Raw genomic sequence first — 72089 nt, forward strand, 5'->3', positions numbered from 1 at the left:
TGGCAGTCTGTATGGGGAGAGAAGAAAGGAAGGGGTCAGGGATATACAATTGTACACCCCACACACGTGACTGCCTGGGATTACTGTGTAGAACGCACCGCCACAAGCTCCTGTCACAACAAGCTATACAAGGGTCTCACAAACGTCAACACAGTCAGACAAATCTCGCGACATTTTAGAGTCTCCAAGCCATTTGCGAAGCGCCAAATTACGCGAGAGTAGTGCGCCGTGTGGGGCTGCAGCGGCGGTTCTCGCGAGAGTTCGAGGATACTCGGAACAGGGGAGGAGGCCCGTGTTTCGGGAGCTGGTGGTCCCATGGTGGTGTGAGGCCCAGTGGAGGTGAGGAGGGTTGGGGTCCACAGATTGGAGTGTGACGGGAAATGGGTTAAGAAGTGTCGGAATGTTTGAGTGGGTGACATGACAGCTCAGGGTTGTGTTAGTGAGGGGGAGTCGAGAGAGAGAGGGAAGGGTTGGGTTGGGGCAGCAGAACTGTGCGATGATGTCGTGTTTGTGGGACGGGGTTTGTTTGGGTAGTTGCTGGGTTGGGCCTGTGTATGAGGGGCACACTGGTGTTGGGGAGCTGACTGTGACGAGAACCGGGCACGGTTTGAGGAGGTAGGGAGTCTTTCTGGTTGTGGGGATCAGTGTCTCAGGCCTTGAGCTCTTGTGTGAGGGGACAGTACTGGGGGGAATGGTTGTGTGAGGAGACAGTACTGGGGGGAATGGTTGTGTGAGGGGACAGTACTGGGGGAATGGTTGTGTGAGGAGACAGTACTGGGGGAATGGTTGTGTGAGGAGACAGTACTGGGGGGAATGGTTGTGTGAGGAGACAGTACTGGGGGGAATGGTTGTGTGAGGAGACAGTACTGGGGGAATGGTTGTATGAGGGGACAGTACTGGGGGAATGGTTGTGTGAGGGGACAGTACTGGGGGGAATGGTTGTGTGAGGAGACAGTACTGGGGGGAATGGTTGTGTGAGGAGACAGTACTGGGGGAATGGTTGTATGAGGGGACAGTACTGGGGGAATGGTTGTGTGAGGGGACAGTACTGGGGGGAATGGTTGTGTGAGGGGACAGTACTGGGGGAATGGTTGTATGAGGGGACAGTACTGGGGGAATGGTTGTGTGAGGGGACAGTACTGGGGAATGGTTGTGTGAGGGGACAGTACTGGGGGGAATGGTTGTGTGAGGGGACAGTACTGGGGGGAATGGTTGTGTGAGGGGACAGTACTGGGGGGAATGGTTGTGTGAGGGGACAGTACTGGGGGAATGGTTGTGTGAGGAGACAGTACTGGGGGGAATGGTTGTGTGAGGAGACAGTACTGGGGGAATGGTTGTGTGAGGGGACAGTACTGGGGGAATGGTTGTGTGAGGGACAGTACTGGGGGAATGGTTGTGTGAGGAGACAGTACTGGGGGGAATGGTTGTGTGAGGAGACAGTACTGGGGGGAATGGTTGTGTGAGGAGACAGTACTGGGGGGAATGGTTGTGTGAGGAGACAGTACTGGGGGGAATGGTTGTGTGAGGGGACAGTACTGGGGGGAATGGTTGTGTGAGGGGACAGTACTGCAGTATCTCGGAAAGCTCTGGGTGGAAATGTTCTGCTGAGGGCCAGACGTGTGTGTGTGTTTGGCAGGACTAGGGGACTGGGAGGGGAACCGTATTACTGGGGGCAGAAATTGGGGACTGCGACTGGAACAGTACTACTTAGGGGGGCAGGACTAGGCAACTGAGAGGGGGACAGTACTATTGGGGGTGCAGGACTAATGACTGTGAGTAGAACAGTACTACTTGTTGAAGGGGACAACGAACCGACTGCTACTGGAACCTTTGGATTTCGTCTGACCAACAATGCCTAGCATTCCGGATCCGGGGAACTTGCACAAAGAAACACCAACGAGTGGATCAGAATAACAAGTTCCGTTTATTGAAGGTCAAACATAGGCTTATATAGGTTATAAGTAAAGACGTCCCAATATAGTGACGTATCAGCATAGTTATTAGCATAGTATATGTCTGTAATAGGTATATCCTTCAGGATGGACAAGATAGAAAAGAGACAAATATGTGCATGCGCGTTAGCTAAGATATTTTGTCTGAGGCAAGCTGATAATATTGTTTATAGTACATGATGATACTTATGCAAGGTTGTCTAAGAAGAGACAGTACAGGGTCGTACAGAAAAACAAGTACAGAGGCCTACAAGGGTCGGCACGTAGGCATGTTAACCCTTCACTTGTGAGCAGGACTAGGGGACTGAGAGGGGGATGGTACTATTGGGGATGCAGGACTAAGGACTGTGAGCAGGACTAGGGGACTGAGAGGGGGACGGTACTATTGGGGATGCAGGACTAAGGACTGTGAGTAGAACAGTACTACTTGTGAGCAGGACTAGGGGACTGAGAGGAGGACGGTACTACTGGGGGGGAGGACTAGGGGACTGTGAGGGGTACAGTTTTACTGGGGGCAGAACTTGGGGACTGCGACTGGAACAGTACTACTTGGGGGGGCAGGACTAGGGGACTGAGAGGGGGACAGTACTATTGGGGGTACAGGACTAAGGACTGTGAGTAGAACAGTACTACTTGTGAGCAGGACTAGGGGACTGAGAGGGGGACGGTACTATTGGGGGTGCAGGACTAAGGACTGTGAGTAGAACAGTACTACTTGTGAGCAGGACTAGGGGACTGAGAGGGGGACGGTACTACAGTTGAGAAACAGGATCAGATGGTTGTGAGGGGAAATCTTTTATCAGGGAGCAGAACTTAAGTGCCCAGGACATGACTGGGAGTTAGTGAAAGGGGTGTAGTAGTACTAGCAGAGTGGATGACTTATAGGAGGCTGTGCAAAGTCATGGAACTGAAAAAGCAAGTTTTGCCTTTGTATTTTTATTATTCTGTCTGATATGAAATAATCATAATATTTCTTTTTGTGAATTATGTCTGGTTCCAGAGGTACCCAATCGATTTCTGGCTATTCATTTCACTTCATTTTACTCTGTTAATATTTTAGTCTGGTTGGTGCTTATGGGAATAAATATTTCACGTGTAACATTATTATATATATTATTTTTGGAAACATTCTTTTGTACTAAGAATTCATCCAAAACAAGTTCCTGCGAGTCATGGCTGACAAAAGTTCTCTAGCTGTATAATGTGATGTTTGTTGATAATGATGGAGGAAGTAGGTGGATCCCACTTGGTTTCATTTAATGGAAGTAGTCTCAGAATCAAGCCTTTTATTTTAAAGGGGAAAGTTAACCTCTGCATAAATCTTTCATATTTTATGGATGTGCCTAGTCTAAGCATTATTTCAGTTGCTTCCTGTTCTTCTCTCCTTTCAGAGACAGTTTGGTTGTTGGGGTCACTTATCCCTGATATGTAAAAGCAGATTGACCGTGTGGTTTTCAGTTTTATTTCTATATTGTTTGTATTCCACTACTATTTATGTAACACTCTAATGTCCCAACTGCTGCCTGGCTGCTGTAGTAGTTAAAGGAGTTGTTCACCTGTTCAACACTTCTTTCAGTTCAGTTGTTTTCAGATTGTTCTCCATAAACAAAGACTTTTTTTCCAATTGCTTTCCATCTTTTATTTTTTAAAATTTTTCCAGAATTATTGTTTAATATTCCTGTCTCTGGTGTTTGTCTGGCAGCACAATAATCCAGGAGCATAGTGTACTGTTAGAATTTGCTACATTTAGTTGATACAATTAGTTGATACATTTCTCAGCAGTATCTGTGGAATATTAGCAACTATAGTATCGATTCTAACAGCTGCCTTTAATGAAACTCGAGTATTCTACTCAGCAGAAGATAACAAATGTATCATTTTAAGACAGTTTAAGCGTTGGCAACCCCCTTTTAGAAGGTGAAAAATTAAGCTTTAAACGTCAATATTACAAAAACTGTTACAAATAGAATAAAGAAAGTAATTGGAAAAAAAATCTTTTTCTGGTGAACAATCTAAAAACCAACTGAACTGAAAAATGTGTCTGAAAGTGAACAGCCCCTTTACAGGAGAAGTAAAAATTAAAATGATGCAGATGCCTGCGCTAGTTCCTGGAAGAGTGTCATGCTGCTGTGTAGGATCTAATAACCCAAGTATTCTCTATGTCCAGCTGGCCAGGCACATGGACTACGAAATGTTCAGAATTGGACCCAATATGGCAGCACTATTCCAGAAAGTATTCTGGACTGATGTGGGTTTTTATGAAAGCCCAAGTGTTTATAAGGTTACTTCTCCTTTGGGTCAAGACTGGCCAAATATACCCACAGCTCTACGTCCATTAGAATCACTGCATGTCGAACACTTTACCTGGACCTGGGTAATTGTACAAAAAATGCAGTCTTGAAAAAGACCCATGGGGCTTCGTGGTTACTACTTTTACGGCTTGATGTTTTCTGATATTCACCGGCAAACAGTGACCCAAAAGAATTTCATGGATGTCATCTCACTGATAAATTGCTCCTCATTCTTCTCTGTTCATGATAAGCTAGTAAGGTATTTAGAGCGGTTTGACAGGAGAGTCATGTGGATGGGGAGATGAACCAGATTATTAAGTAGTGTTTACATTGCCTTCAATTTGCTTTAAACAGATTGTATGAGTGTGTAGCTAATGCATTTGTTGTTTCTCTGCACATTTGTATGTATGATGCTGGAGCTCCCATGGTGTTTGCCATTATTATTAAGTATTTTTAGAGCGCCAACTTATTGCCCAGCGCTGTCTTAGATATAGGGTATTAAAATCTAAGGAAACCTGTTCATCAGAAAAGGGCATGCCTCTATCACACTACACCATTAAAGGGTTTGTCCATTTTTGAGTTAACTGTTAGTATGCTGTAGAGAGAGATGTTCTGAGACTATTTGCAAGTGGTTTTCATTTTTTTATTATTTGTGATTTTTGACTTATTTATCCTTTCATTCAGCAGCTCTCCAGTTTGCAGTGTTAGCAATTGGGTTGCCAGGGTCCAAATTACCTTAGCAACCATGCATTGATTTGAATAAGTGGCTGGAATATGAATAGGAGAGGGCCTAAATAGGAGAGGAGTAATAAACTAGCAATAACTATAAATATATAGCCTTACAGTGCATTTGTTTCTTAGATGGGGTCAGTGACCCCCATTTGAAAACTGAAAAGAGTGAGAAGAAAAAGGCAAACAATTCAAAAACTAAAAAAAAAAATAAAAATAATGAAGGCCAATTGAAAAGTTGTTTAGAATTAGCCATACTATAACATACTAAAAGTTACCCTGAAGGTGAACCACCCGTTAAATAACATTCTGGGAACACAATAGGTTCCACCTTCTTACTGTACTATCTGAGGGAAAATGTCAGATCCCACCCCCATATTTACTGCAACTATACAGTGAGCTGATGTAATCAATATACGTTCTTAGGAAAATTTTGTTGAACAGTTCTTATAAGTTCTTATTTTCCCTTTCATATTATCTGGCTTCTGGGCTTAGTATGGATTGGAAAATACTTATTTAGATGCTTCTATTTTAAACAAGGGTGTCCCTGAAGAATACAACTTCAGTCGATCTGTCTTTCTTTATTGGGCGGCCAATCACAGTTTTTTTTTGTCAAGATGAAACTGCAATTTATATTTAAATGGAACCATAAAATATCTTGAACTGATCAGTATATACATACAGTCACTACAGTCAGTTTGACATCGTTGTAGGAAATCCAACAGTGGCATCAGGAAGAGGGAAATATGGGCTCCTATTGTTTAGCTTGGGCGGCTCTTTCTGAAAGAGGCGTTTTCATTGTTATGTTTTGTTGTAAAGGTCAGCACTTTATGCCACCCACTGGAAAAACAGGAATTTATGCCTTGTGCTAGTCCAGTTCCATAACAATGCATGTTTGTTTTTTAAGGAAAGGTCTTCATTAAAGGGTTTCTCTGATACAGATATTCTCATTTAAATCAGTTCGCACATTGCAATATACCAAGCTTTGAGCTAATCATCCTGTGGAAAACTTAGTTAGTTGGCTATTAATGGCCTGGCAAAGTTGTATTTACCTTGTCAATAGTGGGAACTCTACATTAGCGTCTGAGGTGACCTATTCTGAGCAATCATGGCTGCTTCTGCAACCCTATGCACAGAATAACCCTTGCCTATTTGTTTTACTGCACATCTACCCTACTAATAAATATGGTAAATATGGTATACTATATTAACTGCGCACCACTATAATTATTGTAGCTATTATATACACACATATATATATATATCTCCATTATAGTGGCTTTGTATTGGCCAAACCTCTTGCTCTTGTTATAAATACACAGATGAGTAGTAGACATTAGAGGCATCTAATTAAATTTGTGTTACAGAAATATCTCCGCATTGTATTAAGCTATATAAGAAGAAAAATATTGATTTTTGATTGTGTTCCAAAAGGCTATTATTGCTTTAATTCATATCTATTACCCTAGAGAGCTATTAGCACATCCAGAGCAGGTAAGGTCAGGAGCAGATTATGGAGACATGCTGTGTTGTTTCTAATTCTCTAAAGGATCCATCTCAGCCAGGTTCAGATTGGTGTCTGTGCCATAAAGTAAGCTGCATAATGTTGTGACCTACATGTGGTGCTGCCAAGTCAGAGATATGTTGCTGTTGGCTTTATTTGTTTAAAAAATAAAGATTGGGTCATATAAACTGCAATTCAGAATACAGATGTGCACAGCATTTTTGTGAAGAACTCATTTGTTCCTCTGGTACTGTACAATACCAAACTATTTCAGTTGAATATCTGAAATAGACCCAATTTTTATTAGTGAGGAAAATTGACAGTGATAAAAGGTTTGACCAGTGGGAGGCAGCACCCTATTGGTCTTATTTTAGCACGGCTTGGCCACATAGAGCACTTGTATTATAATGGAGGTCAGATGAATCGGTTTTAAACAGATGGCGGTACACTGCCGGGGTTCAGGGTTCAATTGCAAGTACAGCACTACCTCAAAGTAGTTTGTATATTCTCCAAATTCTTGTGTTCCTCCTACATTCCAAAAAGTTAATTGATCATTTAGAAAACTGCATAGATAATAGGGAACTACCTTCCAGGGAATTTAATGTTCATCTTAAAATTAACTCTTAGTTTGATGTAAAGATTTATATTAGTAGATAATGTTTTGCATTAAGCTTGTAGTTTAACTATTGCAAGAAAATATAGTCTCACAGTTGGTTTGTCTTTTGGTTTCCAGGGCTACTGACTTTAGTATCCCTATTGAATATTAATAATTAGTTTGGAGGAAGAATGGGAAATAAATCATAAAGCCATAGATCTCTCCATATGGCAGTGTTGCAAACAATAAAATCCCTATTGTCTGACGAGGCAATAACAGGGCAAGCAGGAGCCAACAGATGCACAATTGCCAGGAAATAAATCTCTATGGGATGAAAATTATATTTTGCCCCCATGTTATGCTTTAGTTTTTTTTCAAATGCACAAATAGTATACCTTGAGCAATGTCAGTACTTAGAAAGCAGCTCTGGGTAATATTGTAGCACTGCAACAGCTGTCATCTATTTGTTATATCAAATCACCTCCTGTTATGTATGGCCAGCAAGATAGATTAGAATAAGTCTTCATGATGCAATAGTTGAAGGGCTTCGTTTGCAGAAATTATCGTTAATACAAAGTGTCCAAATAGAGACATGGACCACATGTGCTCTGCAGTTTCTGGTTGTAGCCCATGACTTTTATGAATAGATATTCGTAAAGACCTTGCGTGTTTGTTTTTTTTATTTGTAAACTTCCTGACTTTGTTTTACTCTTTGTTTATGGTCAACCTCACTTTCCTTCAAAGACTTGAATCTGTCCCGTGAGTACACCCTTGCTAGACAGTTGTTGAATTTATTGCTTTCCTTGACTTGTAATTGCAGTTTCACCACAAGCAGTTCCTAAACAGGATTTTCCATTTACACTATGCATTGTATCTGTGATAAGCAATTTTAATTGAATTGTATAGGGAATCTCAAGCCCTGTAGAACATATCTGCTCATATTAGTAGGCTTCTGTGCATGGAACTGTTTATAATATCGCTCTTAGGACAAGGCATGGTAACTCACTGCTTTGTGCACCGTACAGTGTGGCACAGCACCCATAACATCTAGCATATTACTGTTGATAAATATTCGTGTGACTTTTATAGATAAATTAAACCCAAGACCTGTGCGTTTTAAATGGACACTGTACCTGGGTTTTGTTCCTGCTTAGTACAAGGGAATGACCCTGCTGTGAATAGTGCCATATACAACCCTGAACTGATGGCCATTTCAAATTGTGGTCATGCATTGACTATTGAATGCTATGCCATATCCCTTATTTATTGATTATAACACAATAGAAAGTCCCAGGGGTCTGCCTGAGAGACAGCATCTGCTTAGACAAGCCTGGAGCCACAATGAGGCAGTATCACTTTCACTGAAGCTTTGAAGGGGAGGAAAGAAAACAAATAAATGCACATTTATTTAGACATCCAAATTCCTCTCTTGGGAGCTGGATAGGAACATGCTTGAGGGGATAGAAGGTAAAGTAAAAAGACTCGGGATGTTCTTTTGAAGTGTGCCTGTTAAAATTGTTTTTGGTATTTTGAAGGATATAGAAGAAATATGTCCAGAATTATCATAACATTTTATCCACTTCTATTTCTTACCCACTTAAGTTAATATGGAACATTTTGCATCTGTCCACACACCATACCCTAAATAGTAAACTTAACCAGATATCTGCAATTTGTTCAGAATGAGTGTCTGTGTATCTCGATTTAGTTGCTTACATGTTGGGTGTGTTATATTTTCAAATGCTGATTTATAGAAACCTGTTTAAAAGCATGCAATGCAACAATTGTGTTTGATTTCTCTTTCTAGGCAAATGGTCTACTTATTGCAGTACAATTGACTAATTTCTGCTTCAGTTCAATACTTTTGTTTAAACAATGCTTATGTTTATTTTATAGCTGACTCTTGGACATACTTTTGCTTTAAAATCCTTTATAACACCACTGTAGAAATTAAATCAAAGCTAGGTAACCATTGTTCTATGGCAGAGGAGCAAATCATTCAATGAATATATTTCTGTTTGTTTCAGACAAGTTCATTCACCACTGCGTGAAAGGTCATGTTGTCAAGTCTACATATTTTTATGGCACTGTACTCACACAAGAGGTAAAAATATTCAGTGTCACCTAGAACGCAACACGAATGATCCTGTCTCTTAACGTGTACATTAATTACAATCCACAATGCTCAGCTCATGGGCTTTCTGTAATTTGGATCATCATACCTTAAAGTGATACTGACACTAAAAAACAACGGAATAAATATACTTTAAAAGTTACCTATAGGTCAATTATTTACTGAGAGATTTATTTTTGTAATTAATTGTTAGTTGAAGTTTCTAAACCTGACTGTTTTGCCAGCCTGAATGTCCCATCTAAGCCTGTCAGTTAGAGTGTCTAGTACTAACGAACTCCTTCTGCACAAATATGGCAGCCTCCTCATACAGGAACATGGGGCATCAGACAGGTAATGTAAAAGCATTGTGCAAATACTTTATGGCACAGTTATAAGTATCTTTCAAAGGCATTATTATGACCGATGTAAAAAAAGAGTTTAATGCCTGGTGTCAGTATCTCTTTAAGTATAGGATTCATTATATCTTGGTTTGGGTCAAGTACTAGCTAGTGTTTCCCACCATTATGTAAACTGACAGTTAAACCTTATAGTGTTGACTGATTGTCGTAACAGCCAGAAAGTAATCACTGGTGTAACTGATTCTGCACGGATCTTCCATCTCTTTCAAAACTCAATCGGTAATCCCTGATCTCCTGACCAGTGGTTCTCTAGAACCACATGGACTTCAATTGTGTAGTATCTTCCTAAACACTTATTCCCAAATGGTATCTGACTGTCATTGATCTGGTGGAGTATTCAAATGACTTGGATTCACCATAGAAATTTGGACAATTTAAGTGCTCCAACTTTACAGAAATACTAGGGTCAACTTCCTGTTCAGTAGGGACCAGAGTTATGCACCCTGCCATATAACACTGGGTAACTGTTTATTCACTCTCACAGTACGTTTGCCCTTCATTCTGCATGGCCTTCTATTTTATTTGTTCTGATCAATACTGTTATGTGGGTCATGTGTGCTTTCAGAGCATAGTGTGAGGAATCTGGGAGTGGCATGGCAGGACGGCCCCATCCTTATGACAGTAACTCCAGTGATACAGAGAACTGGGATCGAAAATTGTATAATAGACCCCGTAAGCTCTATAAGCATTCCAGGTAGGTACCGTGCCAGTGTTGCACATCTCTCCTTGTAAACCTCTGCACTTCCATTTCATTTGATATATATATATGTTGAGTGTTTGCCCCCATTAGCATGGGTGATCTGTTGCTTTGGTAAAGTAAAGCTTTTCTTTTGCACTTCTTTATTTTTCTTGTCTGATGTGCATGCGTGGCTTCACTAATGCTCTGCAAGTATGTATGTATATTGTTATTTGTATTGTGCTTGTTGAGGGCAAAGCACTGTACATCAAAACAATACATTAGTAGTAACAAATCGGGTTCACTGCAATAAGTAGCAATAAGTACAAATTCACATAAATATAAAGTATAATTACAATACAGATTAAGTGCTCAGTGACAAGGAGACAAAAGGATGGAGGAGCCTGCCTCATAGGGCTTACAGTCTAAATGGCAGGTAAACGTAATTTCATATAGCTTTGGGAAACATGTTTTCTGTATACATTCACATTAATTTTTCCAAGTGTTATTTTTATGAGCATGTGGCTGTTTTTAGTGCTGGTGGGGCCTTTATTTATAAATAAAAACAGATCTGACTTTTGTCCTTCTGATAGTTACTTAGAACCCCTGAAGGGTAGGTCTAGACATTGAGAATTGCTTCCACCCTCCTAAAGAAATATTTGCCAATAAAAGTGCTACTTGCTTATTCTGGGAGATGTTTTATGTAATATTTGCACAAACTGAATAATAGGCTAAAGTGAATAAATGTGGCCATAGATGGGCTGAGAAAAGCTGCCAGCTTAGTCCCTTTGGATCTAGTTGGCAGTTTATTGGCCTATATTTGGGCCCTCCTAACAGCAGATTTATGGTCTAGTTGAGCGGCCACAATGGCACATTGATGTGATTCCTAGGTCCTTATTATGGTCGGCTGTTTAGTCCAAACTGATGAAAGTGCTGCTCATTTGCTGAAACCGCCAAATGAGGAGACTTAATGTAATGTATATCTAGCAGTGCCTCCTATTCACTAGACCCATCAACAGTTCCTCATAGGGTTAAGACATGAAGATTTAAAACTGGATAACTTTTGTATCAGCCAGGGGTGCCCAAAAAAGTAGATTGAGATCTACCAGTAGACCTTTAACTGGTGATCAGTACATCTGAATACACTGTCTACAAACAGCTTGTCTAAATCACTCTCCTGTTTAATGCTTTTCATTCAGATATTTATTATGTAAAGGTTACATAAGAAATAGTTGTTTGTTAAATATAGCAATATGTATTTTCTCATAAATTAATATTTAAGCAATATTTTCCATGGAACAGAATTATAATATTTTATGGATGTATATCATAATGGGACAACATCACTAAAAGTAGACCTTGTATTAGTAAAGTTTGGGCACTCCTGGTATAAGCCATTGGCAAGTGTATTCAGCTTGAAGAGCTCTGTAGACACTGTATAAATAATTTAAGCACAGACAGGGGCACTTCGCCAATGAGGCGAGTTGTCGCCTCAGGCTGCGGCACCCCACTCGGTACCAGGGGCGGCAAAAATGCCGCGTCTTGTTACTTTAAGAGCCGCGTTTCCAGTTCTGAAATTCTGCTCTTCTGTATTCTGCGCTACTGTACTGGTCCTCTCTGCCGCCCTCGTGGACCCCCTTAGGCGCAAAAAGGTAAGCGCACAGGGGAGTGGGCGGGGGGGGGCAGCAACTGCTGCTGCCTCAGGTGGCGGAGGGGCCAGGATCTCCCCATAGCACAGAAGCAAAGAGATCAATAATAATTCATTACACGCTCTTACACCAAACTGATTTATTATTTACATGTAAAATTAACACACAACCAAATCTTTTCTCGGTGGGCCTTATATACTTCTATTTGTCTCATGTAAAAATGCTAGTAAAAAGTACTTGCTTTATGGCGTCTGTTTATTTAAACTTGGTACAGCCTGTATGGTTCCAGTTTGAATTAAATATTAATTTATGATCTGGTGGTTTTGCCACTGACTTATCTAATGGAGTTTTGCATTATTAATTCAGTGGGTTTTAACATCTATGGTAAAAATTTCACAGAAGGCCAAAGGCACTTTTGCTTTGAGTCTTTACTCTTTATATATAACGCCTGCTCAGCTGTGCTTACATTAAGGCGCATACACACCTTCTGCAAAAAAGCAAGATCTGTATGCTAACTAATGCACAGAAAATATATATTGATTTAATATGCTTTTGCTGCAGTTCAGGCCTGGTGATTTGCCCTGAAGAGCCATAGTGTAGACAGAGAAACTCACTTAAAATGCATTGGACTGCACTGAGTTAATTGCTCATCTGTAGAAAATCATTGCAGAAGATATGTGGCCTTAATAGAAATTTTGCTTGCAGCAACATTAATTCTCGTTCGATTTTTCTTCTTCTATTGTCTAACTCACAGGGAAGGGGACTTGAAGCATCATCCCTGAAGAGATAATCTTAGTTCTAAAGTAGGGATTTCCAGACCTATGGGTTGAGACAAGAGGTTCCCCACCATCCCCTTTATACAATGCAAACCAGATGGCTGCCCTAAAAAACAGGGGCAGATATTGCGGGGTCAGCAACTTCTCTGCCCATGTAGGGGTAGGGTTGTCACCAGGCCGGTAAAACACCTGCCAAGGCCGGGGCTGGTATTATAAATTTACCAGCAATGTAATTTGTAATACCCTTAAGAAAAAGCTCGTGGCCCGCCCCGAATTCGCTCAGTACTTACCTTTTTTTTCTCTTCAGGTTTCTGTCCATTGTGCGTGTTGCTCTGCCCCCTTTTGCGTTGTTGTGCGTGACTTCGCACCCTTTTACGTCACGGCCTGCCCCTTTTTGTTCCTGCCCCCCACCGGCCGGTAATTTTTTTTTTCTTTTTTTTAGAAAAGCTGGCAACCCTATGTAGGGGGCCTTACCATACCTCCCAACTGTCCCATTTTTAGAGGGACAGTCCCTCTTTTGACAGCTTAACCCACAGTCCCTAATTTGTATTGGAAAGTCCCAGTTTTTCTCTGTTTTCCGAACAGCCCGAAAAAGAAACAAAGTTTTAGCGTAATTGGCTTTTGGCAGAGAGCCCAGAACAGCCACAGTAGAAGATAAGATACTTTTGTAACAATTTTGAGATAAGCAAATATGTCATTGTAGCAATATAAGTTAACGGGTCCCTTGGGAAAAGTTAGACTCACCGCTTAAAAGGCAATTCACCTTCATTAGCAAAACTGTAATAACTGAAGAAAAAAAAAACAGAAATATGTTCAAACTTAACCTGCCAAATTTTGTAAAATGAACATGGTAATTAGGGGATGTGGCCACAAAAATGGGCGTGGTCAAAACATTTTTTGTCCCTCCTTTTTATTTCCAAAATGTTGGGAGGTATGCCTTACCAATGCCCTTCTTTGACTATTCTTTGAATATCCTGGTGGGCGTAGACGCTGTGGTGTGTTGATCTTTTTCTGACAGGCCTTCGTAGGTCCAATCATTGGTCTGGGGGGCAATTGATTGATCAACACAATTTGGCCCTTTGCGTAGGTGGCGTATTGGCTAAAGATCTACTTGTGAAAGCGCTCTTTAGTCCTGTATCCCCCCACATGTACGTTAATGATTTTTTTTTTTTTTTTTTTTTTTTAATGTGACTTGCTTCCTCCTCCTGTACTGTGCAGCCTTTGGGGGTCAAAATTTCCCAGGCAAAGAAGAAGTAAGGAAATGGACTAAGAAGTTACAGAAGCACTTATCTTAGGCCAAGGGGTATTAGTGCATCCCTCAGATGCAGAAGGCTGCCGACTGTGGCAGTAAAATAATGTATAATCTCTAAATTATTAAAATACATTAGGATTTGAATGGAGAACCCTGTCTTGTCGCTAACCTCCATCGGCATATTGTCAGGCTTTTGGCCAGCCTGGAAACAGTCTGGTTGTTTAGCCAAATGTGAGGCTTAAATCTGACAAAGCATTTCACCACCTGACAGAACAACAGCCGCGACTGCTTCCTGCAGCTTCTGTTGTACTTAATGGGAACAATGTAGCAGTGCAGTGTATAAAGCACTTTTCCACCCGAAAGAGCTCAGAAGTTGGTCGCTTTATCTGCATTAGATTTTATACTTACTGTGTGCCTCCTTTGGAACCTCCACATAGAACTACCACCCACATCAAACCTCTAGTTCATGTAGGGGATCTGTTATCCGGAGAGATCCGAATTATACAAAGGCCGTCATTCATAGATTCCATTTTATCCAAATAATCCAAGTTTTTAAAAATTATTTCCCTTTTCTGTGTAATAATAAAACAGTAGCTTGTACTTGATCCCAACTCAGATATAATGAATCCATATTGGAGGCAAAACCAGCCTATGTAATGTTTACATGATTTTCTAGTAGACTTTAAGGTAGAAAGATCTGTTACCTGGAAAACCCCAGGTCCCGAGCATTCTGGATAACCGGTCCCATACCTGTATTGATATGTCCAGAATACTCGGTTGTCTTCCCCTTTATAGACCTTTCAGTGGCTTTAAATAATAATTTACAGTTTCACCGACCTCTGTGTTAATAATAATAATAATAAAAAATATTCATTAATCAGTGTGTGCCGGGGCTGCAGATCCTCTGTCTACCCATGTTTACGATTCCTGTTAATGTTAAAAGCAGATGGCCGAATCGGGACGACTACCACTGATTAACGCATCTCTGCCCAGTAGGAGTTATCTTATTGCTCAGTCTGCAGCTTGTCTTTTCAGGCTGGAATCTCTTAAACGTACCATACAAAAAAGCAGGCAACCAAGCCTGTTAACTGTTACTCTCCCAGAATGCAAGAGCTGTCTTAAATATGTTTTGCCACTGCAGGTTATTCTCCATCTATTTCAATCTGAAAGAGAGTGAAACCCGCTTCCCATTAAGCAGCTGCCAGCATTCCCCTCCCTTATCTCCATAGCCTGCCTACCACTCTGGGATGTCCAATAGCTTCTCGTTGATAGGGCTGATAGCACAAAGGAGAGGTGGTGGGGCTGCAGACGTCAGGCCCAGCAAAGCCAGTCTGAGTCAGTGATTGTGCGAAAATCATTTGGATTAATATCTGGGAGGCGGTGTCTCCTGAAGTCTGAACAGCTGCCATTGAAGCACGAGGGCAGAGGACAATGTGGCATTTTTTCCTCCTTTCCGAACGCTGCAGTAGAGCTTTATTAACATGATCGGAATAGGCATTATGCTGAACTTTGCGAGGAATGCCCTGGCATCCTGAGCTTTCTTTTAAAGAGTCATTGTTACACAGGACTTTCTTTCTTTGTGCATTTATACCCAAGGTTTTTCAATGCCTGGCCGATGCCTGGGTAAGGTGTGTATCCTGGTTGTTTGTAAAATGCTTGTATTAGTTCTAAGACAAGCAACCGTTCCAGAATGGACAAGAGTTTCTACTTAGCAGTGTAATTCGTTTTATTCTGAGGAATGATAGTAAAGTAGCCCATTTATGTGTAACATTTCATTGTCAGGGGATATATAACTAGATAGGTGATAATTAAGTGTTGTTTTTCTTTGTTTACCGATTTGGCATTTTAAATAGTTTGTCATTTAATCTGTACTCCTAAACATATTTGTTCTCTGCATAAGGTGCAGCTTTACGGTCATGCAGACTGTTTGAATATAGCAGATTTAATTTAGTATTTGACATATACCACATAAAGCTTAATGTTATTCCACTCTTTTTGAGATCTCACATTCACTGTTGAGGCTGTTCCTATTTCTGTTCTTTGAAACAAAAAACATAAATGTCAACACATTTCAAAGTTTGGTCTTCCTTTTCTGTTCCAGTACTCCGTCGCGAGGTGCTAAAGTAGCAGCAGGTAACACCAGAATGAGTCTCCATGGTGCAAGTGGTGGACACGAGCGTTCACGAGACAGGCGCCGCTCAAGCGACAGGTCCAGGGATTCGTCACATGAAAGAGGCGAAAGTCAGCTCACTCCCTGCATCCGAAATGTAACATCACCCACGAGACAGCATCAAAGTGGTAAGCTATGCAGAACAAGACTTGACTAGGAAGGCAGTTAGGCTTAGTGACTAATATAGGTGCAAATATGCCCTAGTGCAGTGACCCATAGTGACCAGTTGTCTTTAATTGGGGTAATGCAATTAGTCTAAGGAAATCATTGGCTGATGTGGGATACTGGGCTGTTTATATTTGCACCTCTGTTGGTAAATGGAAAAATTAATACAGTAGAACCCCCATTTTACATGCCCTGATTTTAAGTTTTCCCTCAGTTTGCACTGTTGTTTTGTGGTCCCACCGATGTATTATTATTATTATTTAGCATTGTCCTGGATTTTACACCATTTTTTATGGTCCCCTGAAAAACGTAAAATGGGGTTTCTACTGTAATACTTTGACAGGTATGCAGCATTCGGCTCGTGAGATTAAACTTTGCACTTGAAATGTATGTCGAGTCTTTCGTTTGGTTTTTAAATTGCTAATTTGTTAGTCCAAATAAAGATTAATGCTCACCATTGGCTTCTGTCAATATATAACTGACCAATTCAGGGTTATTTTATCCAGATGTCCATTGCAACATCCTAGTGCATAGGGCAGAACTCCATTTAAGATGATATTCTTCAGGAACAGCTTCTGGTTTATTTTTTGTTTTTTTTTTAATTATAAGGTCCAACAAGATTTATCTTGTAAATAATGCAAAACTGACTACAGATATTACTAAAGTGTGTGTCCCCTTACCGGGGATAACGTTACCTGAACGTATGCTGAGTGGCACAAAGTGCTGACTGATCCCTAACAACCATGGGTATTGCAATATAACCCTTCTGCACCTATTCAGGGGATAACTTTAGTCCATTTCCTTACATTCCATCTCCTTTGAGTAAAAAAGCAAATGATCTTGTGTGATTCTCATTGTTTTGTAACTGAAACTTTTAGGGGCAATCCAGGTTATATGCTATCCCACTGCCTAACCAAGGCAGTAGACTCCTGTTCCTGAAAACGGTATAAATCAGTGGAAATCTATTCTTGTCACAGAGAAACAGCCCGTGTTCTGTGGATAAAATTGTTGATTTTCTTGAAAACACTGCATTTGGTTTTTTTACACATTGTAAAAGCCAGAAGCCGGGAAAGGTACCTATATATTAAAAAAATCAAAACCTGAGCGCACAATAAGAGCTGAATTGAATTTTTAAGGTGCAACACATTAGCTGATGCTGTTTTAAACAGGATCATGTGCTTATACATCAATAAACCATTTCTGGGCACCAAGCCATCTGGTGCAGTGCTTTTACTGTATCTGTGCATGCATCTCATGTCACCACTTGGTTATTTAGCATTATTTGACTTGGTGTGCAATTACATGGTGATGACTGCTGAAACAAAATAGTTATATTAACCCATTATGAAACTGGAGGCTGTTTCTACTGGCATGTTTATGACATATTTTTATGGTATGAGCAGGCATAGAGGGATTTTGTCATTGACTTGTACATCAGAGCAGCCTCTTTCTTTCTCCTGATAACTTCCTTGACTACTTGGTGGTCAGACTGGTGGAAAACTGACCAGCAGGTGGCGCTGTTGTAACAAAATTCATTCATATTAACAGTTCATGTATCCCTTAATATCTTGAAATTAAAAGAAAATAAATTATGAATGTAAATTGCAAAAGTTCTTAGAATAGCCCCCTCATCAATTTTACATTCACTTATTTTAAAGGTTTACTTATCCTATAATATATTTGAATAAGACATCTCCCACAAAGGGCTGATAATAAGTTGTAATCAGCCGGCAGAGCTTTACAGCGTATTGCTTCTCACTATCTCTTCTATATTACATTTCTAAATATTGCATGGTGAGTCATGAGCAGACAGGTAATTATAAAGTGAGGGGGCTGAAAGTGTTGCTATGTATGAGAGAAATAATGTATTTTTTAAGCTGCGTTGTCGGTGTATTGCTTACTTGTCTGTCACTCTGTCAAACTGGAAACATCGCCATCCAGTGTTACCAAATAAAAAGGTTGCATTTGAACATTATACCATATATATTTTTTTTCTTTATTGTCTGGTGTACTTTCAGCTATTTAGTCAGTAGGAATTCTACAGCTGATTGCCTGCAGATGCTGTTACCAAAACGAAATTGTGATAATCAATCAATAAGCCCCATGTTTCAGTGGAATGTGTCTCTTTTCTGCTGCAGTTTATATCTGCAGCATTCATTGAAAAAGCCAAAATAAAACCTTGGCTTAAGTAGAAGCACAAATATTAAATTAATCTAACTTAATTTTTGGGTGATGCTTTCCTGTTAATGGCAGCTTTCCAAGAACAGTTTTCTGCGCATTGCTCGATCAATATATAACTTATTAACTGCCAAGATCTTTTCAGTTCCCACTATGAGAAGAGATGGGGGACATGGTCCGTGTAACAATTATTCAATATTTATTCTTTTACATGGTTCCTTTCCCTGTTTATAAAATCACACACACCATATGCTAATGTCAAGGGTAATAGTTCACGTATATTATCATTATTATTACTGAGGTTTTTTGATAAGACAAATATGCCTGATAAGAACTCTTTGCATTTTTATGTGATTATTTTTCTTAATGTTCCATTATTTGATAGGGTATATTTGTAGTGCATTTCTATTATGATGCCATTATTCTTGCACCCTGCCTCATTTTTTTGTGTATAAGAACAGCTTTGGGCCTGTAGAAGAACAGCTTTGGGTCCGTAGAAGAACAGCTTTGGGCCCGTAGAAGAACAGCTTTGGGCCCGTAGAAGAACAGCTTTGGGCCCGTAGAAGAACAGCTTTGGGCCCGTAGAAGAACAGCTTTGGGCCCGTAGAAGAACAGCTTTGGGCCCGTAGAAGAACAGCTTTGGGCCCGTAGAAGAACAGCTTTGGGCCCGTAGAAAGAACAGCTTTGGGCCCGTAGAAGAAACAGCTTTGGGCCCGTAGAAGAACAGCTTTGGGCCCGTAGAAGAACAGCTTTGGGCCCGTAGAAGAACAGCTTTGGGCCCGTAGAAGAACAGCTTTGGGCCCGTAGAAGAACAGCTTTGGGCCCGTAGAAGAACAGCTTTGGGCCCGTAGAAGAACAGCTTTGGGCCCGTAGAAGAACAGCTTTGGGCCCGTAGAAGAACAGCTTTGGGCCCGTAGAAGAACAGCTTTGGGCCCGTAGAAGAACAGCTTTGGGCCCGTAGAAGAACAGCTTTGGGCCCGTAGAAGAACAGCTTTGGGCCCGTAGAAGAACTCCCTTGGTCCCGTGGAAGAACGCCCTTGGTCCCGTGGAAGAACGCCCTTGGGCCCGTGGAAGAACGCCCTTGGGCCCGTGGAAGAACGCCCTTGGGCCCGTGGAAGAACGCCCTTGGGCCCGTGGAAGAACGCCCTTGGGCCCGTGGAAGAACGCCCTTGGGCCCGTGGAAGAACGCCCTTGGGCCCGTGGAAGAACGCCCTTGGGCCCGTGGAAGAACGCCCTTGGGCCCGTGGAAGAACGCCCTTGGGCCCGTGGAAGAACGCCCTTGGGCCCGTGGAAGAACGCCCTTGGGCCCGTGGAAGAACGCCCTTGGGCCCGTGGGCCCATATAACCGCACCTTGTGGCTCTGGTTCAAGTGGCAAAAAAAATTATTTAGAATCCGTCACTAGAAGTTTTGTCATGCAGGATTTGGGCCAAAGTTAGTTGGTTAGATTTTGTGCTAGAGTCTGTTATTTAAGTGAGCCCACATACATCTGCTAAAAATGGAGCCCCCCTAAAAAAAAGATATTGGATTTGTCAATGAAAATCTGACACCCAACTGCATGAAGAGAGGGGGAAGAGAAATAGAAAAAGAGAGTGGAAGAGTGAATATACATTTTTTTTTTTTTTAAGAAAAGTTTTTTATTTCAGTATGACTATGTTTATATTAAATTTTAATTGTCATGATAATTCCCCTTTAACTTCATTGCCACTTAAGAAGTTAGTCTTATAGCACTGGCCATAAACAAGGCCAAAAGCCAATATGCAAGATTAGGTGGGATAATATGGATCTGTCTCTCTTTTATATGTATTTAGCCATAGATTTTGACATTGCGCGCTTTTGATAATGGTATTTCGTGTTAATCGATTCCATACCTGTTCCCATGTTTCACTTGTGTGTGCAGCGTTCTTACATGGCTTTACTGAAAAAAAACATTCAATGCAAATTTTTCCGTTGACAAGTTTAAATGTTCTGTATTGAAAATTCAATTATGCAACTGCCGTTAGCACTTTACACCTTCCAATGCCAGACAAAGCATCTGCTGAGCCATTCACTGGTTTCTCTAATTCACTTTGCAGTACTGGAAATTGAAACGAACCCTTGATTCTCTTTTGTAGATCGAGAGAAGGAGTACAGTTCATCCCGGCCAAGCAGTCCCCGGCCACAGAAAACTTCCCCGAATGGTTCCAGTAGTAGCAGGAACAGTAGCCAGTCCAGTTCAGATGGCATGTGTAAGGCTGCTGGGGAGATGGTGTTTGTTTACGAGAATGTGAAGGAAGGAGCTCGGAATATGCGCACGTCTGAACGGGTCACACTAATAGTGGACAATACCAGATTTGTTGTAGATCCATCTATATTCACTGCACAGCCAAACACAATGTTGGGCAGGTTTGTCCTTATTTGTTATTTTACTTTTGTTCACTTTCTTTATGATATTAAATATCAACATTAAAGGATTAATAAACCTTTAAAATAAGTGAATGTAAAACTGATGAGGGTGCTATTCTAAGAACTTTTGTAATTTACATTCATTATATATTTTCTTTTAATTCCAAGATATTAAGGGATACATGTACTGTTAATATGAATGAGCAATGTTACAACAGGGCCGCCTGCTGGTCAGTTTCCTATCAGTCTGACCACCAAATAGTCAAGGAAGTTGTCAGGAGAAAGAAAGGCTGCTCTGATCTTCTGCTTCGTAATAAAAATAGAAACCTTTCTCACATCTTTCCTAAGCAGAAGAACATCAGAGCAGCCTCTTTCTCCTGACAACTTCCTTGACTACTTGGTGGTGAGACTGATGGGAAACTGACCAGCAGGTGGCGCTGTTATAACATTGCTTATTCATAATAACAGTACATTTATCCCTTAAAGGGTACCCGTCACCCAAATATATTCCAAATCCTATTTTATCACATTGGTCAAGCAAAATTAACTTTAATTACGCTATAAAAATTATTTGAATTTTGTTTCCTTCAGTCTGGGATGTCCTAAGTATAGCAAGAAGGCAGGAGCCATTTTGTGGACACTGTTATTAAGAAAAGCCTTGCATCATCTCAGAATCTTGTTTGTGCATCAGAACTGGGGGACGTGATGTCCATCCCCATGCACTGGCTACTTAATTAAATGTTAAGAGAATGGAGGAAATGTGGGGAGAGCAGTGACATCTAGGAAGTGCTGAATGCAAAGTGAAAGTAACTGCCTGCCACACCTCTATGCCTGAGGCATAGGGGAGGGGCAGGCAATATTGATTGACAGTTGAGATTTTTAAATGGGTTTACAATGAAAGCTTTAATAAAAATAGAATTTTGAATTTCATGTTTCATTTGACAAGGACTTTTATTATACAGTTTTTATGTCTGGGTGACAGGTCCACTTTAATATCTTGGAATTAAAAGAAAATAAATAATGAATGTAAATTGCAAAAATTCTTGGCGCCCTCATCAGTTTTACATTCACTTATTTTAATGGTTTACTTATCCTTTAAGACATTGACAGACTAATGGGAAAGAACCACGAGTCTATCTCTTTGGCATATAGTTATTTAATGGGACTAAATGCATCAGTTCATCAAATGAGCTTTGTACATAGGGCTCTTGTTGAAAATGATCATATCGGCAGTCTATACGGCCCCATTCAGCAGAGGCGTTAAATATAAACTACGGTGACTTACATTTCCCCTTCGTCATGCTTTACTGGCAAGCAAATTATAGTATTAGAGCCCTGCCTTGGAGCGAGGTTTGTGCCTGTTCTGTCACCTATAATTACTGACCACTGAATGAAAAAGGCAGCCGTGCATAGTCGTGATTGGTCTCGGAATGTGGCCGTCTAATGATTACCTTGCAGTGTCGCCGAGCATACTTTATAGAGAAGTCATTGAAGGAAGAATAAAATGGTGTGATAACTGTGGGGGCTGCTTTATTTCCTTCTCATTTGCACTGAATCTTATAACGGTTTTGTCACGCAGGATGTTTGGATCAGGCAGAGAACATAATTTCACACGTCCCAATGACAAGGGGGAATATGAGGTGGCAGAAGGAATCAGTTCTACAGTATTTCGGGCAATTTTGGTGAGCATTTGTGTGTGTGTTGTTTTTGTCGCATGAGCAGATAAACAGAATCAGGAATTCCTTCACTGATTACGCTTCAATGATTGGTCAGTTGGAGCCATTTAGTTGTTATAATCCATTACAAGTATTGGGTCAATTATCTGGAAAGCTGAATTACGGAAAGCCCATTTCCCATAGACATCATATTATCCAAATAATCCAATTTTTTAAACATGATTTCCCTTTTCTCTGTAATAATTAAACAGTAGCTTGTACTTGATCCCAACTAAGATATAATTAATCCTTATTGGAAGTAAAACCAGCCTATTGGGCTTATTTAATATTTACATGATTTTCTAGTAGACTGAAGGTATGAGGATCCAAATTACAGAAAGATCCATTATCTGGAAAACCCCAGGTCCCAAGCATTCTGGATAACAGATCCCATACCTGTACTGATTTTCTTTTTGCCATGACACTTGTTCTCAGTGAGAGTGTATGCCAGACTTCTAATGATTCCAATTGTTACGCTGTTCTTTATCTTTGTAATTTATTCTTTTTCTGCCATTGATCCAAACAACATACTTAAATATATATATAAAAAAAATCTATCTGCTCATTCATCTTTAATATCGGCCTTGGAATGGCTTTGTTTGCATTCAGCTTAGGACATGGACACTTACTCCTAAAATGTTCCCCTAGGCTCCTTTACATTTGTGATGCATTATATATTCATGCTTCCTTCTGGCTCCTTAAAATTTAAAGGGACACTGTAAATGAAATATACATTTTATATTTGGCTTATTAAAACAAAAATGTAATGGTAGGCTGGCTGGGTGGAAATTAATGAGAAAGATAAAGATATTCATGGCTCTTTTTTAACAAGAGCCATGAATATCTTGTAAAATATACGATTATAAACAATGCTTAGTGATGTCGTCCGTTATAATCGGTGCTCAGTGATTTAATGTGTTACTTGACTCACCGAAAGTTGTGTATTATTAAATATAATGAACCTGTTTTGAAACATATGAGCATAGTAGAAGTATACCGTCGTGGAACACCCTTATACACTGCTGCTAACAGAGAAGATTTGTGTGGTGGAACTACAGTTAGGTCCATAACTTTTTTTTCTAATTTTGGGTCTGTACATTACCACAATGAATTTTAACTGAAACAACTCAGATGCAGTTGAACTGCAGACTTTCAGCTTTAATTCAGTGGGTTGAACAAAAAGATTGCATAAACATGTGAGGAACTAAAGCCTTTTCTCTTGCCTAATTGGGGGACACAGGCACCGTGGGGATGAAGATCCTGCAGCTGGAGACCGGACACTAAGTAGTTAAATTCTGACTCCTCCTCCTGCTGTGGGCTTCATCCCCTGTCTCCTCCTAACCCTCCAGTTTCGTTTAGTGTCCTCAGAAGGAGACACATATCTTGGTGGCTGGAGCAACTGATCAAGACTCCGTGTTATGATCATGCCACACTAAGGGGACATTGATTCATTCAGAGAGCCTCTCCAGCTATTAACTACTATGCCCTACAGCCTTCCCGCTCTACGGAGGTCTGCAGGCTTGCTCCTATCTCCCTGCGCTGCTTCCCGCTCTTCGGAGGCCTGCAGCAGCGCTTTACATCCACCCAGGGTGTATAGTCTGATTCAAATACAGATATATGTGTTGCTGTTGTGTCATATATATTTTTATTTGTATTTATTTATAGGGAGATCTCTTCACAGGGCAAGGATCAGCTGGCATCTTGGGTGAGTAGGTTTTTCACATTACCCCCTCGACTCTTCTTAGGTTCCCTCTATACTCTAGACACTTTCCATGTCTTCACTCACCCTCAAAGGCACTCCGTTTAGGACCCACTGTCTTCTCTCTCTGTTCGCCGCATTCTCCCGCCCTTCCACTAATGGCGCGGCTCTTGCGTTCCACGCTGGAACTCACTTCCGCCCTTCCGGCGTTCACGCGGGCTTCTCTCTCTCCTCTCCCGCGCCGCACACTGTTAGCTGCTCCAGCGCTGGCTCCGTGCAGGTTTATTGTTGCCTGCGCACACAGCCCTGTTTCCTTCCAGCTGCGCTCCTGACCCTCTCAAGGCGATCGATCAGGGACTGGAAAGGATCTTCCCAAGGCAAGTACCCTTCTCTGCCTCATAGCATTTTTGGCTTAGGCTTCAGGGACACTTACCCCGACTTATGCTCTTTCTCCACAGGCCTCTTTGCCACGGAGACCCCTCTGCCATCCCCTCCCTACATCTCCCTGGGGACCCCTGTCTCATAAAAAAAAAAAAAAAAAAAAAATTATTTCTGTTTCACTATTGCAAGGAGCATTATGGCAGACAAAACAGAAGAGCCAAGGACCTCCAAGTCCTCAGCTCTTACACGCTCCCATACTCAGATTTCTTTTTTGGCCTGCACACAATGTAAGGCAAAATTTACAGCTGCTTCGGCTGACTCAGTGTGTATAGCATGCAGACCATCAGAACCCTCGCCACCACCTATGGCCAGCACTTCTGATTCTGAGTTGGTTAGGGCCCTATCCCTCTCACTTGCAGGCATTCAAAATCTGGCCCGCATTCCCGAGACCCTGGACAAGGTCCTTGAGCGCCTTTCCCAACCCTCTAGGCTGGATGATCGCCCCTCTGGCACCAAAAGGCAAGCTCATTCCCCTCCTGCTTCCCCAAGGGAACAATATTCTCCCTCTGATGAGGAAGGCCAAGTCCTATCAGAGGACGATTCTGACCAGGAACACCTAGATCCAGATCTAGATACTCCTAGAACACAAAAGGAGGTCGAAGGCCTCATACAAGCGGTTCTCAGTACCCTGAACCTCGAAGACTCTGTCACTGTGGTTGATCCAACCAAAAATTTATTCAAGAGACATAAGAAGAGCTCGTACGTGTTCCCAGCATATGAGCAACTTGACGAGTTAATCAGGGCCCAATGGAAACACCCTGATCACAGGGTACAGATCTCCAGACGCTTCTCTCAGACATATCCCTTCCCTCAAGAGTGCACCGATCTCTGGGCTTCACCCCCAGCGGTTGACCCTCCAGTTTCCAGACTGTCCAGAAACACTACCATCCCAGTGGCAGATGCAGCAGCATTCAAGGACCCTATAGACAAACGCCTAGAAGGGTTCTGCAAGTCAGCATTTTCAGCGGCAGGCTCCGCCTTTCGACCAATCTTCGCTATTGCCTGGGTTGCAAAGGTCATGGAAGTCTGGGTGGAGCAAGTAGCACAACTTATTGGCTCCGAGGATCCTACTACAGATAACCTCCTGTCCCAAGTAGCGGATGCTACCTCATACATAGGCGACGCAGCAATTGATGCAGCAAAGATGGTGGCCCAGGCCTCAGCACAATCTGTGGCGGCTCGTCGGTTCCTGTGGCTGAAAACTTGGTCTGCCGATATCACTTCCAAACGTTCACTGGTCAGCCTTCCCTTCCAAGGCAAATTGCTCTTTGGGCCCGAACTTGACAAAATTATCTCCCAGGCAACGGGCGGTAAAAGCACCCTACTCCCACAGACAAGAACCAAACAACCTTCTTTCAAAAGAAGACCCTTTTTTCGTCCCTTTAGGCAAGGACAAAGGCACAGACGGATAAGGCCAGCTCTAGTTTCCGTTCTCGCTACCAAAACAAGCAGAGAACCAGCTGGTCGTCCAGCAAGGCCCCAGCAATGCCCTCTCAGGACAAGTCCAACTCCACATGAAGGGGTGCCCACCCCCGAAGGGATTCCCCTAGGAGGCCGCCTACAATCCTTTCGGGAGGTGTGGAAAACAAAAGTAAGGGACCAGTGGGTCCTTCGGGTGGTTTCACAAGGACTCTTGATAGACTTTACTCAAAGGCCACCCCACCGATTCTTCATATCAAGGTTACCTCGTCAAAAGATCAACATAGACAAATTCCTCGGGGTCATCCAGACCCTTGCCTTAACAGGCACAATACAACCAGTACCAAGATCAGACTACTGCCGAGGCTACTATTCCAACTTATTCATGGTGCCCAAGAAGGACGGATCTCTGAGACCAGTCCTAGACCTGAAAGACCTCAATCCCTTTGTCAAAAAATGCCATTTCAAGATGGAATCAATCCAGTCCGTTTTGGCAGCCATGGAAGAGGGCGAATTCATGTCCGTCATCGACATCAAGGACGCCTACCTTCACATTCCCATTCACCCAGCACACCACCAGTTCCTCAGATTCTTTGTCAACGGAAGACACTGGCAGTTTGTAGCACTTCCATTCAGACTGTCATCAGCCCCTCGAACCTTCACCAAGGTGATGGCGGCAGCACTGGAGGAGCTGAGACTTATGGGAATACCGGTCATCCCATATTTGGACGACCTACTCGTAAAAGGCCCATCCGCAAGCATTGCACATCACCATACAGCCCAGGTCCTACAGTCCCTGACAGCCCTAGGCTGGCTGATCAACTTCAACAAGTCCACTCTCATTCCGACTCAGAAGATAGAATACCTAGGCCTACTATTGGATTCCAGGAACGGGAGAGTCTTTCTCCCAAGAGACGAGGCCAACACCTTACAAGACAGGGTACGGAACCTCTTGAGTACTCCCTATGTGTCTCTCCGGGTAGCCATGCAAACCCTTGGGACGTTGGTAGCGTCGTTTCCGGCAATCCCCTATGCTCAATTCCACACCAGACCACTTCAACATGCCATTCTGCTGCAACAACGCAAGGATCGGACGAATCTCGACCGACAGATTCTCCTCCCGCACCGAGTAAGACTCTCGCTCGACTGGTGGCTCCAGCCCCATCGCACTGCTGGAGGAAGACCCCTTCCCCCCCACCACTGGATAATTCTCACAACGGATGCCAGTCTAAGGGGGTGGGGAGGTGTACTCGAACAAGCGACGGTCCAAGGCCTTTGGGATCAAGAGGAGAGACTGCTTTCCATCAACCTCTTAGAACTGAGGGCGATTCGTTATTCTCTGGAACACCTGACTCCCTTACTCCAGGGTGAAGCGGTGCGGATCCAGTCCGACAATGTAACAGCAGTTGCATATATAAACCATCAAGGCGGCACCAGAAGCCAGGCAGCCCTTCGGGAAGCAAACCACATCCTAGCATGGGCAGAAAAGCACGTACCCGCGATATCGGCGGTCCACATACCAGGAATCGACAACTGGATAGCGGACTACCTAAGCTGAGAAACGATGGATCACGGAGAGTGGAGCCTCCATCCGGAGGTCTTCCAACTCATCGTGGACAGATGGGGGATACCACACATCGATCTGATGGCGTCCCGAAGCAACCGGAAGGTTCCAAGATTTGTGGCAAGAAGCTCAGATCCGCTAGCTCACGCGGTGGACGCCCTGGTAATTCCTTGGAGGTTCCCCATGGCATACATATTCCCACCTCTGGCCCTCCTACCAAAAATCATCAAGAAGATAAAACGAGAAGGCACCCAGACGATTCTGGTAGCACCTTTTTGGCCCAGGAGGGCATGGTTTGCGGACTTAGTGCGGTTAGCAAGGGACGAACCATTCCATCTTCCTCTGCGAGAAGATCTTCTGACGCAGGGGCCCATCGTTCACCCAAATTCTCGTCAGTGGGCTTTAACGGCATGGCTATTGAAGCCCTAGTTCTCAGGAAAGCGGGAGCTCCAGCAGAAGCACTCCCTACCATGCTAAGGGCGAGCAAACCTGTTTCTGCCAAAGCATATCACAGAGTATGGAAAACATTTTTTACCTGGTGCGAACGCAGAGGTACGGATCCTCAGAAAGCGAAAGAACGGGATATTCTCTCCTTCCTGCAAGAGGGATTGACGAAGGGCCTGGCTGTCAGTTCCCTGAAAGTTCAAGTATCTGCATTATCCATTCTTCTCCAAGAAAGGTTGGCGCTCCGGAGTAATATTAGAACTTTCCTTCAGGGTGTGATTAGATTGGCACCCCCGTATCGTTATCCTGTACCACCCTGGGATCTTAACCTGGTGCTCTCTGTTCTTCAGGAAGACCCATACGAACCTTTTGACTCATTACCTCTGTCCACACTGACTGAAAAGGTGGTGTTCCTTTTGGCCATCACATCAGCGAGGAGAGTGTCCGAAATGGCGGCTCTTTTGTGCAAATCCCCATTCCTCATCATACACAAAGACAAGGTAGTACTCCGACCTACTCCTGATTTTCTACCCAAGGTGGTGTCGGAATTCCACTTAAACCAGGATTTGGTAGTGCCTTCCTTATGCCCGGAACCCGCTAATCCTATTGAACGTAAACTGCATACCTTGGATGTTGTTCGTGCCATCTCTTCGTACTTGCTTGCTACTAAAGATGTCAGAAAGACGGATGCACTTTTTATTATTCCTAATGGACCGAGGTGCGGCCTTAAAGCAGCCAAGTCTACGATTGCTAAGTGGATTCGTTCTACGATCATTAGATCTTATGCTGTGAAGGGAAAACCACCACCACTCAAGGTGAGAGCTCACTCCACACGCTCTCTCAGCACATCCTGGGCGTTCCAACACCAAGCTTCAGCGGAACAGGTCTGCAGAGCGGCCACTTGGGCGTCCCTTCACACTTTCACGCGATTCTACAGGCTACACACACAAGCCGAAGCCAGCTTCGGGAGGAAGGTGTTGCAGGCTGTAATCAGTTGAACACCTTGGGGTTCAGTGTCCCGCCCTCTTGGGTTGCTTTGGGACATCCCCACGGTGCCTGTGTCCCCCAATTAGGCAAGAGAAAGAGAGATTTTTGTACTTACCGTTAAATCTTTTTCTCTTGTCCTATATTGGGGGACACAGGCCTTCCCTCCCTGTTTGACACTGATTTCTTGTATAAGTTAGTTTCTGGTTGGAACACTGTTACGGGTTGTTTTTATTTATACATATATATATATATACATATATATATATATATATGTATCAATATATATAGTTTTTCTAGGGGGGTTTTCGATTCCTCTTCTGTTTTGGGTCATTATGCTCCTTCTTCGGTCGAAACTGGAGGGTTAGGAGGAGACAGGGGATGAAGCCCACAGCAGGAGGAGGAGTCAGAATTTAACTACTTAGTGTCCGGTCTCCAGCTGCAGGATCTTCATCCCCACGGTGCCTGTGTCCCCCAATATAGGACAAGAGAAAAAGATTTAACGGTAAGTACAAAAATCTCTCTTTTTAACACAATCACTTCATTTCAGGGACTCAAAAGTAATTGGACAAATTAAAAAACTGAAAATAACATGTTTATTTCTAATACTTGGTTGAAAACCCTTTGCTAGCAATGACAGCCTGAAGTCTTGAACTCATGGACATCACCAGATTCTGGGTTTCCTCCTTTTTAATGCTCTGCCAGGCCTTTACTGCAGCGGCTTTCAGTTGCTGTTTGTGTGTGGGCCTTTCTGTCCGAAGTTTAGTCTTCAATAAGTGAAATGCAGCTCAATTTGGTTCAGATCAGGTGACTGACTTGACCATTCAACAATATTCCACTTCTTTGCTTTAATAAACTCCTGGGTTTCTTTGGCTGTATGTTTTGGGTCATTATGAAACGCCTCCCAATCAATTTGACTGCATTTAGCTGAATTTGAGCAGACCGTGTCTCTGAACACCTCAGAATTAATTTGTCTGCTTCTGTCCTGTGTCACATCACGGATAAACACTAGTGTCCCAGTGCCACTGGCAGCCATGCACACGAAAACCATCACGCTGCCTCCTCCATGTTTTATAGATGATGTGGTATGCTTTGGATCATGTGCTGTTCCACCCCTTCGCCATACACCCCTTTGCCATCATTCTGGTAGAGGTTGATCTTGGTTTATTCTGTGCAAAGAACATTTTTTTTTTTTTTTTTTTTAGCAAAGTCCCATCTAGCCTTTCTATTCTTGATGCTTATGAGTTGCTTGCACCTTGCAGTGCACCCTCTGTATTTACTTTCATGCAGTCTTCTCTTTATGGTAGACTTGGATATCGATACGCCTACCTCCTGGAGAGTGTTGTTCACTTGTTTGGCTGTTGTGAAGGGGTTTCACTTCACCGTGGAAATTATTCTGGGATCATCCACCACTGTTGTCTTCTGTGGACGTCCAGGTCTTTTTGCGTTGCTGAGTTCACCAGTGCTTTCTTTCTTTCTCAGGATGTACCAAACTGTAGATTTTGCCACTCCTAATAGTGTACCAATTTCTCGGATGGGTTTTTTCTGTTTTTACAGCTTAAGGATGGCTTGTTTCACCTGAATGGAGAGCTCCACACACAAGCACCCCCCTCAAATCAACTCCAGGGTTTTTATTTGCTTAATTGATAATGACATAATGAAGGAATTGCCCATACGTGCCCATGAAATAGCCTTTGAGTCAATTGTCCAATTACTTGTGAGCCCCTGAAATGAAGTGATTGTGTTAAGGATTTAGTTCCTCACATTTTTAAGCAATCTAGTTGTTCAGCCCACTGAATTAAAGCTGAAAGTCTGCAGTTCAATTGCATCTGAGTTGTTTCATTTACAATTCATTGTGGTAATGTACAGAACCAAAATTAGAAAAATGTTGTTTCTGTCCAAAGATTTATGGACCTAACTGTATACCCCCAAAATGAATATTTAATGAATATTTAAGCAACAGATCGTTTAGCGTGTACCGTGAATAATACGATCCTAGGGGGCAGCAATTTTCTATTTATGATTACCCAATGGCACATACTACTAAAAAAGTATATTATTATGAAAATGGTTTATGTACATGAAGCAGGGTTTAACATATGAGCTGTTTTATGCAATATCTTTTTATAGAGACCTACATTGTTCGGGGGGTATAGTTTCCTTTAAAACAGTGACTGCAAAATGCATCAAAACCAGTGTAACGGCATCTTTGCACTTCAATCTCTGGTGCTGCCAAGGGGGCCCCGTGCTTGGCTGAGTCACCTGCTGCATGCTTTATACGTAATGTATTGCGAGTGTATCTGCAGTGGTGACTAACGTATTGATCACTGCTCCCGGCGGAGCACTTAAAAATAAATAAATAAACAATAGAATAACGTTGGCTTTCATCAGTGTGGTTATCAATGCTCTGTCCACAACTGAAAAGCTGCCTTTCAAACAACTACTAAATAGGTTGAAGTGATGTCCAGTAGCAGTTGCAAATTGATTCTCAGCAATTTTTCTCATTATGCAAACTCTGTTCATAAAGCAGACTCTAATTTTCCTGTATTCGTCAGTAACAGCACTCGCGCTATATTTTCTTTATATGTGTGGTGCAGGTCCCAGTGAGGTTTTCCGGTCTTCCCTCGTTATTAGTATACAAAAATGGACAGCACTCACGATTGTATGCAAAAAAGGTTATATTATAGTGGAAAAAAGCAAATACATCACCATAAGTGTACAGATTTTGTAGCAAAGTTTCAAGACGGTTTAGGCTCTTTCTCAAGCCATGTGAACAATGATTTCTAAAATCAAGTTAGTCTATACAGGTTTTAAAGTCCATCAAAGTCCATATGCCTCGTACAGGGCCGTCACCACACTTGCTGTATAGAACAAATAAATAGACATTTGTAACATGTATATAACAACAAATCGTATATTTTCCAATATCCATATTTTATAAAAATAAATACAGGTTATAATCTTTATTTAATCTATGCGGATGTAGTGAATTTAATTTTCTTATCCACCACACCTCTCTCTGTGTAAGTTTCAACTCACAATCCCCACCTCTCTTTAGTGGGGGCACTGTCTCCAGTATCGTGAATCTCAACTGTTCCGCTGTATGCCCTTTCTCCTTAAAATGTTTGCAGAGTGGTAGTGTCACATTCCCTGTATTAATGGTAGATCTATGTTGAGAGATACGTAACTTCACTTCTGTATTGTCTCCCCAACATAGATCTTCCCACAAGGGCACACTATAGCGTATATCGCATGTTATGAGATACATGTGTAGTATCTCCTTGTGAATCAAATTTGCCCAGTGTTTATAATAAACCCCCACTGTCATTGTCTATCAAATATAATTCTCCTGGGTTGGGTGTTACTTGATACTGTCATTGTTTTTGATTTTATTTTTATTCGTATTTTTTTTTTTTTTTTTTTATGATTTTTTATAAGGATTACTACAAGACTGGAATAATCCGTTGCCCTGATGGAATATCAATTCCTGAGCTAAGGGAGGCTTGTGACTATCTGTGTATCTCATTTGACTATAGCACTATCAAATGCAGAGACCTCAGTAAGTATTGACGGTAGGAGATCCCTTGATAAAGCAAGGTGATGGGCGTCTCTCTGTCTCTATCTCTATCCTATTATTAAACAGTTCTGAGCATCTAAATTCTAACACTCTAAAGCCTTTCGCCCCATATATTGCTTTCCAAACGTCATCTTTTCTCCTCGCATCAATATTCACCCCTGTTGTTTACAGAAACCGTAAGAGCATCCATGTTGCTACCTGTTGCCGTGTCAGTATTTGTCTTTTTTTTTACTTCTAATTTCCAAAAAAGGGCATCAAAAGCACAAACAAGTGCAAGTAGCTTTCATATCCATGTCCCTATGCCTAACTCGCTTTAGTCCTTTGTTTTTTGATTTTTCTACATTAAAGGATGAGAAGCACCAAGTGTATATACTATAGTAGAACGTATCTGTTATCTACTGTGTATCCGGTGCTTGAATGGCTGCCCCCATGGCTACACAGCAGATCTTTTATAAACTATAGTAGTACTTATCTGTTATCTACTGTGTATCCTGTGCTTGAATGACTGCCCCTATGGCTACACAACAGCTTGTTTGTATAAACCACAGTATAGTTCCTGAAGCAAATACATCCGTTTTACCAGCACAGGGCAACAGTGCATTATATTTTCATTACTTCAAGACACTTTAATTTTTAGATGTTACTGTTCCTTTAATGCACTTGCTAAAAAAATTTAACTCTGGTAATGCGCTCCTGTTGCGTGTAATTTGCGATTGAGTGTGTATGTATCCTATTTTCTCCCCCCCCCCCCATTATACATAGTTTTGCTATGCTATATCCGACCATGTACAAAGCCTTTTCTGTGACCTTCAGATGTTCTGCTTGGAAAGACCGGATCTGCTATTCCCACACAGATTAGATTTAAAGAAGAGCCATATTTGTGCTGTGTAGCTCAGCAGAATCATCTGGGGATTGTATTCTGCAAGTAGTCAACTCCTCCATAAAGGGATGCTGCTGTATAACTGGGTAGGATTATTAGCAACTGAACAGCTAGTCTGCCTCTGTTGCACAGCAGCTTTCTTGTTCATACCTTGTGTTTTGGAGTCAGAAAGTGACCCCAGTGGCAGTAGCACAGTTCTGAGTTTGTATATAAAGAGGCAGAGAGATGAAGTGCTGTTTTGTCAGCTAAATTCTTCATGCATACATAGGAGTTTCATTAGACTTCAATAAAAGTGAAGACCATTTTTAAAGGTCCTTTCGAGGGACTGCATTATTCCTGGGTTTTCCAAACAGCAGTTGTGGTACGTCCATCTTCTCTCCTGCGTGTCCTTCCCAAGTCCTTTTGAAGCTTTTCTCTTGTAATCTATTAGGAATGTTTCACTGTGATGATCTTTTTTTCCCAGCTCTTCAGAAACACACACACAGGGCTGCACAATGCAATAGCTGGCTAATAACTGTGTTTGCTTCAACAGAGGGTACATTACTTTACACAGCAGGCTTCGATAAAAAAATAAATAAAAATTTCCGCCCCTCCAGGTGCCCTTATGCATGAATTATCAAACGATGGAGCCCGTCAGCAATTTGAGTTTTACCTAGAGGAGATGATCCTCCCCTTGATGGTAGCCAGCGCTCAGAGCGGGGAACGTGAATGCCATATTGTTGTTCTAACTGATGACGATGTTGTCGATTGGGATGAAGAGTACCCACCACAGATGGGTGAAGAATATTCACAAAGTATGTGCTTTCAGATGTTTGTTTATAAAAGAACACTTTGAGATAGTAGTACCTTAATAGTAAGGTAGTGTTTTATACAATGGCTGATACGTACTGAAAGCAGCTATTCAGTTCAATTTGGGATAAAGACATTGGCTTGTTTATGCAGTCCTCTCCTACTGACCTTCATTTACTACAGGTCTGGACTGGAAGTCAAAACAGGCCCTGGCATTCCAAGTAGACAGATGCCCAAATAGTCCTCCACCAGCCCACTAAATAGTTACTGTCTATAGGACCTTACAGCAGCCCCTCTGGCATTTGCCAGAACCCACAGATTGCCATTCCGGGCCAGCTTGTTATGATCCGATCGATGGCCTAGGGGCCAAGCAATCCAAGCAGCCGGATATCACCCATCTCAGGGTTGCCATAACAGGGAAAGACCAGATCTTCGGGTGTGTGGCCTGCTTTAAAAGAAAATGGGGTGAGAAATGTTTATATCTTGGCAATGTTTTAAAGGAATTGTTCAGTGTAAATAGATAGACTGTGCAAAATAAAAAAAAATTCTAATTTAGTTAGTTAGCCAAAAATGTAATGTATAAAGGCTGGAGTGACTGCATGTCTAACATAACAGCCAGAACACGACTTCCTGATTTGCAGCTCTCTTGGTTTCCACTGATTGGTTACCAGGCAGTGACTTGAGGGGGGGGGGCATATGGGTCATAACTGTTTGATTTTGAATCTGAGCTGAATGCTGAGGATCAATTGAAAACTCACTGAACAGTTATGTCCCATGTTGCCCCCCTTCAAGTCACTGACTAACTCAGAGTTAGAGAGCGGCAAAGCAGGAAGTAGTGTTCTGGCTATTATGTTAGACATCCAGTCACTCCAACCCTTATACATTACATTTTTGGCTAACTAACTATATTAGAAACATTTTTTATTTTGCACAGGCTATTTATTTACCCAGTTTATATTTTAACACTGAACTGTTCCTTTAAAGGAAGAAACCAATGAAATAGTGAAGGGGATGCAGAAAATAGTAGAATGTCTGAAAGCCTTTGTGTTGGCCTTAGAAGGGAACAAGATGAGCCTGTGTACATCTTGGCCATGTTTTAGTGTAAGAAGCAAAGACAATTCTGCGTGAATGCTCATCAGAATTCTTAGATTTTAAGAGAAATTTGTTAAATTATTCTAGAGCGTTCATAATCCAGAATGCAGTGTGCAAATGTAGAAATAATTTTACGCTTGTGGCAGATTAATCGCCTGAAGACTAAGCTACAAACAAATGCACCCTTTGTTCCATGTGTAAATCTATACTCATGCCTACCTTTTCTCTTCCAGTTATTTACAGCACCAAATTGTACAGATTTTTCAAGTACATAGAAAACAGGGATGTAGCAAAATCCGTTCTGAAGGAGAGAGGTCTGAAAAAGATTCGGCTAGGTATTGAAGGTAAGGTTAAAGGGAAACCAAAATACAATGGAAATATTGTGATGTATTAAAAAATTGCTGTCGATGAACAAGTCTGGACAGTCACGATCTGATCATTTGCTCAACTATAGCATTTAACTTCTAGACAGACTATATCATACAATTATGTAATAGAAAATGCGACCATGGAGAATGGGTAATGCAGCTGTTTCCCCTAGACAGATAAGTAAACTTTTAAAATAAGTGAATGTAAAATTGATGAGGGGGTTATTTTAAGAACTTTTGCATTTGCAATTTACATTCATTATTTATTTTCTTTTAGTTATTAAGGGATAAATATACTGTTATACATATACACCCAACAGCGCCAGCTGCTGGTCAGTTTTCCACCAGTCTGTCCACCAAGTAAACAAGGAAGAAAGAAAGAGGCCGCTCTGATGTTCTTCTGCTTAGGGATAAAACATCAGACATCAGAGCAGCCCCTTTTTTTCTCCTGACAACTTCCTTGACTACTTGCTGGTCAGACTGTTGTAAACTGACCAGCAGGTGGCGATGTTGTAACATTGCTCATTCATATTAACAGTACATGTATCCCTTAATATCTTGGAATTAATTTTACATTCACTTATTTTATTTTGCACATTCCTTCTTTGTAAATGTACTTTTACACATTTGTTCTCCCACAACAATTGTTTTATTGATCAAACTGTGGTGCTTGTCTTTTTTTTTTTTTTTTTTTAATTTCTAGGTTACCCAACTTACAAGGAGAAGGTGAAGAAGAGACCAGGGGGGAGGCCTGAAGTCATATACAACTACGTGCAGAGACCCTTCATCAGGATGTCGTGGGAGAAAGAGGAAGGCAAGAGCCGCCATGTGGACTTTCAGTGCGTCAAGAGCAAGTCGATCACTAACCTCGCTGCTGCCGCTGCAGACATCCCCCAGGACCAGCTTGTAGCCATGCACCCAACCCACCAGGTGGATGAGCTTGACATTTTACCCAATCAGCCCCCACCTTGCAACAACGACATGGACCCTGACGGCCCCAACTCCACTTCCTAACTGCGACTCTTTCCAACGGGGAAACAGATATGGCGGAAGGCCTTGTAAGGTCCAAGTCCTTTAAAAATCCGATCCGTGGCAGTTTGCAATCGCAGGAGACAAGTGGTTACCAGGTGAAGATGGCCGCAACCCGTGGTCAATGCAGGCAGCACAGCTCACAGTTTTCCTACAATCATTACGACTACTCTTTGCAAAGGGAGTGCAACCCCTAATCCAGTCTAATCGCACAACAGCAGCGTCTCGTGTTTGTACAACGTCTTGGTTTTGCCGTGTGGACTTTTTTTTATTATTATTATTATTTTTAAGACCAAAGGAACACATGGAAAACTATTCTTCTGTTCCCTTTGTTCAAACGTATTGATTATTTTTAGTGGTTTGTAAAAAACCAAAAAACAAAAAAAAAACTGATGGTCTCTAGGCAGGGCTTTGATCCCCCCTCACCAACGTTTTTTTTTTTTTTTTTTTTTTTGTTCATGAACCAACAGGGGCATATAAACCTCCCAGAGCCTCATAAGCATCATACATAGTGGCACTTAAATGGTTTTCAATTGGTGTTTGTCATGTTTTATAGTTCTATTGTATAATACTAATTTGCAAAAAATTATAATCTATCCAAAAAAAACCCCCAAAACTTTTCTTTTGGCTTTAGAAATCTGTTCACAATCCTTTAAATGTATTAATTTTGATTGAGCACAGATTTGCTTTATTTAAACCACTGGAATATTTTCTCTGTATGGCTGTATGACTTACGTGTGCATGTGGATATGTGTATGTTTGTGTGTGTGTGTGTGCATATCTATATAAAATACAAAAAAGCCATGAATATCTTGTAAATGATATCCTTATAAACTTATAATATCATTATATTTTACAAGAGGGGGTACTTTATTCACTATATAATACACAAAAGCCATGAATATCCTGTAAATTATATCCTTATAAACGGTGAGTAGTGATGTCATCAGTTATAAACGGTGACTAGTGATGTAATTTCTGTCACATGACTTACTAAAATTTGTGTATTATAATTAATAAAGTACCCCCAGTTGTAAAATATGAGGATATTATAAGTTACCTCGGAGTTCCATGACCTGTATAAAAACACTCGGCCTTCGGCCTCGTGTTTTTATATGGTCATGAAACTCCTCGGTAACTTATAATATCCTTATATTTTACAAGAGGGGGTACTTTATTCACTATATACAGGTCATGGAACTCCGAGGTTACTTCTAATATCCACATATTTTCCAACAAAGGCTACTTTATTTATTATGAGTCATGTGACAGAAATGACATCACTACTCGTCGTTTATAACTAATGACATCACTAGACAACGTTTATAAGGATATAATTTACAAGATATTCATGGCTTTTGTGTATTTTTTACTCTCTCTCTCTCTCTCTCTCTCTCTCTCTCCCTCTCTCCCTCTCTCTTATGAAGTTCTATAGTTCCACCAGGCTCTCTGTTCAGCAATGCCTTACATCTTGTGACAGGTTTACAGAAATAAGAATCGTTTGTTTATGAAAATGATTGTATGTTTTGCATTCAATAAAATTTAATTATTTTAATGCTTAAAGCAATTGCTTTTAACACTAGATGTGTTCCTTACTTGGACCCCAGGGGTATTGGGGTTTGTAGGGGGAAACTATGCAATGCCTTCTATACTGGAGGCTGTATGAGTGCCTTTATATCTAGGGGAACTGCACTGTATTTGCAGATTAATCACAAGATTCTGAAAGGGGTTGTCCACCCCCTAGTATGATGTAGATGTAGAGAACAATATTCTGAGACAATTTGCAATTGGTTTTCATTTTTTATTATTTGTGTTTTTTGAGTTCTTTTGATTTTTATTTAGCAGCTCATTCCAACTTCAGCAATCTGCTTGCCAGGGTCCAAATTCCCCTAGCAACCATGCATTGATTTGAATAAGAGATTGGAATATAAATAGGAGAGGCCTGAATAGAAAGGTGAGTAGCAATAACAATATGTGTGTAACCTTACACAGCATTTGTGTTTCAGATGGGGGAGGGGGGTCAGTGACCCCCATTTGAAAGCTGGAAAGAGCCAGAGAAATGCTATAAAGAAAAAAATGAAGGCCAATTAAAAAGCTGCTTAGAATTAGCCATTCTATAACATACTATGACTTTAAGGTTCTGAAACATTCAATTTTTCAATTGACTGAACGTTTTCATGGAAACTGCTAAGATTATGGGAGAATTTCTCACCCACGGAAAGTGTTTATTGCTTATAAATCATGTGCGTTAAAAGTGCTCAAATTGCCCTAAATAGGGTTGTATTTGCTGTGAGAGCTGAGCCGTGTGGATCAATCCCAGCCTGCAGCACAACTCCCAGTTTGAGGATCTCAGCATCAGCATCCCATTCACTAATCTGCCTGAGGAGCAGCCAAGACTCCGCAGGATGAATCTGCCCCAGTAACAAGCACACAGCAGAGGTAGCAACCCAAACCCAAAGATGGCCGCATTTTAGAAGAGCTCCCGAGCCAGGAACGCAAGTCACCGGCCATAAACCCCTAAGCCTGTAAAATGAACCTGCTAACTCAGCGATAGTGAGGGGAAAAGGATCTGACCAGCATCCGGCTCATCCATCCCCTTCATCCCCGGAGAGCAGCACACAACCACCCCGGCCCCCATCCAGGCACCCGCAGGACGTGGGGAAACAGGTTGATGAGTATTAAACCACCCAACTACAACCCCAGGGAAGCCAATAGTACAGTCTAGTCAGGGGAGGGCGGAAAAGATGCGGAGGCTCCAACAAGGATATTGTCATGGGATAACCACTCCCTAACACAACAGCTGCCTGTTAGATCTAAGAACAACACTCAATAGTAAAATCCAGGTCCCACTGAGACACATTCAGTTACATTGAGTAGGAGAAATAACAGCCTGCCAGAAAGCAGTTGGTTCAGGAATGACATTTTATATTGTAGAGTGAAATATGTGCAGTGTAAACTGTAATTGAGAAATAACACCATTAAAATCATGACATATTCCCTTTAAGACCCCAACACCCGCAGGCCGCGTTAGCTTACAGCATCACACGCAGTAGTGATAGAAGGCGCAAAGATAATTCGAGCAGCTCTGAACCCCGGAACAAAGCACAGCAACCCCACGGACCCGGACCAGACCATGCAGAGACGCCCGCAGGCTGGAGAGAATCGATCGGTCAGTGGGGATACACCCAACATTGATTCCCGGGCAGAATAAGGACGATCCAGTCACGGGAGAGCCGCCAAGCCAGAAAGCACAAGCCCAGGCTGACGCGCAACACCACTAGGGTTGCCAGTTTTGAACCAGACACTCAGGGTTTTTATACCTGCTGTCTAGTTCGAAAATACCTGCCCGGTTTTCAGAAGTCTGAAAACCAGACAAGCCTGTTACCTGTTTTCCCGGGTGTTGCGGCCAATCACAGGCTGCCACGTCACAGACCTGCCCCTTCATGTCACAGGCCCACCCCTTTACATCACTGACCTGCCCCTTTACATCACTGGCCCCACCTCTAATGTCACAGGTACTGCTCCCTGCCCGGTTTTTGAATGTAGGAAAGGTGGCAACCCTAAACAACACATAGCACTGCAACCCCGGATAGGGTTGCCACCTTTTCTGGAAAAAAAATACCGGCCTTCCTATATATTTATCTTTTTTCCCTATTTATAACATTGGGATCAACCATCATTTTTGTCGGCCAGGTGGCAACCCTAACCCCGGAACAAAACAAAACTACCTTGTGGACCTGGGCTGGACCACACCAAGACACCTTCAAGCCAGAGAGAATAGATTGGTGAGTGGGGCTCCACCGGACGACGACTCCTAGGCAGATAAAAGACGGTTCAGTCAGTGGAGGGTGAACCAAAATAGGGGTTGAAACAATGTCGCCAGACCAAGGAGCAAGGGCCCAGGCCTACACACGGCATACAATTGCACCTCACAGTGCTACAAACAAGGCGCAATAAACCAAAAAAAAAGCAAATAAAACCCTACAAAATACTGGAGCACAACTAAAACGTAATACGAAAAACGATGCACCAATATTTAAGAGGCTGTACCAAAAAATGTTTCTATTGATGTAACCATAGATCATGGGCGCCTCTCATCTGTCTTGTATCAGGGGAACGAATAGAACGAACTGGGCAACAAGAAAAACAAAAACAAGCAGCACACCAGTCTTAAAGAGACAAATGCAAAACTCCTTTTCTTGTGAAGTGACAATAAAAACACATCTTCCTTCTGCCTTTTAACAAAGAGACAAATCAACCCAACTTGGAAACAAGGGAAACCTACCGAAATGAATAAATAAAGAAAAACTATACCTGTAGGCCTCAAATTCCCTGCTCAGCCTCCCTCTCTTTACCCACACCTCACATTCCCTGCTCAGCTCCCTACCACTCTATACCTGTAGGCCTCAAATTCCCTGCTCAGCCTCCCTCATTTTACCTACAGGCCTCGCATTGCCTGTTCAGCCACCCTCTCTTTACCCACAGGCCTCACATTCCCTGTTCAGCCTCCCCGCTGGAGGGACTGTTTACAGGAAGGACTTACATTCAATCCCCAAACCTCCTTTCAGCAGAATCAGCCCACACTACGGCCTGACCCAATGATCTCAGGGCTGACCCAGGACTGGCCACTCCAGCAGCAACATGACAGAAACAGGAGTTTGGACTACGTCACCCATTTTTGCCAGGAATTGGCTTGGACAAAAAGAGACAGAGGAGATGAGAAGTGATTCATCAGCATCAGCCTTGTTCATGGGGATGAGCTCGACTCCATAGACCATGACATCAATGGAAGGTTAATCAGACTCTACAGAGCTGGCAGTCAGGGACCATCTGCAGCAGGTAAGCAATTAAACTTTATGTAGGTGCATTTTAAGAAAGATAATTATACTAGGGATGCACCGAATTCGGGATGTGCCCTTTTCCATCAGAATTTGGATTTGGCTGAATCCTTGTGCCTGAACCAAATCTGAATTTGCATATGCAAATTGGGCCGGGAAAGAAATCACAACTTTGTCACAAAACAAGGAAATAAAAAAACGTTTTTCCCCCACCTTTTCCCTTTCGGTCTCTAATTTGCATATGTAAATTAAGGATTCTGTTCGGTATTCGGCCGAATCTTTTATGAAGGATTTGGCCAAATCCCAAATAGTGGATTCACTGCATCCCTAATATACACATAAGTGTCCTCTGTGCGCAAGGTAAGTGTATCATATGTTATAGGGGGCCTCTTGAATAGGAAAAAAAATTGAGATGATTTCATAGTTAGAAGGGTTATTTCCCCTTTAATAGACAATTGAAGGTAAAATCCATGCTGCAGGGGTAATAAAAAGCAAGCCAGATTTATAGAACAACTTTATTTAAAAAACTATGACACTGTACCATTTATAGCAGAAAGGTTTCTTACAATAGAACAACTTTGTACAATTATTAGTATAAGAAATAGCCACACGGGGGCGCCTCTGCCGTGTAAAAACGTTGAAATGACAGTTTGCATGTGTATATATGTATGTATGTATGTATGTATGTATGTATGTATGTATATATATATATATATATATATATATATATATATATATGCACAATTATTTAAACATGGGTAACATGGATGATTTCAAATGAGACAGCTAATGGGAGCTATGGGTGGGGCAGCCTGTGCTCCTCCCACTGTAGATCCGTGTCAGGAAAGACCAAGGTTGGCCACGCCCGCTATGCACATCTACATCTGCGGACATGACCTGGTCACCAAATGTCTGGATCTTTGCCTGATTTGGCCAGAGCCAACAGTTGCAACTGCACCCCCTGCCCAGTGCTGTCCAATCAGTCAGGCTGGGAAATGACAGCTGCAGTCTGACAGTTTTAGGGCCCAAAATAATCCCAGTTCTTCGTTCATTTAAACTGTCTGCTTGTGTACGGACATGAGGCGGGATACAGCGCGAATAGTGATCTCATATGGCTTCCATGATTGTGTCCATAAAAGCAATTAGCAGTGCAACTGCCACCTGTGACTGCCACCTCTGGCCCCTATGTTTTACTGCAGAGCAAGGTTGTGACGGTCCCTTTGGTAGCGAAACAGTTAAGCTTCAATAATGCACTTTGATACTGCAGGTTCTTCTGTATCGGTATCACAAAGGCCAAGGTAAGTCACTGAAATCCACAGGGCCACCCAGACCCGCGTCCGCCTCTAAGAGGCTCATGATGACCGCCATGGCTGCCTCGTCGTTACTGGGGCTACTGGACCCGTGTTCTGTTTCCGTCATGTACGTGTCCATGTGAGAGCTGTCGCCTGCAGAGGGGGACACACAAGATCAGAACCTTAAAGGGTAAGTACGTCTTAAAGGGGTTGTTCACCTTTAAGTCAACTGTTAGTATGATGTAGAGAGGGATAAGAATAGACTATAAGCTAGAATAAGATGTTAAATATTTAAATAACTATAAAAAATAAATAATGAAGGCCAATTGAAAAGTTGCAGTTGTAGAATTAGCCATTCTATAACATACTGAAAGTTAACTTAAAGGTGAACCACCCCTTTAAACATTACAAATACAAAATCCAAAGGATTGTATGGAAAGAGGTGGAATGTTGAATGTGCAGAGGAGGTTTATATTGCACTTGTGTGAGCAGCTGAAATGCACTTTATCGTCTCTGCTATAAACATAAACCTTTATTTGTTTTTTCCCTTAAGGTTTAGGACTCATCACTGGTTTCCATGATGGATTCACATGGTTACCAGTTAGTAGTAGGCGCTGGAGCGAGGGCAGTAGTAGGCGCTGGAGCGAGGGCAATTACACTAATTAGGCAGGTTCAGCCAGGTGTATAGAGCTGCTGGGTGGGGGCTGATAGGGTTTTTTTGTTTTTTTTTTTAAACAGGGACACTCATCACTGGGGCTGGCCAATCACAATAACCCATCCAAGTGCATGCTGGTTGCTGATACATCTAACTTTTGAAAATGTGGCCTGATTGTATTGCAGTTAAGGTTGCACTGCCAAGGCTGGGGCCGGTATTACAATGTAGTTGCCGGTAATACCCTTAAGAAAAAAAAAAAAAAGCCCTTGGCCTGCCCCCAATTCGCTCGGAAATTACCTTTTTTTTTTTTCCAGGCTTTTGGCCATAATGTGATGTTGCCCCGCCCCTTTTTGCAGCAGTGTGTATGTCTCAGCCCCTTTTTGCATCACGGGCCACCCTTTTGTTCCTGCCCCCCATCAGCCTGTAAAATGTTTCAGAAAAGGTGGCAACCCTAATTGCAGTGCTGACCATTGATGCTTAAAATGTGCCCTTCCAAACTGGCAAGGCTTCAAAATCAATGGTGCTTCCCCCTCCCCCATAATGGTCACTTACCTGGTATTGATGAACTGTCTGAGTATGGGAAACCCGAACTGTCCATTCCAGGCACTAATGTGGACACTGGATCAATACCTCCGCCATTGGACATCTGCACAAAACACGGGTACACTATAAGGGTAATGCGTTAGTGTAGGGCAGCTGCTAAGTGTTTTATAGGGGTTAATAAAAATTAGATGACAGTTGGTGACTTCTTCCTCCGTAGTTCTGTTTAGACTAAACACTGGCAGAAATGACAGATTCAGGAGTGGGAACTATAAGGGCAGATACACATGCTGCTGCGACAAAAATTGATTCTTCTTCGGCGACTAATCTCCCGAACTGCCTTCCGCTGACTATAATCTAAACCGACGGGATGGCACTCAGATCGCTTCGGCTTTCCGAAGTCGCCCAAAGTTTCCTCGAGAAGGCAACTTCGGAAAACAAAGTGTTCCGAGTGCATCCCGCCGGTGATTTACATTCTAGCCAGCGGGAAGGCAGTTCGGGGAGATTAGTCTCCGAAGAAGAGTCAATTTGTTGCTGGGCGACTAATCTCCCGAAATAGCAGCGTGCCTCTAAACAATTGAGCAATAACCAGGATTTTTGTAAATTAGCCAATAGACAATTAGATTGTTGCAACCTGTTTGTTAACCTTGAACTCTCAGACGGTTTGGGGACTCCTAGAATTAATTTAAACTTGACTATATGTTAAAGGAGGGTCAGGTTATAATTTAATAATCAGCCCTGTAGCATCAGCTTCTATGTCAGATGTGACATCAGTTTCTGACAATGACACAATTGGGCTCACTGGGCACATTTGCCAATGGGCAGTAACCCATGGCAACCAATCAGATTGCTGCATTCATTGTTCTACTTGCAGCTGGTTACAAAAAGCTAATCACTGATTGGTTGCTATAGGTAACTGCCCATAGTCAAATTTGGCCAGTGTTGATCAATGACCCCCAATTACTTGCCATCAATCTTCAGCTTCCCAACAGCCGCCCAGAGCCCACTGAGCATGTGCAGTGCGGCTGACACACAACAGATGCCTAACAAGATGGGGGACAACTCCAAAGGACTGGATCATTACTGCTACAGGGCAGCTTCAGGCTGGTACAGTAAGTTCCGTTTATAAAAAACAGCATTTCTAGATATTTAGACTAGTGCTAAAAAAAATACCTTTTTGCCTCCTGGAGAAGACACATCTGGAGGTGGGGTGCTGAAATTGAGAGGGCTGGACCCACAGCTCGATGGAGAGGAGCCCCTTGTCCTGTTGGAATGGAAACTTGTTACAAATGAGGCCGGTACAGTGAGCGTTTGTATCAGTAATGTCAAGATTCAGCCTTTCTACCTGTGAAATTCCAGTATCTCATCTGCAATCATTCTGCCAATCTTGCCAGCGCCAGCACTTGTTCCACCTGGAATGCCAGGAACTGCCTGGTGGTTCCTTTTTGTGCCGCCTGCTTGACCAATGATAACCGATGAGCCAATAAAATCATCTATAACAATAGTGTTGAGGGGAACTACAAGATTCAGAGAGGTACAGACTGGTGCCTATAGTAACAGTGGGATAATAGTCTCTGGGAAGGGAGTGTGACTGTGGGATAGCAGGTATAGTAGGAAGAGATGGTGCCTATAGTAACAGTGGGATAATAGTCTCTGGGAAGGGAGTGTGACTGTGGGATAGCAGGTATAATAGGGAGAGATGGTGCCTATAGAAGCAGTGGGATAATAGTCTCTGGGAAGGGAGTGTGACTGTGGGATAGCAGGTATAGTAGGGAGAGATGGTGTCTATAGTAACAGTGGATAATAGTCTCTGGGAAGGGAGTGTGACTGTGGGATAGTAGGTATAGTAGGGAGAGATGGTGCCTATAGTAACAGTGGGATAATAGTCTCTGGGAAGGGAGTGTGGCTGTGGGATAGCAGGTATAGTAGGGAGAGATGGTGCCTATAGTAACAGTGGATAATAGTCTCTGGGAAGGGAGTGTGACTGTGGGATAGCAGTTATAGTAGGGAGAGATGGTGTCTATAGTAACAGTGGATAATAGTCTCTGGGAAGGGAGTGTGACTGTGGGATAGTAGGTATAGTAGGGAGAGATGGTGCCTATAGTAACAGTGGGATAATAGTCTCTGGGAAGGGAGTGTGGCTGTGGGATAGCAGGTATAGTAGGGAGAGATGGTGCCTATAGTAACAGTGGATAATAGTCTCTGGGAAGGGAGTGTGACTGTGGGATAGCAGTTATAGTAGGGAGAGATGGTGTCTATAGTAACAGTGGATAATAGTCTCTGGGAAGGGAGTGTGACTGTGGGATAGTAGGTATAGTAGGGAGAGATGGTGCCTATAGTAACAGTGGGATAATAGTCTCTGGGAAGGGAGTGTGGCTGTGGGATAGCAGGTATAGTAGGGAGAGATGGTGCCTATAGTAACAGTGGGATAATAGTCTCTGGGAAGGGAGTGTGGCTGTGGGATAGCAGGTATAGTAGGGAGAGATGGTGCCTATAGTAACAGTGGGATAATAGTCTCTGGGAAGGGAGTGTGACTGTGGGATAGCAGGTATAGTAGGGAGAGATGGTGCCTATAGTAACAGTGGATAATAGTCTCTGGGAAGGGAGTGTGACTGTGGGATAGCAGGTATAGTAGGGAGAGATGGTGCCTATAGTAACAGTGGGATAATAGTCTCTGGGAAGGGAGTGTGACTGTGGGATAGCAGGTATAGTAGGGAGAGATGGTGCCTATAGTAACAGTGGGATAATAGTCTCTGGGAAGGGAGTGTGACTGTGGGATAGCAGGTATAGTAGGGAGAGATGGTGCCTATAGTAACAGTGGGATAATAGTCTCTGGGAAGGGAGTGTGACTGTGGGATAGCAGGAATAGTAGGGAGAGATGGTGCCTATAGTAACAGTGGGATAATAGTCTCTGGGAAGGGAGTGTGACTGTGGGATAGCAGGTATAGTAGGGAGAGATGGTGTCTATAGTAACAGTGGGATAATAGTCTCTGGGAAGGGAGTGTGACTGTGGGATAGCAGGTATAGTAGGGAGAGATGGTGCCTATAGTAACAGTGGGATAATAGTCTCTGGGAAGGGAGTGTGACTGTGGGATAGCAGGTATAGTAGGGAGAGATGGTGCCTATAGTAACAGTGGGATAATAGTCTCTGGGAAGGGAGTGTGACTGTGGGATAGCAGGTATAGTAGGGAGAGATGGTGCCTATAGTAACAGTGGGATAATAGTCTCTGGGAAGGGAGTGTGACTGTGGGATAGCAGGAATAGTAGGGAGAGATGGTGCCTATAGTAACAGTGGGATAATAGTCTCTGGGAAGGGAGTGTGACTGTGGGATAGCAGGTATAGTAGGGAGAGATGGTGTCTATAGTAACAGTGGGATAATAGTCTCTGGGAAGGGAGTGTGACTGTGGGATAGCAGGTATAGTAGGGAGAGATGGTGCCTATAGTAACAGTGGGATAATAGTCTCTGGGAAGGGAGTGTGACTGTGGGATAGCAGGTATAGTAGGGAGAGATGGTGCCTATAGTAACAGTGGGATAATAGTCTCTGGGAAGGGAGTGTGACTGTGGGATAGCAGGTATAGTAGGAGAGATGGTGACTATAGTAGGTTTAGTAGTAAAGGAGAACGGTACATACCTTCACCAGACTGTAGTACACTGTTCATGTTTGGGGGAGATGTTGACAAATGAGAGAATGTAGAGTCTGCAGCATCAATAATGTTGGCCCTGAAATCACAAGATAAAAAATGATCAAATAACAAATGGTCCCATAGTGGGAATTAGCCGGCACTTGTGCTGCAGCAGATAAGAAGGCAGAGCCTGTTGCTATGGATGATACATTGTTACAGTTGTTGTTAGTGACAGATATAGGCAGGTGCCATAGTAGCAGATAAATTCAAAAATGAAAAACAAATGTAACTTACGAGACAACTGTGTTGGTGGAGACGATATATTCTACTTCTTTGGTCCACGGGTTCATGAAACTGAACCAGCGACTTTTCAGGGTGATGAAGGAGCCGTCCTTGATTTTGAACTTAAAACAATTGGTTGTTATCTTCTCTCTGGTCTGTAGGACTGGGGTGGGAGTGGAACAATAGGTGAGATTCAATCAACAACCTTTAATTTAGATGTGTAAAGGGAGGCAGTAACACACAGGCCCACTGTCCATATTGTGTGCAGGGCCGCTGTTAGAAATCACAGGGCCCCGCCCCAGATCCCGACCACACAGACATTAGCGCTAAAAAAGGTAACCCCTCCCCCACACAAGTTATAAAAAGCTATTGTGGACCAGGGCCCCCCTATAAGTTAAAAAAAAAATTGGCGCCAGGGCCCCCCTTACACGTCAATAAAAATTGGGGCCCCAAAGAATATTTTTTATAAAAACATTGGTGGCAGGGGCCTATAGAGTATTAAAATAATACATTGGTGGCCAGCGGATAAAAAAAAAACACAAATTGGTTTTCAGTAGAATTGAACTTTAGCTTTTCGTCACTTCCGCATTTTGACTGTTCGGGAAGGAGGCGGCGGGGCTTCGGCGCTGTCAAGGGGGGCCCGGCTCTTTCAAAACGTTCAGCACTGCTGGGCCCCCTTTCAGGCTTGGTACACTTATACCCCCTGATTGTGTGTATATTTAACGGCCTTACCTTGCCTGTGGCATTCGGCCAGATGCCCTATATCATCGTGATGGAAATACTCGTAGCAAGAGGTGCCCAGGAGCTCCTGCGGTAAATACCCGAGGATTGCAGTTGCCCTGTGGTGGAGGCAGAACAGAGACAATGAGGGGCAAGATACAACATCAGATCATGGAAGTCTCCTACAAAAGCTCAAGGCCAAAGATGGCGTATATCCAGGCAGCAGTGCTGTGAATATTATCGGCTGTAGTAAATTTTATCTCCCCAATCTCAGCGCTTACCTCTGATCTACAAAAACAAACTTCCCGTCTACAGCGTGCCTCGATACGTATTCTGTGGATTTGACTCGAATCTCCCCATTGGCGGGCTGTGGCACTATGTGGGGGTGCAACCGGCCAATCGCAACCAAGCAGCTGAGATTGCACCCTTCGTTGTCTGGTTCATTATCTTCGTCCAGCCCCATTTTTGTCGGCGGCCAGCTTTTGAGATATCCAGTGCTGTGTATAGTGCAAAAGCTCTTGCGGTCTGCTGCACGGCAAAACACAGGGCGTTAAGATCAGGGGTCACTGCTTAAAAGGGGTTATTCGCCTTCCAACTAGTTTTTAGTTTACTTCGTTTCAGATTGTTCCCCAGAAATAAAGACTTTTTTTTTTAATTGCTTTACTTTTTACCATTTTTCCTAGGGATGCACCGAATCCACTATTTTGGACTAGGCCGAACCCCCGAATCCATTGCAAAAGATTCGGCCGAATACCAAACCAAATGGGAAGGGTAAAACATTTTTACTTCTTTGTTTTGCATATGCAAATTAGGGGGTGGGGAAGGATAAAACATTTTTCACTTCCTTGTTTTGTGACAAAAAGTCCTGCAATTCCCTCCCTGTCCCTACTCAGGTCCGGCTGAGCAGAAGGATTTGGCTGAATCCGAATCCTGCTGAAAAAGTCTGAATCCTGGCCGAATCCCAAACCGAATCCTGGATTTGGTGCATCCCTAGTTTTTACAAAATCTAAGTTTAAAAGTTGAATATTCCCGTCTCTGGTGTCTCAGTCTGGCAGCTCAGTAATTCAGGCACAGACCCTAAACTGTTACAATTTTGCAACATTTAGTCTATACATTTTTCAGCAACTATTGTATCAATTCAGCCACCTTTAATGAAATCCAGAAATTCTGCTCAGCAGGGACAAAGATAAGAAATGTATCAACTAAATGTATCAATTTAGAACAGTTTACAGGGTCAGCGACCTCCTTCCTGCTTTAAAAATAGAAAAAAAATAGAAAGTAATTGGTAAAATATTGGTGAACTGTCTGAAACCAACTGAACTAAAAAAAAAGTGTTGGAGGGTGAACGACCCCTTTAAATATTCAAACGTATCGATCATAGTCTTCCTCTTTAAATCACTTGCTGCACTTTGCGACTTCAAGAGAAATGAAGAGGGCTAACAGCGCTATGGTCACGACTCCAAACTACATTAACCTCTTCCATGCCACACAGCTTTAATGTTCTTCAGGTTTGACATAGACTTTACCTTTCTTTTTGGAACAGTTAGATGGGAAGTCTTTGTTTTCTACTTTCACTGAAGGTCTGTTGCATTTCATGCGACAAAAAAAGGAGCGGCGGGCCCCGGAGCAAAGCCTAGAGGGCCCCGGCGTGATATCGGTTTTTACTGGAAGGCCGGCTGAATAAGAACAGGTAGAGATGAGAGGTTGACATTGTTTTATTTACCCCACTGGTACAGCAGAAATGCCCCACACATGACTCTCACTCTAAATGCCCCACACATGACTCTCACTCTAAATGCCCCACACATGACTCTCACTCTAAATGCCCCACACGTAGGGTTGCCACCTGGCCCGGCCAGTAAAAATGGTTTTTTTAATAGGGAAAAAGATAAATATATAGGAAGGCTTGTGTTTTTTTCCAGAAAAGGTGGCAACCCTACTCACATGTGACACTCTGACACTAAATGCCCACAGCAAACTCCCACTTACTTTTTGCATCGATGAGTCTCTCCCGGGGGGCAGTGTCAGAGGACGAGAGCTGCTCCTTAACTTTGGCAATATCTTTAGGGTGCAGGTAGTCAAACAGGCTCTGGCCAATCAGATCATTCTGGGAGGAACAGTTGTGTCAGAAATGTTGGAGTCAAAGAGGACAGACAATATAACAACAACAATGTGGTGATGTTCTGTTATTCTGAGTTTTTGTTGTTAGTCTGTACAGAGAGATCCCATAAACTATGGCAGCATATGTATTCCCTGTACTAAGCACAATTCAGCAGGAACAGCCCCCTAAGTTTGCTCATAATCTGTACAGAGAGATCCCATAAAACTATGGCAGCATAGGTATTCCTCTGTACTAAGCACAATTCAGCAGGAACAGCCCCTAAGTTTGCTCATAGTCTGTACAGAGAGATCCCATAAAACGATGGCAGCATAGGTATTCCACCGTACTAAGCACAATTCAGCAGGAACAGCTCTAAGTTCACTTGGTAACAGCTGTATATATTGGCACTGGCTTGAAAGGTTGTGACACAAGGAATCACTTTGAGGAATAGTCATTCCCAGCCATTATTTGCGCCTCAACCGAACATGTTTCACTGTTGACCCACTGAAGAGGAATTTACCTGGCTGTAATTAAGGATCTTGAAAACGGATTCTGAAACAAAGAGGATTTTCCCTCGGTCACAGCCGACCACAAAAAGGAATCCGTCTGCCGCCTGCAGGGAACAGAGTATTGTTAGCAAAGTTCTGATTCTGTTCTGAGTGCACTTTGTCGCCCCCTGGAGGAGACGCAATGACCTACCCTGAGAATCAGCTGCTTGAGCTCGTCATCCGACAGAAACGAAGGCTTGTAGTTTGCCTCTGTGTAGGGGTTGGTAGCACCTGAATAAGAGCAGACAATGTTAGTGTTAATTCATTAACTGTCATGGCACAGACCCACCCATGTGCCTCTCTGGTACCCAGGCCTCATCCCTTTCTGACATCACCGGTGTTTTCAAAAAGGACTACAAGTGAGTCTGACCAATGTGCTATAGGTAGTATGTCCTTTACTGCCCATCAATCAGTCAGCTCTACACTGGCCATTCCACTAATGTACAGTAATGGCAGGAACCTGCAGCGCATACAAAGCGCTAATGAAATGCGTAGCAAGTTCTCGTTACTGAGTTGTAGTTGGAGTAACTCACCTCGCAGCGTTTTCATGTGTTGGACGGCCATGCGCAGCACAGTGAGTTTATCCAGCTTCCGGGACATGGCGTTGCACGTGGGAACCAGAGATGCCAGCTCATCGATGAAGCTGTTCATTTTATCTCTCCGCCTTTTCTCGATCTGACTGTGAGCTTCCCTTTTAAAGGAGAAGGAAAGGATAAAACTAAGTAAGCTTTATCAGAAAAGTCTTTATAAATTACAGATGCACTGAATCCAGGATTCGGCTCGGGATACAGACAGGATTCGGATTCGTCTGAATCCTTCTGCCGGCCGAACCAAATCCTAATTTGCATATGCAAATTAGGGGCAGGGAGGAAACTCGCGTGACTTTTTTTAAGGAATTTAAATATGTTTTCCCCTTCCCACCACTAATTTGCATATGCATATGCAAATTAGGATTCAGATTCGGACAAATCGTTCGCAAAGGATTCGGGAGTTTGATTGAATCCAAAATAGTGGATTCGGTGCATCCCTAATATAAATACACCAGTAAACCCTCAAAGTAATGCTGCTCTGAGTGAAACACCACATTTCTTTCCTTCTATTGTGTACTCATGGGCTTCTGTATCAGACTTCCTGTTTTCAGCTTAAACCTCCAGGGCTAGGGCTTGGGCATGCTCAGTTTGCTCATCTCTAACTCTCCCCTTCTCTGTACCCCCTCCCTGCTATAATCTGAGCCAAGAGCTATGAGTGAACAGGGAGATACTCAGGCAGGAAGTGTCACACCAAGCTAATATGGCAGCTGCTATCCTAAACAAAAAAAGAGAGCTTCTACAGCTGTTACTCAGGTATGGAAAAACATTCTGCAGAATAAAAAGTCTCATAGCTTGCTCTAGTGTGGCTAATCTATTGGCAATAAACTGCTTCGGTAGCTTTCCTTCTACTTTAAGACAAGTGTCAGGCATGAAAAATTCTCAATCTTATAACGTCAGTGCGGGGCAAATAATAATAATTGAGGGGAGGGGGTGGTGAAACGTCTGCGCACCATAGAACATATGGGTGTGGTGACTGCCTAGAGACTTAACGGGGTCAAAACCCAAAAAATACAACTGTATTTACATGTAAAATGGAGCAGAAACTGCACTGGATTCTGTGGCTTCTTGCAGTCTGGACCTAATTGAACTGCCCTTGATTTAAAGGATAAGTAAACCTTTAAAATAAGTGCATGTAAAATTGATGAGGGGGGCTATTCTTCTGCTGCTCAGGAGAGAGGTGAGAAAGGTTTCTAATTATTTTCTATTAACATCAGAGCAGCATCTTTCTTTCTCCTGACAACTTCCTTGACTACTTGGTGGGAAACTGAACAGCAGGTGGTGCTGTTGGAACAAAATTCATTCATATTAACAGTACATGTATCCCTTAATATCTTGGAATAAAAAAATAAATATTGTGCTTAGAATAGCGCCATCATCAATTTTGCATTCACTTATTTTAAAGGTTTACTTATCCTTTAAATCATTATCCGCAGAGAGTGGCTGCTCATTCCATGAATCAGCATCCTATTAATACTCGTTCCAATGTTACCCTGACAGCACTCGTGGCGCATGATCCATTACGTTGGCACTGAGCACCGGTAACAGGATCTAATGGTGAGGGAGCAGCGGCCATGCTATGGAATTTCCTTCTAACAGCTGCTTCCCACCCGCTCTGCCTCCCAGGCGAGACCAAAATATTCTGTCTCTGGTTTCACTGACAGCACTGCTGCATGCCGACGGCTCCGTGGAGGGGCGAGTGCTTTTGTACATAGGAATGCATTGTACACTCCACTGGAGCAGCACACTGTGCGTCTTTAGCAGTAGGAAGATCGTGGTTCTTACCTGGCATTTCTTAGCCGCCCCTCTGTAAACTCCAACCTGAAATACAAAAAATATTGAGCATTATTGATATCATTTTCCCATCTGTCAGTGCTCTGTGCTTCCTGACTGTCACATACATTCATGGAAAGATGTCCGATCAGAACTGCAACCAAACTAGATCTAAATCCCCCTGCAGCAAATTAAATGCCCCCCCCCAGCAAGTTGGAGGGTAAATATATTGTGTGCCCAGAGCATTCTGTATATTAGTGTTTATGTGAAATAAACATGTCTGTGTCAGGGTTCTACAGTACAGGAGTGCATTCTATTTCTGACCACTAGATGGGCCCATTTCATTGTAGTTGGCAGAGAATGGCTGAGGGCGACGGCTCCCACTGATACATATAATAGGGAATGTTGGGCATGTTTAGACTTGGGCTGAATAACACATGAAACTAACCAATTGCCCCCTAATACTAATACATACGAGGGTGTTACTCACAATCCATGGGGGTCATCCTTGTCTGTATCCATCCCCTCACTGTTGATTAGAGAAAAACAAAAAAAAATCAAAAATAAGGCAGGAGTGAGTAGTGAGAATAGTTCAGTCCTACATATTGTACCAGCTGTGCACTGGGGACAGGGGCAGATGGGCTGTAGCAGGGGGGGACTATACTGGGCCCTTCAAATAGTAGAAATGGGATGAGTGCAAGTGATAAGGATATGGAAGGACTTTATACATGAAACATTTAGCTCTAATGTTAAAGGGATACTGTCATGGGAAAACAGTTTTTTTTTTCTAAACGCATCAGTTAATAGTGCTGCTCCAGCAGAATTCTGCACTGAAATCTAATTCTCAAAAGAGCAAACACATTTTGTTATATTCAATTTTGAAATCTGACATGGGGCTAGACATTTTGTCAGTTTCCCAGCTGCTTCCAGTCATGTGACTTGTGCGCTGATAAACTTCACTCTTTACTGCTGTACTGCAAATTGGAGTGATATTACCCCCCCCCCCAGCAGCCTAACAGAACAATTGAAAGGTAACGATATAGCAGCTCCCTAACACAAGATAATAGCTTCCTGGTAGATCTAAATACAACACTCAAAAGTAAAAGCCAAGTCCCAATGAGACTGATTCAGTTAAATCAAGTAGGAGAAATAACAGCCTGCCAGAAAGTAATTCCATCCACAAGTCACATGACTGGGGCAGCTGAGAAACTAACACTATGTCTAGCCCCATGTCAGATTTCAAAAGTGAATATAAAAAAATCTGTTTGCTCTTTTGAGAAGTGGATTTCAGTGCAGAATTCTGCTGGAGCAGCACTATTAACTGATGTGTTTTGGAAAAAACATGTTTTTCCATGACAGTATCCCTTTAACTAGGGGCATGTGTCCTGCACTCTATAGGCCAGACATGTGGCACTGTATAGATCTCAGGTCTGATATGGAGCAGCAGCTCATGGGGAGGTGATGGAACTGGTAGCGGGAATTCCAATACTCACTCAAATGGGAAGCCATCGGCCCTGAAAGAAACAAGAGAGAGTGTGAGTGGCCGTATAATATTATAGGAACAATAACAATGCAATCGGAGCAAAAGTTTTGTTTTGGCTGCAGGGGTCAGTGACCCCCCACCCCATTTGAAAAGCTACAAAATTAAAAATATGAAGATCAATTGAAAAAACTGCCAAGGATAAGAAATTATATGAGGAATAACAGAAAGAAAGCTTGAGTGATAAACTGGATTAATGGGCAGATTTATCAAAGGTTGAATTCCGAATTTATGTGAATTTTTTTTTTTTTTACTCTAATAAATTTGAATATATTTACAACTCGAATGGGAGGTTATTTAAAAAAAAAATTGAATGTCTAATATTCGATTGGATAGTCCCGACCCAAAAATTCTAATTGAGTTTTATGAATGTCAGGAAGGCAATTAATAATACTCAAATGGTTCAGTGTCAGTGCAGGATGTCTGGTGTTAAGTTCTCCTCTCTGGAGACAAACAATATTTTAATTCTTCAGGCTCCTCCTCTATCCTCAGTTATTTGCAAAGTCTGTGAATGAAGACACACACAAACATCGAGAAACGAACTCCCTATCTGTTTCAGGCACAGCAGCAACCAGCACCCACACCCAAGGGCGGGATGCTGCATGGACAGTACGGGTCTATGCAAAAGAGATTTACCAGTTAAGCAAATCTCCTTTTATGCATACGACCCTACCTGTCCGTGCAGGACATCTGGGGATGTCCCAAAGTCGTCCAAAAAAAAAAAAAAAAAAAAAAAAAAAAAGGGTAGGGAAAAAAACGGAAACTGAAACTGGAATGTAATAGAAAAACTCAGGAACCTAAAACTATGCGCTTCTGCTGCTTGTAGCACCTTCCTGCCAAAATCCTATTGACTGGAATGAAAGACTTGTTCAAACTTCAAATTTTGAAAATGTGTGTGGGGAAGACCAGGTGGCTGCTTGACAAATTGCTTCTAAGGAAGCGTCTTGTTGAAAAGCCCAAGAAGTGCTGACTTTCCTTGTGGAGTGAGCATTAATCAGCAGAGGCGGAAGCTTTCCAGCTCTGGCATAGGCTTCTGAAATTGTATCGGCAATCCACCGAACAGTACAAAAAGGGTATCTGTCTGTCTAATGGATTCTGTCTTATTAAGTCTTTAAAGCTCTGACTGGGTCTAGAACTGATGTGGTCTCTCCTATTTGGTTGAACTCTTGAGAATGTAGGACAGGAAATACAACATCCTGATTTACGTGGAATTTAGAGACCATTTTAGGTAAAAAAAAAAAAGTTGGCTTGGTGCGAAGTACTGCTTTGTCTGGATGGATTTTAAGCCAGGGAGACTTAAGCTGGCCATAGACGTGACAATTCTGATCTTTCTTGGAAAAGATCTTTCCAAGAAAGATCATTCATTTCAATAGACATGTGTAAAGCTGAATCATCAGATATACAGGTAGAAACCTGTATCATCTGACGATTCAGCACTAACAATGCACGATGTTTGGGTCCCTTCAAAGGCACCCAATCAAAATTTTCCGCCCAGCTTGATCGATGAGTCGACCGATATTCAAGTCTTCCGCCAATGTCGGCTCTTTTCCCACCATACATGCACCGAATATCGGATGAAAATTAATTTTGTACGATATTATCTGTGCGTCTATGGCCACCTTTACATAAAAGAGATAGAGAGAGGCCAATTCCGAGACCCTCCTTGCTGAGGCTATAGCCATAAGGAAAACGGTCTTTAGTGTTAGGAATTTTAATTCTGTGGATTCTAAAGGCTCAAAAGGTGACCCTTGTAGTGAATTTAAAACTAAATTGAGGTCCCATGTTGGAATCGGGCTTTTGGATGGTGGTCTGATTCTGTACAGACTTTGGAAAAACACAGTTTTACTTCTGGAAGTATTGTCCACTGAATATGGAAAGCTGCCAGTACTGATGCTTGAACCTTTAGCGATGTGATACTAAGCTGCATGTCAAACCCAGCTTGTAAAAAAAAAAAAAAAAAAAAATTGTCCCATGCTACTCCTTGTGATTCACACCATGCAAGTAAAATTCAACCAACTCTATGATAGGTTGTAGCTGTGGATGGTCGTCTTGCTGCTAGGAGTGTAGAGATTACCTGTGCTGGGAAGCATTTTGGCTCCCAGATACGGGATTCAAAAGAAATGCCGCCAAATGGAGCTTGTGAACGTCTGGGTACCAGGAGGGACCTTGAGTTAGGAGATCTGGTTGGTTGGTTAACGGAATCGGTTGATCCGCTAGCATTGATATTATGTCTGCAAACCACGTTCTCGCTGGCCATGCTGGTGCTACCAGGATTGTCAGAGTATCTTACTGTCGCATCTTTGTGAGAGTTCTTTGAAGCATGGGGATAGGTGGAAATGCATTTGAATTAGTTAAGTGTTGTGTCTGGATGCCATAATATCCACACATGGAATGCCCCCTCTGTCTATCAGCATCTGACTTTCAGTCTCCATTTTTCCGGATCTAACGTATTGTGACTGAGATTGTTTGCTTGCCAATTTTGCAGTCCTGGAATGTGAATTGCCGTAAGGTGTACCAAGTTCTCTTCTGCCCAGTGGATTATCTTGGATATATCCAACATCGCTGCTGCACTTCTCGTGCCCCCTTGCTTGTTCAGATAGACAACTGCCGTACCGTTGTCTGATTGGATTCGAACATGGGCTGAGCGGCAGCCTGGAGTCCAGTGCAGCAGAGCATTGAGAATGGCCCTTATTTCCAGGATATTGATGTGGACCCTGACAACTGTAGTGCTGCCAAGCTGCCCCCAACCCTTTCAGACTCGCGTCTGTGGAAAAGACCATTGGGGTGGTAATTGCCACAGTTTGCCTTTGGAAAGTTTGGTCTGGAGAGACCACCAGTGTAGGATGTTGCGTACAGAACTGGGAAGAGATATTGGGTGAGAGATCCTGGTGATCTCCGTTCCATTGGTGTAGAAATTCCCTTTGGAGGGGTCTTGTGGAATTTTGCAAATGGGACTGTATCGATTATGGATGCCATAAGCCCCAACAGTTGTAGGACGGCAAATGCTGTCACTGTGCCGGGATTACAGTTTGAATTCTGATGATCTTTTCCAATGGGAGGAAAAGGTGTTGTAGTTTGGAGTCTACCAAGATGCCTAAAATGGGAAGGATCTGGCTGGGTGACAGAATGCTTTTTAGATAGTTGATGATCCATCCGTGCCTTGTCAGATGGTGGCTTGGTAGGCAGAGTCTGCTGTCTCCGCAAAGATCAGAATCTAAGTATGGGAAAATGTGTACGCTGTTACCTTATGAATTTGTTGAGGGGGTGAAGGTTGAGTACAGGGCGAATGAGGTTTGAATAGAATCCTCGGAATTGTCCTTGTGTGGAACATTGTAGAATGTTTGACATGGCTGTAGCCCTGGTTGGGTCTGAAGGAATTTTGGAAGGGACAAATCTGTGATTTGGAGGAAACTTGTCGATAAAAATTATGTGACCTCAGTATCCCTCCCAATAGCTGAATGTCCAATGACCGTAGAGAGTCAGGAATCCTGACTTTTAGGTGGCCCCTTTTTCCTGGGGAACTTTGTCTGAGATTGCCAGGGTTTGAATTTCTTGGTAGAGGTCTGCTGTGATGTAGGCCTGCCTCTATTTGATCTGTTGTAAGAACCCTGAGAGTGGTTGTGGTAATTGCGTTTATGGGTTTCTCGCCGTGTTCTCTTGCCTTGGGTAAGGAAGCCTCCTTTGCCTCCCGTTACTTCAGCAATAATCTTTTTGAGCTCGGGTCCAAATAGTTGTTGACCTTCGAATTTGAGAGAAACTAAACTACTGTTAGAAGCCGAATCACCTGACCATTGTCTTGGCCATAAGGCCCTTCTGGCTGCAATAGCCGCTGCTGAGGATCTGACTGCTAGTTTTGCCATATCCAGAGATGCATCACCTAGGAATGAAAGCGCCAGGTAGATTTTATCTAATGTGTCAAAACTCAAAGTATTAGTGTGTGACGGAGAATTTTTTAACTCACGACACCTAGCTGTGCGTGCCACACTAAGAGCTGCAGAAGCTGGTTGAAGAATAGCTGCTGAATGTATGAAATCTCTTTTGAGTGCCGACTCCATCTTTTTATCCATAGCATCTCGGAATGAACCGGCATTTTCAGAGGGAAGAGTAGAATTTCTACTTTAGGGGGCTTATCCCAAAACTGCTTATGATCATCAGCTACTGGAAATTTAGCATCAAATTTTTGTGGAATAGTGTTGCGCTTGTCTGGGTCAGACCACTCGTTAGAAATGGTCTGAGAGATAGATTTGCTTGTGTGAAAAGATCGGGTCTTTTTCGGTGTATTTCCCAATACCTTATCCAATTGGTGGTTGTATCTCTTTAATTTCTAACGTGTCACGAAGGTGCTTAAGAAGCAATTTGACATCATCAGGTTGTTTGTGAGATTCCTCTGAAGTGGATTCATCTGAATCTGATAGATAGCTATCCTGGGAATCTGAATAACATGTGCTGAACTGTGAGGTCGCTGAGACCTTAGTCTTGGCTTTGGATTTAGTGGAAATCTGTGGTTGCACAGCCAGTGCTTGTTGAACAGAAGTATTGCTATGAGACTGTAACCAACCCAGAAATTGTGAGAACTGCACATTGCCCAACACTTATATCTGGCTGATGTAATGGAGGAAAAGCTGTTGCAGGGATTGCGGGTCCTGGTGAGAATTGTGGGGAACTGACCCTACCATAATCAAATGTGTTTTGTATAGCAGCGGTCCCCAACCTTTTTTGGCCCAGGAACCAGTGTAAGGAAAACATTTTTTTTTTTTTTGCAAGGACTGGGTGGGGGTGTCAGAAGGGCCAGTGGCAACAGCATGTCCAATGCCTGCGTTAATTGCGGGTTAGGCTCGGCGGCCCACTTCAGGACTGTCCGCGGCTCAGTTCTGGCCGGTGGTTGGTTCTGGGTTGTGCTATGTCAGCATCTGAATCAGAAAGCTGATGTAATTTAATCATTTTGGTCAAGTTAAGAGGAGAGGGGATGAAGCAGGCTCCGTTTTTTTTTTATTCTCTCTAGACCTTTTTGAAGCCACTGAAGGTTGCAGAGAAAGATCCTCAATAAGGTCTGCCAACTCGCTAGGCTGTGCCATTTGTACAAAAATATGATCCGGAATGGGAATAAAGTAAATGGTACTTATCTACTCCAATTACCTGGTAATGCCTGTGGATACCAATACCCAGGGATCTTAAGCCACCAGTGAACATTTAGGAGGAGTAGCCGCCGGTCCTCCAAATCATCCGGACCTTACCAAATCTCTTGTATAGTGGAGCACATACCTATATGGGGCTCACGCTGACAGGGGGAATCACAAAGTAGGTGGCGCTGCACACCAAAATTAATGGGGCTCACACGGATTAGTATAGAGGGAACAACCCGCTGTACTTCCGGAATCCTTTATAAACTGTGTGACTCAGCTGGTTGAGGCAAAAAAATTACTTGGGGCTCACATAATTGCGGGAGCGCACGCTTAAGAGGGCTCACCTACAACTAGAGCACACCTATAATTCAAATAAAAAGATTTAAAAAATAAATAAATAAAATTTAACGAAAAAAACTTAAAAATTAAGAGGAGGAATGTTTGGATGTCCATTCAAGCAGGACAAACAAAAAACTGAGGATAGAGGAGACACAGAAAGAGGGGGAGCCTAAAGAATTCAATTATTGTTTGTCCTGCCTCCAGAGAGGAGAACTTAAAGGGATACGATCATGGGAAAACATGGTTTTTTTTTCCAAAACATATCAGTTAATAGTGCTGCTCCAGCAGAATTCTGCACCGAAATCCATTTCTCAAAAAAACAAACAGATTTTTTTATATTCAATTTTGAAATCTGACATGGGGCTAGACATATTGTCAATTTCCCAGCTGCCCAAGTCACGTGACTTGTGCTCTGATAAACTTCAATCACTCTTTACTGCTGTACTGCAAGTTGGGGTGATATCACCCTCCTCCCCAGAAGCCTAACAAAAGAACAATGGGAAGGTAACCAGATAGCAGCTCCCTAAAACTGGCCATAGATGTTGAGATTTTTAAAAGATCCAATCCTCATCGTCAGACCACGATTTTCTCGGAACGATCGTACGAATTGACCATCAACTAAAAGACCAATTTGCCAGGAAAACAAAGGGGAGCTGCCTGCTTGGCCCTGCAAACATAGATAGATTGCACTGGGGTCGACAAAGATTTTTTGACCTGGCCGATCATTTTCCTGACAGATGTCGGCCGAAAAATCATAAGATGTACGATCGTTCGAATCCCACTAACCACATGATAATTTCGAAGGATTGGTCGGACTTCCCTAAAATCAGTCGTTCGGCAAGAAGAATCATCGCGTCTTTGGGGAGTTTAACACAAGATAACAGCTCCCTGGTAGATCTAATAACAACACTCAATAGTAAAAGCCAAGTCCCACTGAGACTCCTTCAGTTATATTAAGTAGGAGAGATAACAGCCTGCCAGAAAGTAGTTCCATCCTAAAGTGCAGGCACAAGTCACATGACTGGGGGCAGCTCGGAAACTGACAATAGGTCTATCCCCAGGTCAGATTTCAAAATTGAATATAAAAAAAAATCTGTTTGCTCTTTTGAGAATTGGATTTCAGTGCAGAATTCTGCTGGAGCAGCACTATTAACAGATTTGTTTTGAAAAAAAACATGTTTTCCCATGACAGTATCTCTTGTAGGGCCATATGCATAAAAATCTCACATTTGAATTTACAATTGAATTGGGGGGATTAAAATTCAAATGTGTGAATTTTGAAACCAACATTTTATTTTTGGAAAATTCAAATTTACTATTTGACCCTTAATAAATCTGCCCGATATAAGTTACGCGGTATCCCTTTAACTGGCAACGTCAGTGTCGGGCCTGTGTTGCGACACCAATCAGCCAGCACACTGACCCAGTTCTATTAGTTCCTGGAGAAAAGGGAAGATCAGAGTCACACAGGCTTATATAATATGGGGGGGGGGGATAAGAGGGCGGAGCCTCTCATACTCACTGATAATCGCTCAGGCTCCCTTTCCTTTTGCGGTTGCAGTCGATCCCTCCCATGCCCAGGGAGCTGGATATGAGGTCGTTGGAGCCTGGGGACATGAAATCGTTCATTGTGGAGGAGATATCCATTCTTTGGTCGGCCATTGGATCATCTGCCGCAGCCAATAGAAGACAAAGTGCAGATTTAGTACAAAGGAATGCTGGGTTCATGCTCATTTAAACCCTTCTGATTGGGTTATGAAACCAGCCAATTACTGAAGGGATTGTGTTTCCCTTACACAAGGTGCGGTCAGCGGGTATTTCATTACACTTGTGATCTTATCTGTTTAGAACATCATGTATGTAAGTGGATATGGGGCAGCCACATGTTACACAGCATTATATAGAGAAGAACAGATCAAAGGCAAAGTGTGTCAAGGAAACCTGAAAACAAGCCCAGAGTGGGGGGATATTGACAGCTCTGCTCAGAGATTATACATCAATCCCTCCCCATCAGAACTCGCAATCTAAGGACCCATTGTATCAGGAGCCAATGAACCTTCCAGTGTGTATTTGGAGTGTGGAAGCAACAAATCACACACTTCTGTCTCCGGCCCTACCTCTGCCATGTCTGCATTACCCCCTGTACCCCACTGAGGGCAGCACAGACATATTGCCAGGCTCCCTTTGCTCCTCCACCAAACTCACTGAAAAAAAAAATTTCAGTTTGTGTCCTGCTTTTATTTGTATATTAATAATAAGTCATATTATTATTCAAAATAAACTTAGGGGCTGTACCTGCTGAATTGTGCTTAGTACAAGGGAATACCAATGCTATCATAGTTTTATGGGATCTCTCTATACAGACTATGAGTAAACTTAGGGGCTGTTCCTGCTGAATTGTGCTTAGTACAGGGGAATACCAATGCTGCCATAGTTTTATGGGGCCTCTCTGTACAGACTATGAGCAAACTTAGGGGCTGTTCCTGCTGAATTGTGCTTAGTACAGGGGAATACCTAAGCTGCCATAGTTTTATGTCATCTCTCTGTACAGACTATGAGCAGACTTAGGAGGCTGTTCCTGCTGAATTGTGTTTAGTACAGGGGAATACCTATGTTGCCATAGTTTTATAGGATCTCTCTGTACAGGCTAAGAGCAAACTTAGGGAATGTTCCTGCTGAATTGTGCTTAGTACAGGGGAATACCTATGCTGCCAAAGGTATATGGTATCTCTCTGTACAGGCTATGGGCAAATTTAGGGGGCTGTTCCTACTGAATTGTGCTTAGTACAAGGGAATATCTATGCTGTCATAGTTTTATGTGATCTCTCTGTACAGGCTATGGGCAAACTTAGGGGGCTGTTCCTGCTGAATTATGCTTAGTACAGGGGGATACCTTTGACGGTATCTCTCTGTACAGGCCATAGATAACTAGGACAATGACGTGGAATGCCGCTGGTCCAATGTCTGTACTATAAATAAGGCATGTGGAGGAGTAAGAAATGTAACAGGGATATCTGATTGGTAGTTTGATAGTTACAAACCAGTTCTGCCTGATGGTGCAATCGGCATTTACATTATTCTTATTAATAATGGTGTGCAACAGTGGAAGGAGGCAGTGGCTCTGGGGCAATTCCAATCTTTCTGTGCCCGTATGGATGTGTGGGATATATTATATGTAACTGCAGTCTCTCATCCAGAACGGTGTAACCTCCCCCCCATTCATTTCCACTATAATCCGGTCTCTTCAATGTTTATTTCCCCTTTAGTGTCCTGGAATCACTATCTCCCCCTGTGCCTTGCACAATACACCAATTAGCGCTAGTGCCAAGTGGCTGAACACCAGGAGCACTGTCGCGGCTATATTTAGTGACAGGGTCTGACGTCACTCAAGTGACTAAACAAATAGATAAAAACGGGAGCTGCGAGAGGTACGAGTGGATAAATAAAAGAGACAGTCCCTGTGTCACATGAGAAGCCTGTGCGCACTATTAGCCTAATCATGTGAGTAACGAGTATCTCGGCAACAAAATCAAGGTCAGTATGAAAAAAATGTAGGTCAACTGAGTCAGCTCCAAGGAACGGAACTATATGTGCCGTGGATGTACCATTCTACAGCTGCTCCAGTTGCACCTCTGCAGCCAGCTGAGGCATTATGGGTAGATTAAAGGGGTCACTGCTCTGAGCAAAGTGTTTAACAATAACACACGCCAAGGGGAATAAGCGGTCATCTCTCCTCCAATCACAATGAATTAAAAGATAGGAATGGAGCATGATGGGAGGAAGCAAGAACACACTGGCACAGTAGTTTGCATGGATACCCGGCACAGCTGGGACTTCACAGCCAATAGCAAATAAGATTGGAAACAGGAATGATTTCATTCAAGGCCACACAGAGCAGTACTTGCAGGTAGGCAGTTCAGGATAAAAGCAAGTTTAGTAGGGAAAGCGGAGCCAGCAGGCCAAGAGTCAGAGAATACGGAAAGCTGGAGATGGAGTATCACTTTATGTGTTGCTGGACCTTCAACGGTTGTTGAAATATAATTCTGAGTTTCTCAGTGCCTGTCTCTTTACCCTAGCCCTGCAGTGCTGTAAAATAGGAGGGTAAATACATACAGGTTACATACAAACACAGATCAATACAGCAAAGGCCAGTAAGCAGAGTGTGTATATATTAAATAAGGTACACCCTATTGTAAATATATAAGGATATTTACGGAGGGGCACAAAGCTGAAGCAGATTGCTTATGTTTCAGTAGTTTTGTTGGCGCTGCCTCTGCTAAACTTTCCTTGACAGTACAAGTGCTCTGATCTTTCCATTCCCCGACAGACTATATCTCATCCAGCAGGGATAACCTGCCCTGTCCAATTACACCCCCCCCCCCCCCCGCCACGTCTCGGCTCTAATCTGCTGACAGTTATGAGCCTTTTCCAAGCTCCAGCACATTAAGCATTACACAACCCCAGACTGGCCATGTCCTTGGTACAGAGGAAGATTACATTAATTAAATGTACAGGGGGCGGAATATATATATATATATATATATATATATATATATATATATATATATATATATATATATATATATATATATATATATATATATGCAGCCGAGCATCTTATTCCCATCTGAATCATCACGGTCGGCGAAGGGAAATGAGTGCTGCTCAGTGGGCAGAGGAAATCAATAGGGAGGAATATGGGGTGGCAGAAATGTAGGTTATTCACAAAGCAAGTGGATAATTGGAATGAGGACATACATGTAATTACACAGGAGTTTCCTGTGGCTGCGCTCGAGGCAGTGGTTACCTGTCACAGTATATCTTATTCTCCCAAAATTAGGTGAAAATTACGGTAGGTGAAAAAGCAATTATTAACATTATTAGCATTTATATAGCACCACCTTGTGCATTGGACAGGGCTGGGTAACCCTTCCCTGCCAGTCACTGCTCCAAAATGTCGTATAATGACAAGCACCCTATAATAACAAGCACCCTACCCTAGCACACACAGACATATATAGAATAACATTACAGGATACTCCCATGTATTACAATGGAGCCAACAGGAACCTCTTTGTCTTAAAGGGCCGCTACACTTCATAAGGACAGTTATCCAGCAGTTCTTCATTGCTTCCATTACAACGGGCTACAAGATTGCGCCACCCTCCATCCCCTACAAGCCTACATAGCTCATAAATATTGCCGTGCAAGGCCAATATACAGCCTGCTATTACAATGAGACTAATCCGGCCACGCACACGGTGATGACCCACTCACAGACCAATAGCTAAAAAAAAGTTAGTTCCTGCTGGTTTTCCCTGAGTGTTTGGTAAGGTATTGTAACGCAACAGGAGGACTATGGGAGCTGATAAGGAAAGTTGCAGCTTCTGTAACGCACAATGTCAGACTACAGGTGTGTTTCTAGGCCTTTCCTAGAGGTCGGTTGTATATGTAAGCAGAGGCACGTAACAGGAAAGGGATTTGTGGAGGTGGCACGGTCTGGACATTGCCAGGGATCTCTCAGCAGACACACCTTCATGAAGCCTAGAAATGAGACGAGTCTGCACTCGATCCTCTCGCATTGGCAGTGTTCCTACTCTGATGCTGATGGTGCTTCCTGTCTCTTTTTCTCTCTCTCTGTCTATTTCTCATTAAGGCACATTTGTACTTATCCATTAAGGAGCTTCCCATTGAATCACAGGGGACTCTGGAACCTAAACTGGAATGCAGCGGCGGTTTTTCCGGATTATTTCCGGCACAGAGCTTGGCACGGGCGGAACAGGCACGTTCTGGGCCAGTGTAACAGGGAGTGTCCCACTACTGCACATGCCACATCACCCACAGAAAACCTGTTTGGCCTCTTTCCTCCCAGAGACACAGCAATGCTACCCTGCAATTAATTCTACTATATTTAACTCCTTTATAGAGCTAATTAAAATACGCACGGGTTCTGCGGTAAAAACAAAATCAGCCACACTGCAGAGCCATATTGCTCCCTCTATGGCCAACTTAATAGGGCAAGATCTTCAATATGTGCCGCCATCATGGTGAAGAACCATGTGTTCCTCCGAGTCACTACTGAGCCAATGGCATTGGGCTCCAGTTATCAACAGCCTTGGGTAGTAGGGCACAAGGCAGTACCAATCATTGAGATTGACCATTCCTACCCCCTTCAGTTCTGTAAAGGGAAAGTAGAACTCAGCCCAAGGCAGCAGGAGGAGATAATGAAATCACTAGAGAAACAAACAGGAATTATCGTCATCGAGTTGCTGTTTATTGTATTTCTTCCCTGTGACTCATCCTCACAGCCACAATGTATTGTTTGCGGCTCGGCAAAGGGTAAATGAAAACCTGAGATATTACTGCCCGAACATCAGCAGGGCAGTACAGGCAGGCCCGGATTTGTGGAAAGGATTTTAGGGGGGCGGCATGCTGCCCAACCACACCCACATCAGTTCAAAAACACTGGGGATGCGCTGGAGATACAATCCTTTTTAAAATTTCCCATGCGCCAATCCCCATTGCTCCTCTCCCCCTGGAGGGGACAGGGGCGACGACCGGCAGTGGGCCTAGGGGCGCCCACTATGTAAATCCGGCCCTGAGTACAGGTGTGGGATCCATTAGCCGGAATGCTTGGGGCTTGGAGGGGTCGGACAAAGGGTCGGCCTTAATAAGCAGACGGAGCAACAGAAGCAAATTCTAACTGTGGCAGGTACCCCCCCCCCCATTTAATAAATGTCTGCTTATGAGTAAGCCCAAATAGTCACAACAAAGAGTGAAAGGGGCGAGATTGTTTATACAGAGCTCATTATGTTTACATAAACAAAACTAGCCGATTACAGAGGAGGTAGTAAGGGTTGTGACACATGGGCAGATTCGGGGAGATTTCCTCACGAGGAAACTTCGGTGGACTTCGGAAAACAAAGCGCCGCGTGTGCTTTTGCGCAGGCGACTTTTCATTATAGCGGACGGGAAGACAAGCAAAGGCAGTTCGGGGAGATTGTCGCCCAGAAGAGGCGATTAGTAGCCAGGCGACTAAATCTCCACGAATCTGCTCGTGTGTCACAACCCTAAGTGCAAACTTTGATATAGACTGAGTGTCAGCCCACCCCATAACATTTATCCTACTGGCCGCGCAGGGGGACTGAATCCATTCATATCTGGGGTAGGAAGTGGTTTCCCTTTCACCGACTTTATATTTGTCTTTTGCCCCCGTAAGAGACAAACGCATTCGACATTCGCTGGCTGCAATCCCTATTCATGATGCTGCTGGTTGCCAGGCAACCGCTAATACAGTCATATTAATTTTGAACACGAATGGAGTATTCATCAAACAGGGACTGGGGGCCGTTAGCAAGGGGCTGAGCACATCGTTTCCAGGGAGAAACCAAGACAAAGTCCCAAACAGGGGAACAGGGATACAAAGTGTCTCTACCGTGCCCGACTGTTGCCAGATTTCCCTTCTCAACATCGCTTGTATGACTTTGATTGAGTCAGTGGTTTTGTTCCTTCTGCCTTTATCTGTTATATGTAAAATAAAAGCCCAGGCATGTCCAGCCAGCGGTGCCATATGAAAACCAAGACAAGGGAGTTTTGTTTACCTGTCAGCCGCTGAATGATTAAAATGAATGTGAGTAACACCAAGTAAGGCAGAGGCAAGATGCCACTCACTCCCCTGGGAATGTGCCCGGGGAAACCACAATACATTTTAGCAGACAGCGACAACACCCAGTGAGTTGGATACAGAATTTAGATACACCCGATTCTGTTCCCAACAGGAGACAGGTTCACTCCAAGGCACCAAGAGCTTCAGGGACCGGTGTAAATTTACTTTCCTTCAGCAAAAAGTAGAAACATAAGGCAACAAGCTGGATCAGTACCAATAAAGCACTTCTATTCACTTATTATAGATACCCTGTATCCAAAGTCTGCAAAGTTCTACACTGCACAAAACCCCACAAAACCCTCTGTAAAAAAAAACAAAAAACTTTTCCCCTCACTTTGCAGGGGCTTGGGTCTAAGACTCTAAGTCGTACATACCAGCAATGGCTTGTCACACAGAACTGTACTTAAAGGAGAACTAAAGCCTAACTGAAGAAGTAGCCAGAAATGTTTTACATTATGTTTTGGGCTTCTGTACCAGCCCAAGGCAACTACAGCCCTTTAGCAGTAAAGATCTGTGTCTCCAAAGATGCCCCAGTAGCTCCCCATCTTCTTTTCTGCGGATTCACTGCACATGCTCTGTGCTGCTGTCACTTACTGAGCATAGGGACCAACTCACAATATACAGTACAGCACTTTGATCCACTATGAATAATGTTTTTATTACAGCAATTCTATAGGAGCTGGTCAAAGTACACGAATAACCCACATTTCTCTGTGCTCTGGCACTTTAAATTACACGTCAGATCTGTGAATCCTGGAAGAGCAAGAAAGTTCACAGGGTTCAACAGACATAGTTCTACAAACAACCTTCTAATTCTGTGTAAACATATAGTTCTGAACCGCCGCTGCCCCCCCCCGTACAGTCTCTATTCCACCTGCTTTCATTTATTTCCCTCCATTCACTCTCACCATCTCTCCCTACTATACCTGCTATCCCACAGTCACACTCCCTTCCCAGAGACAATTATCCCACTGTTACTATAGGCACCATCTCTCCCTACTATACCTGCTATCCCACAGTCACACTCCCTTCCCAGAGACTATTATCCACTGTTACTATAGGCACCATCTCTCCCTACTATACCTGCTATCCCACAGTCACACTCCCTTCCCAGAGACAATTATCCCACTGTTACTATAGGCACCATCTCTCCCTACTATACCTGCTATCCCACAGTCACACTCCCTTCCCAGAGACAATTATCCCACTGTTACTATAGGCACCATCTCTCCCTACTATACCTGCTATCCCACAGCCACACTCCCTTCCCAGAGACTAGTATCAGTGGGATTATTTCATGCCAAGGGGCCGTGGTTTCTGGAAGTTGATGCCGGGAAGGAAAGAAAAGGTTTGCGCTTTAGTACCCCCAGCCTACCCAACTTTAATCATCTTCCATGGCCACTGGATTATAGATAGAAACATACATACAGTATAAAAATGTCAAAGGAATTTATTTTGGGGTGTGGGACAGACTAGCTTTTTGTTGATCTCTAATAAAGATCCTCCTCTTCCACACACACACACACACACACACACACACACACACACACACACACACACACACACACACACACACACACACACACACACACACACACACACACACACACCACACACACACACACACACACACACACACACACACACACACACACACACACACACAGAGAATATTTATTTTAAAGAAAATGTGACAATACAAATGGAAGTAGAATACACGTCTCCCACTCACACCAGATATTCAGTAATGCCGTGGCCTTTAAAACACACAGAAGATGGTGACTCACTTCTCTTAATAATGGATCTTGGATCAGGCATGAAAAGAAACCAAATAAAAACAAGAAGCTACTGAGAGACGCAGTTAAACATCCCCAGATTTTTACAGGAGAATCTGTAAATGCAGAGTAGTCGCTTTCCCTTCATCTCGCACAGACGATAAATAAAGGGCTGAATTGATTCCACCGCATGCAGGAACGTTACAGTCACTCCACTAAAACCTCCGCCACGCCCAGTCTGACTCCCATTAACCTACTGACCTAAATTTTTGTGGAATTAATGTTTGGCAGGAAGTCAGTGCAGACGTTTTGTTGTTTGCGGATCCAGAACCTAGAGAAATAGGCACCTGGATGCTCAGCTGGATAATAACAAACAGGGTGGGTGCTGGGAGTGAACCCTTACACCTTGCAGGGAATCTCAGCTCATTAGTTCCACACAGTAACTGCAGGAAGTATTTAATCAGATTCTACTTCCAGGTTATAGACCCTCTATCATGAATATTACGAGCTGGGCAACCATGCTGGAACCCCCCCAAACATGGTGTGTCAGGGTCCTGCATGTCTAACAAAGAGACTTATTCCCATATATTACATAGGGATGACAGCTAAATAAATAGTTATATGGCTTTACTTTCCCTTTAAAAAAATAAAACCAACTCCACAATGGACATGGTCAACAATCAAGGCCCCCAGCATACCAGATGACTAAGGAGATGTGAGAGTTGTAATTCAACCCCAGGAACAGTCATATGTGGCTTTAGCGGATGCATGGGAAAGTTAGTTAGTCTCAGGCCAGTAACCCATAGCAACCAGATATTTCCTTTCAAACTGCACTAAATAGCTAAAAGTAAACTGCTACTGGTTACTATGGGTTACCTTTGCATGCGCTTATTGCTGGTTCTCTCTCTCTCTCGGAACAATGTAGCAGAAGCCAGCCTTGCTTGTTTTTTTACGTTTACTAATCAGCTGGCATCAGCTACATTGTTTCAAGTCAGAACCAGTGCAGGGAACAAAAAGTGACAGACTCTGCTTTTAGTCACCAATGATTGTTACACATAACGCTTAACCCAGTAAGATTGAGGAATGAATGGCTATTGGGAAGTTGTATCAGTAGGGACAGACACAATGACAGTTACACAGAACTATAAACCCAGTGAGAATGAGGAAAGAATGGATATTGGGAAGTTGTATCAGGAGTCAGAGGCAGCAGTGCAGAGAAAGGGACAGATACAATGACAGCTACACAGAACTATAAACCCAGTGAGAATGAGGAAAGAATGGATATTGGGAAGTTGTATCGGGAGTCAGAGGCAGCAGTGCAGAGAAGAGAAAGGGACAGACACAATGACAGCTACACAGAACTACAGTATAAACCCAGTGAGAATGAGGAATGAACGGATATTGGGAAGTTGTATCAGGAGTCAGAGGCAGCAGTGCAGAGAAAGGGACAGACACAACAACAGTTACACAGAACTATAAACCCAGTGAGAATAAGGGATTAATCGATTTTTGGAAGTTGCTTAGAATGATATTTTCTTAGGTAAAATGCAATGTTAGGGTTTATACTCCCTTTAAAGCCATACGCAGGTCTCTCATTTCCAAGTCTTAGTGCTAAATAAAATCACTCGGTAGAGCGGAACCCCACATTTTAAACCAAAAGGGAGCAATTTGCCTGGTTATAAAACAGGGGATGACTGACCCTGACCCAAGACGGTTCTGCTACACAAGAAGCTTTTGTCCTATGAACAGGTGGCTGGCCCAGACCTCTTATGTAGCGTGGGAGCAAGAGGCTTAGCAAAGGCAGCTCTGTAACCCCTGACTCCCAGTGCTCC

At 42.9% G+C, this 72089-nt stretch overlaps 2 protein-coding genes across 9 annotated transcripts in view; one reads left to right on the plus strand and one right to left on the minus strand.

Moving 5' to 3' along the window:
* Positions 1 to 265: 265 nt before the first annotated feature.
* On the plus strand, positions 266 to 37215 carry btbd10.S (BTB (POZ) domain containing 10 S homeolog; the record flags this gene model as incomplete). The annotated part of the gene is given in 9 exon segments (NM_001096091.1): positions 266 to 339; positions 10169 to 10297; positions 16058 to 16254; positions 20582 to 20852; positions 22432 to 22534; positions 32557 to 32677; positions 34172 to 34369; positions 35690 to 35800; positions 36528 to 37215. Coding segments are annotated over 8 exon segments (1413 nt in total). The 5' UTR covers positions 266 to 339; positions 10169 to 10196.
* A 4977-nt stretch (positions 37216 to 42192) lies between these two features.
* Positions 42193 to 72089, minus strand: part of arntl.S (aryl hydrocarbon receptor nuclear translocator like S homeolog) — a 32472-nt gene continuing 2575 nt past the window's right edge. For 4 of the 8 annotated variants that reach the window (XM_041591422.1, XM_041591428.1, XM_041591429.1 and 1 more), the window contains exons 2-18: positions 62339 to 62486; positions 55308 to 55328; positions 54305 to 54343; positions 53827 to 53862; positions 51988 to 52145; positions 51606 to 51685; positions 51427 to 51519; positions 50795 to 50912; positions 50332 to 50481; positions 49087 to 49333; positions 48818 to 48924; positions 48098 to 48248; positions 47812 to 47900; positions 45524 to 45635; positions 45352 to 45442; positions 44191 to 44284; positions 42193 to 43136 (exon numbers count right to left, since the gene is read on the minus strand). In XM_041591422.1, coding sequence (XP_041447356.1) covers positions 42976 to 43136; positions 44191 to 44284; positions 45352 to 45442; positions 45524 to 45635; positions 47812 to 47900; positions 48098 to 48248; positions 48818 to 48924; positions 49087 to 49333; positions 50332 to 50481; positions 50795 to 50912; positions 51427 to 51519; positions 51606 to 51685; positions 51988 to 52145; positions 53827 to 53862; positions 54305 to 54343; positions 55308 to 55328; positions 62339 to 62486 — 1895 coding nt within the window. In that variant the 3' untranslated portion in view covers positions 42193 to 42975. 8 annotated transcript variants of the gene reach the window in all.

The sequence above is a fragment of the Xenopus laevis genome, chromosome 4S (genome assembly GCF_017654675.1).
Source record: "Xenopus laevis strain J_2021 chromosome 4S, Xenopus_laevis_v10.1, whole genome shotgun sequence".
NCBI lineage: Eukaryota > Metazoa > Chordata > Amphibia > Anura > Pipidae > Xenopus > Xenopus laevis.